Source organism: Gopherus flavomarginatus, chromosome 4 (assembly GCF_025201925.1).
Source record: "Gopherus flavomarginatus isolate rGopFla2 chromosome 4, rGopFla2.mat.asm, whole genome shotgun sequence".
In the NCBI taxonomy this organism is placed as follows: Eukaryota; Metazoa; Chordata; order Testudines; family Testudinidae; genus Gopherus; species Gopherus flavomarginatus.
Window position 1 is genome coordinate 80,997,150 of NC_066620.1, and position 54,897 is coordinate 81,052,046.

At 44.2% G+C, this 54,897-nt stretch overlaps 1 protein-coding gene across 2 annotated transcripts; it reads right to left on the bottom strand.

Annotated features, from left to right (window-relative positions):
* Positions 1 to 221: 221 nt before the first annotated feature.
* Positions 222 to 41,576, bottom strand: GPR137B (G protein-coupled receptor 137B). 2 transcript variants are annotated; one of them, XM_050950443.1, is made up of 7 exons: positions 41,005 to 41,569; positions 25,214 to 25,263; positions 16,531 to 16,753; positions 9,257 to 9,410; positions 6,637 to 6,761; positions 2,826 to 2,950; positions 222 to 391 (listed from the first exon to the last, which is right to left on the bottom strand). In XM_050950443.1, the coding sequence occupies exons 1-7, from the start codon at positions 41,371 to 41,373 to the stop codon at positions 280 to 282; spliced, it is 1,158 nt and encodes a 385-aa protein (XP_050806400.1). In that variant the 5' UTR covers positions 41,374 to 41,569; the 3' UTR covers positions 222 to 279. The 2 variants fall into 2 exon arrangements, with proteins under 2 accessions (XP_050806400.1, XP_050806401.1); XM_050950444.1 differs by lacking the exon at positions 9,257 to 9,410 and having other exon boundaries at positions 6,637 to 6,765; positions 41,005 to 41,576.
* Between the last annotated feature and the right edge of the window lie 13,321 nt (positions 41,577 to 54,897).

The window sequence follows — 54,897 nt, forward strand, 5'->3', positions numbered from 1 at the left end:
GATCTCAAGCTAGCAGGGAAAGCAGGAGCAGAGGTAGTCTTGGCACATAAGTTGGCGGTTCCCAAGGGAGGTTCTGTGATCTAACCCGTCACAATGACATTAAACCATTACTTAATCTACAGCTTTCCTTGAATGCTGAGAATCCTGTGACAAAGACCTCTATTGCTCCTTGTATAAAACAGTGCCCTTAAAAACCAACAGATAAAGGAAAATTCCTGAACTTTGTTTTTCAGAATATTTTTTTAATATGGAATGGCTTAATACTGTCATTGACTGGAACTATATAGGGCTTGGTTGTTCTGTGTCCATTGTTGACTCTGGCTGCAGTGATCCTATGTAAGCCATGAAACTGTTGTGTTGATGTCCCCAATCATAATAATCTGGAGAGAAACTAAAAAACAAAACACAAGAATTTATGGCTGAGGCCTTGATTCTCTGTCTCACTTACTTAAATGGGGCAGAATATAACTTCATAAATATAGTTTACATAAATTCTAGAGATGCTACTAGTAGACAGGATACTTCGTACTTAAGTCTAAATCAGCTATTTACTGCTAAACTGGGATGCATAGCTAATGTGGGCTCAAGGAATTGGTCATGAACTAGAGAGACTTCCATCTTTAGGCTACCAGTTGAAATCCTGTCCAGTTCATTAGTGACTGAAGGTTTTTACCACCTAATGTCTTCACTTGGCCACACGAGGGGTCAGGCTGTTCAAGGATGTTGGACAATAGTATGTCTAGCCTGCCTAAATTCCTGTCCCAAGAACTTGGATCCAGCTGGTAGCATTGCTGGATCTAAACATATTTTGTGTCCACACCCAACATGGTTAATACTTGGTCAGTAACTGGGAGCTTGGCTAGGATGCCATATGGCTGGCTGCCTGTAAACAGTTCCAAACACTTATGTTCTTTGGGTGGCACTCCCCAACCAGCCCTCTGTAAGCAGTTTAGCTGATCCTTTTTTCCTCCCTGGTTCTCTGGGCAGTAGGAGATCCCAGACTACACTGCCACCAGTGCCAGTACATGCAGGACCTCCAAGCACTCTATGGTACGCAGAAGGCTGTATAGATTTTCCCCAAATGCAAAGTGTGTGGTAGCTATGAACAGGCAAGCTTTGTTGAAGTATGGTTGCATTATGGGTCGGGAGAAAGCTGCACACAACTCAACCAAGTTAAATTTTTAAATGCAAATAAATGAAAAGAATTGGGTTCTAGATGGATGGGAATTGGTTACTAAGGGAATCATCGTCTTAAAGGTATTTCATTGTGTTTTTATTCCTTTGATAATACTTTTAAAAATAAGGGGCTGACTAGTGGTGGATCTCAAATATATAGAATTCCTGTGTTTCGAAGCAGTGGAAAAGGACACTCCCTGGGCTTAAACCTAGTACTGAGTAAAGTTTCACAGTAAAGTCTCCCCTCTTGCATGTGATTTAATAGATTCTCAAGTACAAAATAACAGTTATCTAGGAGCTCCTCCCGTCACGGCTTCATCCCACCAGCTCAGTCTGTTCATAAAGCCTCATGCCCACATCTCTTCTTACTAGAGAGTCTTCACCGCAGTCTCTCTCTTTTCCAGGTCTCCTCAGTGGAGAGGTACACAAGCAGCTCTTGCTCCCTTTAGGTTTCTCCCCACACTAGGAAAAGGGCATAGGTGGGGTAGCCCCTGCGCTCCACCCTGAGGCCTCCGCCCGCTTTTCCTCCCCATGACCCCGCCCATGCTCCACCTCTTCCGGTCCCTGCTCTGCCTGTCCTCTGAGATACTTGCTGCCCACTGCTTGCTGAGTCCCTCCATGGGAGGGCTACACAAGACAAGATGCCAGGCTAGCCTTATGCTCTGTGCAGTCAGTGGATGTGACCTTCCCTCCCTTCCAAGCTGCTGCAGGCCTGGATCACTCAGTGTGTGACAGGCACCACCATGCTGTTCTCACAGCCGGTGCTAAGCTGGGTGGCTGCTGAGCAATACTGATTGCAGTGGCCAGGATCCCCCTGCCACTTACACCTGGCCCAGAATCCTTCAGAGTGTTCCTGGTAAGCAGCAGGCGGCAATTAGGGGTACCTGTAGGCAGTGAATGCTTCCTCTCTTCCCCCCACCCCAGTTTTTGTACTTGCTCAAGTTCTGCAATGGGTGGGGGGAGTGCTCAGCTTGGGGGAGGACCAGAGTGCAAGCAGTGGGGACCTTGGGGGGGGGAGGGGAAAGGAGGGACTTGGCAGGTGGTGGGAGTCTGGGGCAGGGTGCAGCAACTCAATGGGCAGGAGGGCCTTGAGGGAGGGGGCTGAGTAGGGGGACGAGGCCACAGTCCAGGCGACAGAGGAGCTTCTGGGGCTCAGGCCAGCCTCCACCAAGGCCAGAGCCATGCGCTGCCCGTGGAAAAGGAGTTTGCCTTTATACCATTTCCTCTCCTAGCATGTCTTGCTCTCAAGCTTATAGCTCTAATAGAACCTGAACTACAAATCTGAGAACTTCTACCCTTAAAGGACTGGACTCAAAACTGAAACTACTGATCTGGGCGTGGCCTTTGAAGGGCCAGCACCCTCTGTTATGGCTGTTAATTTAAGAGACTCTTAACTATCTTCATTCTGTTGTCCTTGTAATGGTCATGTGCTGCCATCGTTAATGCCTTGCCTCCCAGGCTTATACTCTCACATACATGCATGTCTGTTCCCCATTACATCCTCCTGCTGAACTCTCCTTTCTAATAGATTTTTTTTTTCTACCTGTAAGTATTGTGTCTGAATTTGGTCAAAAATCATGATAAAATACGTAGAACATTTTATCGTTCCCCACTGATCACTTCCTCCTATAACCATCCCAATACCTCACCTGCCCTGTATGCCTTGTGGTGAAATGTTCCAGGCCAGATCATCATCACTGTCGTATCGCCGAGGGTTGTCAAAGAAATAGGATCGTGGACTGAATCCATGGCTTGGTACCATTCCTGGATTTGTCTAGGGGGGGAAATGATCCATCAGTGAAAGTTGCACCAATTTGTGTCTGAGTGTCAGAGATGTCACCTGTTCATTTTCTAAAGCATACCCCTGAGGAGACTTCTTGCCAAAGGCTCCCAGTCAAGAGATATGGCAGGAGTCTGTTAAACTATTTTTTCCCCTTGCTCTCGCCTCCTGTTCTGCTTTCTCCATTTCCTCCCGTTAAACCAGTGGTTCTCAAAGTTTTGTACTGGTGACCCCTTTCACATAGCAAGTCTCTGAGTGTGATGCCCCCCTTATAAGTTAAAAACACGTTTAAATCTATTTAACACCATTATAAATGCTGGAGGCGAAGCGGGGTTTTGTATAGAGGCTGGCAACTTGCAACCCCTCGATGTAATTAACCTCGTGACCCCCAGTTTGAGAACCCCTGCGTTAAACCTAACAACCTCCCACTTCCAATGAGTAGAAGTGCTCATGCTACTGGACCTGCTGCCTCATACATGTCTGCTCTAGGCTCTATATCAATTCCTCTCCACCCCAGCCTTCCCTCCCAATAACACCGCTCACTTGCTTCCCTCAGAAAGAGCAGTCTGGAACTGGCAGACAGAGGAAGAGGCCTACAGTAGGATGATGAGGTTGGGGAGATGAGGAATTCCCAGGAGAGAGGATGGAGAGCTGTAGCCCCTGGGCAAATGACCTCTAGTCCAACCTCCCAATGTCCTGAAATTCACTCTCTTACCTTTACTGGCACAGCATCCCCTCCCAGCTTCCCCTCAACCCAGGGAAACTAACCAATCTGTCCCTGTGAAACTATACCTGATTAAAGGATGGGAATAGGATGCTATTATGTCTCTCAGCAGTGATGTACTTATCCACTGGGCCAATCCAGGGGGAAACATCCATTGAGTGAAGGGGCCTACATACAATTTTTCCATTTACAAAAAATAAAACCCCAAACCACTTTCATTTTAGTTTAACTAGTGTTTTTCCACTCTGGCCCACAGTGTGGCTCAGATTCAGGACACCGTCCTACACATTCCCATACATGCTTAGTTTTTTTTTTCTTTTCCATTCAGCGCTTGTATCAGAGGGTTCCCCATTTCCTCCCCCCTCCACGCTCTTTGGATATGCTGGGGCAATATTTTTATTCTTGGCCCAGAGAAAGAAAGAAAGAAAGGGTTGATCCTGCATTGTTCTTTGGCATAAAACTACTTACAGTCTTTTTTCTTTTTGTATTAAAGAAACAACAATCCAAAACCCAAGCGGTTAAAACGTGTGGATTATCCCCCAGTTAATTTGCTTGAGACTCTAGCAATGTTAGAATAAGAGCACTCAGTTACGTTCTACAGGCAAAAACAAACGACCAAAGATGGCAAAACAAGAGTATTGCCTTAACAATTCCAGGAACCAAAACTTCATTTTTTGAATAGAGCTAAGCAGTTTCTAGTTTTTAATTTTGGAGAGAAATATGCAACCAACTCAACACTTTCCCAAAGTTTTCTATTTAAGCGATCACCATTTATAAATAAGGAAAGCAGAGCCACATGTGGGATTTTCACTAAATTTCTATTGTTTCTAGATATTTTTTGACTAGTGGATGCAGTTTGTTTTAATAGTAATGTTTCATATATAATCCTCTTTTCTTGGCCATCCTTTTCCGGTGTATTAATAAGTACTTGGTAGTTCTGCAACTATTAACAAGTGTTTATATTACAGTACTCTCCTGTGACTCATGGACTCCATCTTGTGGCAAATTTGCATGAAAATTCATAGTGTGGCTTTGCTAAAGAATCTAGGGCTTGGGCTTTTGTTGATTTTTTTTGTACTGAAAGTTGTGAATTTAACTGTCGGGTTGTTTATTTAACATTTTCAGTTTTCCTCTCTCTGTGACATAGATATGCATAAACCTATTTGTTGTTTTTCTACACACACAAAAATAAGGCATACATTTTTAAACAGTGAGGGAAATCAACCATTGGAACAATTCACCAAGGGTTGTGGGGGAATCTCTGTCACTGGCAATTTTTAAACCAAGATTTGGTTATTTAAAAAAAATAGTATAAAAGTCATTATTTTGAAAAAATTCTGTGCCCAGTGTTAACAGGAGGTCAGACTAGATCAATGGTTCTCAAACGGGGGGTCGGTACCCTTCAGGGGGTTGTGAGCTGTCAGCCTCCATCCCAAACCTCCAGCATTTAGAATAGTGCTAAAGTGTTTTTAATTTATAAGGGAGGGTCGCACTCAGAGGCTTGTAGTGTGAAAGGGGTCACCACTACAAAAGCTTTAGAACAACTGTACTAGGATCACAATTGTCCTTTCTGGCCTTGAAATCTTTGAATTTCTGAATCTATGAAAACTGTAGCATTTGATCAGACACATTTAACAGCAATATTAGGTAAAGAAAATATCCCCTGTAAAAGGTACCCACAAGATGAGTGAAGTTACACCATTCTCTATTTAAATTAGAACTAGCTTGCTCCTCCTAAATCTATCCCACCAAACTTCTAGAGTCCCAGGGTCTTGTCTAGACAAGACGCAAAGGTGTAGTGTTAGAACTTGTTCTTCCACTAACATTTAGCAGAAGAATATAGTCCATAGTTGTTGTCTTTTTTAACTTCAGTGGGACTATCACATGAGTAAAGATTTGTAGTATCAGACCCTAAATGTCTAGATTTTTGCAAAGTAAGGATAGATTGTCTTCTAGTATCTGAACATTTCCCTTTGTTCTGATTGATTTTTGTGAATCCCTTTCATATAATCCTAAATTCACTAGCAGGAGCAGTACTGCTAAAAAAATGAACTTGCTATAACATAATGGTAAAGAGAAAATCCTAATCTGTGCTTTTAAAACCTTGGTTTCTTTTCTTCACAGTTATATGGGGCTAATTCCTAGGCAGTGAAGGGTCCAGGATTTTTAAAAGGCTTGTTTAGTATAATGAACAGGGCTAGAACTAAATGGCTGGGTTTCCTCTGGTAGTTCAAGTGATTGCAGTTTAACGGTTAAAAGGCTTTTTCACAAAGATCTGCTACTCTCTTGTTAATCTTGGCTTTGTCATTATGACGTTAGCACTCCTACCATCCTTGGGGAATTAAGCCCCTTGTTCTTCTATAGGGCAGACACTATACAGCTAACAGCAGTGCATATTTTCCCACACACTTGCCAGTGTCCCCCATATTAATCTGGAGGGATTACCTGCTGCTATGAGAAGATACTTTGGTTTCTCTGCCTACTTAAATCCAACATGTGTTTAGCTTTCAAACCTTGGCCTCACCACTCCACTGAAACTGCTAACTAAGATTTCAGCTAGTGCCAGTTGTGGTGCTGGTTTTTATGATATGGAAACTTCAAGGAGAATTGGGCTAGGACCATCAAACCCATTTCATATGTGCCACTGAGCAGCTATCAGATGATAACTTGCAGCTGGCTTTGAATCAGTGCCCTAAAAATGAAAGACACTGTAGCCCATTATCAAACTCAAGTGCCAGGTAAATTTTCTACAGTAATAACCTGGTTGGGGAAGCTACCAGACCTGCTGCCTTACACATGTCTGCTCTAGGCTCCATATCAATTCATCTCCACCCCCGCCTGATGATCAAGAGTATTTTATTTTTACTGAGACCAGTTTGAAAATAAAAAGTTAAAATTCAGTAAATTGAGCTCTAAGGATTATCTGAAGGTTGTGCCTGGAAAAGGTTTTACTTACTAGATCTTTTGTAGGGTTTCGAACACGGAAGAAGTACACAACTAAGGAAGTGGGCAGCAGCTCCCAGATAAAGAGGATCACTCCAAATACGACGTACCCAGCATCTCCCAGCTGACATTTCAGATCTGCCTGTTGAAAAGTCAGAGGAGCATGTTCAAAAATGAGTAAGTGAGTTTGTTTTAAAATGTATAAGAAATACAAATCAGCTTTCTTAGAGTGAAAGGCTGATCACAGGATAACTATGAGTTGCCAATGTGATATGACTGTGAAAAAAGCTAATGGTCTTGGGATGCTTCAGGCGAGGTATTTCCAGTAGAGATAGGGAGGTGATAGTACCATTATACAAGGCATTGGTGAGACCTCATCTGGAATATTGTGTGCAGTTCTGGTGCAATTCAAACTAGAACAGGTACAGAGAAGGGCTACTAGAATGATCTGAGGAATGGAAAACCTGTCTTATGAAAGGAGACTCAAAGAGCTTGGCTTGTTTAGCCTAACCAAAAGAAGGCTGAGGGGAGATATGATTGCTCTCTCTAAATATATCAGAGGGATAAATAACAGGGAGGGAGAGGAATTATTTAAACTCAGTACCAAAGTGGACACAAGAACAAATGGATATAAACTGGCCATCAGGAAGTTTAGACTTGAAATTAGATGAATTTTTCTAACCATCAGAGGACTGAAGTTCTGGAACAGCCTTCCAAGGGGAGCAGTGGAGGCAAAAGACATATCTGGCTTCGAGACTAAGCTTGATAAGTTTATGGAAGCAATGGGATGATGGGATAGCCTAATTTTGGCAATTAATTGATCTTTGATTTTTAGCAGCAAATATGCCCAATTGCCTGTGATGGGATGTTAGATGAGGTGGGATCTGAGTTACTACAGAGAATTCTTTCCTGGGCATCTGGCTGGTGAGTCTTGCCCACATGCTCAGGGTTTAGCTGATCACCATATTTGGGGTCTGGAAGGAATTTTCCTCCAGGGCAGATTGGCAGAGGCCATCAGGGTTTTTCGCCTTCTTCTGTAGCATGGGGCACAGGTCACTTGCTGGTGGATTCTCTGCACCTTGAAGTCTTTAAACCATGATTTGAGGATTTCAATAGCTCAAACATAGGTTAGGGGTTGATACAGGAGTGGGTGGGTGAGGTTCTATGGCCTATGTTGTGGAGGAGGTTAGACTAGATGATCATAATGGTCCCTTCTGACTGTAAAGTCTGTGACTCTGACTCTAAATGTATGTAAACATCAGGGAATCTGATGGAATATCCAGTAGCTGCGTATAAAAGTAAAGCAGCAGAATAACCTGGCTACAAATTCTTAATGATTAGACTCCCTTTGGAAAGATACAAAATTCTATTTTATTTTGTACAATACCTTTCCCTTCCTCCTTTTTAAATGATCATCCTCCTCCTTAGGCTGTTTTTCTGCCCTACCCAAAAGTTACAGAGAATAATTAAGTCCTTGTGACTGCCTGCAAGGCTCTTAGACAGTCAAGAAAGTGAGAAAATAAGATACTAGCTTTCTAAACTCTTTCAAGCTTTAAGAAACAAACAAATTACAAACTTTTGAGTTCAGTGCAAGCCCCACTAGCCTGAGTCTATTGACCAGGGTTAGGAGGTTCGCTCCCAATGGCTCCAAAATGTTGTGTAGACATGGGCATTCAAAAATGAAGGTACCTGGCATTGCTAGCATTGCATTGCATAGTTTGCTAAATTCAGAATTAATTAGGCCTTTATGTAAGAGAGGCATCACAGGCTGCCACGTCCCATGAAACCCCGTGGCAGGCTATGGGAAGCACATGGATCAGGAATGTAGGTAGGATACGGCACCTCTCATTTCATTGCACTCCCCTGATTTTAAGCCAACCCTATGTACTGGGATCTGAACAGTATCCTGTTTACTTTTAAATGATGTAAACATCTAAGGTCAAAGGCTGGGATTTTCAAAAGAACATAAGGGAGTGAGGCATTGAACAGGAACTGAGTGAACCACCATTTGAAAACCCCACCATTCAGTCTTAGCTGTCATTTTGGTTTAATTAAAACTTGACCGATCATCATATGTTAAAACTGGTGCTATGTGAAGGGAATGCGCAGCTATTCTCACTCTTATTGATAGAGCAGGAAAAACATTTCTTTTATTATTAGGGGATGCCGGCCCCACAGAAGTCCATGGAGCTTTGACATTGACTTCAGAGGAGCCATGATTTTGCTCATGTGTTTAAACTGTAAATGGAGTCACCTATCTGTCTCCACTGCACCCAAATATGATTCAAACTATTCAATACAGTTCTTTCAGCAAAGGTAAAAAATAAAACAAATCCCATACAACTGTTTTTAATAGAAGGGAGTTGCCTTTCTAAATCTTAAAAATAAATGTCAATAAAGTGCAATAACCAGAAGGTAAGTTTTTTATATTGTTGGTTTTGTGACTGCTTTTTCTTCTGACTGAATTATTTTTCCCTAACCATTTTATTGTTGAAAAGATCATATTTTTGGAGCAGAACAAACATGGTGCTTTTTTTTATTTAAAAAAATCCAAAAGATTTTATTATATTCTTGTTTTTTATCAATTCTGAGAATACAGGATCAGTTTTCCTTGTTAGCAGTAAACATCATACTTGCCTGATCTGATACATTGTACCAGTCATAATCAAAAGAATTGACTTTCTTGGTTTGCGAAAATGATAAGATGAATAAATTGTAACAGGCTCTTGAGGTATATAGTAGTATAACGGTCACACCTATAGTTGTCACCTGACACACAGATGAACCCTAGAAGAGAGAGTTAAACATATTTTAGTACTTATGTCTGATAATGGCAAGAACACTGTTTGCATGGGCTTGGTGAGCTCTACTTTACTTTGTATAATCTGGAATATAATTTAATTTTTTAAAATCTTTTAAAATCTTTTTCCAGGTGAGAGTGGCGGTTCCAGCTCTTAGCATGGTCAGCTACTGTTCAGTACTGTAATATTGCAGGAAGTGCTAGTCTGAAAGTACCTAAAATAAGATTAAAAGAGTTGTACATGGGGAATAAAACTTATTGGATAGATCAGCCACTCCATCCTCATGCAAAAATACAACCTCCACCACCACACCAGAATGGAACTTCCTATATCAGATCTTTCACTGATACTATGATGCAACACTGTGCATTTTACAGCTACATGCTACCCATATATTAGCCCCCTGAGTAAGTACAGAACAGCTGGTAACAGTTATTGGTAAACACATTGCACACAGGAATTCACATCCTACACTGCAGATTTGCCCAGTTTAAATTTGGTATCAACAGGAAAGTCTCATTGAGCAAGACTAGAGGAGTAGGATGAGTGTACGGAACAGTAAGTGAATTTGAGGTCAGGAATGTAGATTGGAATGGGGCCCTGGAGTGTTTTGGAAGATAGAGCTCTCTTCAGCTGGACTTGGAAATGGATAGAGTTTGTAGGAGAATGGTGTGATCCACATGCAGGATTGAGAGTACCCTGGTTGCAGCAGAAATTCAGAGGGGAGGGATTGAGAGAGAGACCATAACAGTAGGCATCACAAGTGCTGAGACAAGATCTGATTAAGGATGTATAAATCTCTGGGCACAGACAGGACTAGGCTAAGGATCAATGTTAGTTCTGTCCTGGAGACAGGCACATATATAGACAAGAGAATAGATGGAGTGGAAGAGGCTCAAGGAGGACACTGTGGGGCTGGCCTGCTGGCAGTCTTTTATACAATCAAATGGGAGAGAACAAAGTTTGGGTTCTAAGCTCTGGGTCAGCAGAGGTAATGCTTTCAGCCCCTGGGGGGAAGGGAAAACCCTTGTTTCCATCTCACATGGATCCCTCTCCCTCCCTTAATGGAGGCATGTAGTACCATAAATGGGCTCCAGAGCCTGACAGAGCTGGGAGTTTCCCACCTTATCATGGGCCCTTTTAGAATAGTGTGAGGATTAGGAGGGCCCACCCATGCAGAAGCATAACTCCAAGATTTCTAGCCTGGGTTACAAAGTCTAAAGGCAAGCAGTAGTGGGATCAAAGGCCTAGGACAATGAGGCTGTATCATGTCATGTCATTTCACCAGGTTATAATGGTCTCCAAACCTTCACATAGAAATATTTCTTCCTCTACATTTCTATGGAGGCCTTTTCAGCTGTACAGTTGTGGCAAAATGGAAGGGGCATGGCTTCATAAGACCACAAATAACTGTGACCAGCTGTACAAGGATGCACTGTTTTCTTTGTACACAGGAATGCAGCATGGTATAGTGGCTAGAGAAGGGGCCTGCAACTCAGATGACCTGGGTGCTAGTCCCAACTCCACCACTTACAAACTGCCAGGCCTCAGGCAAATCATTTAACCTCTCAATGCTTCAGTTTGTTCATCTGTAAGAAGAGGCTCTTTGCATGGAAAGTACAGAGAATGGTTACCCTGTGGGAGCGTTTTCCTTTGAGATGCCACATTCCGTTGCCTTGTTGCGCTGACGTTACACTTTTATAAATGTCATGTCAATGCAGTGTTGACTTTTTTCTGCCTTCTGTGAGACTCGTAGAATTTGTGTTCCTAACTCAACGGTCTGAGGGTGCTCGCTGCTTCGGAGTTCCCCTTGGTACTCTGAGCAGTAGAGTCTTCTCAAGCAGTGACCTGCCTTGCTGATTTGGGGGAGGAGGATGGGGGTTATATCGCAGCACTCACTAGACTCACTGTCCTGTCTGCAGCTTCCTCTTTGCTGCAAGCAGACCATGAGCAGCTGGGATGGAGGAAAAGATGGGAGGAATGAGTGGAGAAAGGAAGGCTTTAGCTGTTTTTTTCGTCATAGTGTTGTAAAAACTGAGCTCAATATGCTGTATAAGAAGTTGGCCAACAGCAGAGTTAAAAATTGTCCTTGAGAGAGAATATAGTTATGCCAACATTGATCATCCCCCTTCACAAGCAGTATTTTTTTCCTACCAACACAAGAAGCCTGGCCCAGCCCCTACATTTGGAAATTATATCACCATTTACGAAAAACTAGCTAGCACATCCTTCGCAGCAAAACTACTCAAGATACTGATTCATCTGATACACTGTGTCCCTGGTACTACTCAGCCTGCTTGAAGTCCTGGATGTGAGTGCACAGTTTGTAGATAAGCATGACTGACCATCTGATAAGAAGGCTGCTGCAAATACTGCCAGAAGTGCTCAGCAACAGGAGCATAATATGGTGGCAGGCCTGGCTTGCAGTGACATTTGTGCTGAGTTCAGAGACTCAGATATTTATGACGGAATTGAAACCAGAAATACAGTACGTAGCAGTGAAAGCTGTGGTGAGACTATAGCAAATGACAGGAAATGCTGTAAAGAGGAAACAGTTGCTACGCACTTCTCTATTCACACTCTGTGTTGGAGAATCAGCTATGCTGTTATGGAAACAGAGGAGGAAGCTGGCAGAAGCTGCTGACTCAGACATCACCGCTCCGTTCTCCACACTTCAGCCACCACAAGACAGAAGAAAGCAGCTGGCGTTTTTCAGTGCTGTTTTTACCAGAATACAAAGGGAAGGCAAGTGCAGTATAATATTTAAATATGGTGTAGCTTTAATCGCTTCTAGCTCAACAAATAGAATAGCATGATAAAAATGTTTTGTCCACGAAGGGCCAAATCCTCAGAGCAGTATCCAACCTAAGTAGCTGAGTGCTGGGAAGATACACAGGGTGAGTAAGGGAAGGAGAATCCTTCCTCACAAGCCACAAAGGTGGCTTAACCCTATTTGCTGCAATAGGTTTACATGCCCTCTTCAGAGGGCTGAGGATACCTGAAGTGGCAAGACTTTAGTCATGCACTCTGTGCTTGTGCCATGCAAGGAATCTCCAAAGAATGGAGCTCTACCTACGTGAGTGCTGTGTATCCCACATCTGGCCCTCCCACTCCTGCCCCAACTTTGCACAGTAGAACTAAAAGAGTTCCACTTCCTGAGGCTCTGTGACCATGCAGAATTCACCACTGTGCACTTTAGCAAGGAGTGATATTTGAACAGAGGGAGCTAGCAGATGTGAGGGTCAAATGGAAGGGTGCCAAATACAACAAGGTAGGCATTTCTGCCATTTAGGGTTCCCAGGTGTCTGGTTTTCTACTGGTAAACCCAGTCGAAAAGGGACCCTGGCGTCTCTGGTCAGCACCACTGCCAGGCCACTAAAAGTCTGGTTGGTGCGGGGCTGGCAGGCTCCCTCCATGGCTCCGCAAGGCTCCCCAGAAAAATAGAATCATAGGGTTGGAAGGGACCTCAGGAGATCATCTAGTCCAACCCTCTGTTCAAAGCAGGACCAATCCCCAGCTAAATCATCCCAGCCAGGGCTATGTCAAGCCTGACCTTAAAACCTCTAAGGAAGAAGATTCCACCACCTCCCTAGGTAACCCATTCCACTGCTTCACCACCCTCCTAGTGAAAAAGTTTTTCCTAATATCCAACCTAAACCTCACCCACTGCAACTTGAGACCATTACTCCTTGTTCTGTCATCTGCTACCACTGAGAACAGTCTAGATCCATCCTCTTTGGAACCCCCTTTCAGGTAGTTGAAAGCAGCTATCAAATCCCCCCTCATTCTTCTCTTCTGCAAACTAAATAATACCAGTTCCCTCAGCCTCTCCTCATAAGTCATGTGCTCCAGCCCCCTAATCATTTTTGGCGCCCTCCACTGGACTCCCTCTAATTTTTCCACATCCTTCTTGTAGTTTGGGGCCCAAAAGTGGGTACAGTACTCCAGATGAGGCCTCACCAATGCCGAATAGAAGGAAATGATCACGTCCCTCGATCTGCTGGCAGTGCTCCTATTTATACAGCCCAAAATGCCATTAGCCTTCTTGGCAACAAGGGCCCACTGTTGACTCATATCCAGCTTCTCGACCACTGTAACACCTAGGTCCTTTTCTGCAGAACTGCTGCCTAGCCACTCAGTCCCTAGTCTGTAGCAGGGGTGGCTCCAGGCCCCAGAATGCCAAGTGCATGCTTGGGGCGGCATGCCGCGGGGGGCGCTCTGCCAGTCGCTGGGAGGGCAGCAGGCGGCTCCGGTGGACCTCCCACAGGCGTGCCTGTGGAGGGTCTGCTGGTCCCGCGGCTCCAGTGGCATGCCTGCGAGAGGTTCACCGGAGCCGCCTTCCGCCCTCTCGGCGACCACCATGCCACCATGCTTGGGGCAGCGAAATGTCTAGGGCCGCCCTTGGTCTGTAGCAATGCATGGGATTCTTCCTTCCTAAGTGCAGGACTCTGCACTTGTCCTTGTTGAACCTCATCAGATTTCTTTTGGCCCAATCCTCTAATTTGTCTAGGTCTCTCTGTATGCTATCCCTACCCTCCAGCGTATCTACCACTCCTCCCAGTTTAGTGTCATCTGCAAATTTTCTGAGGGTGCAATATTGAACAAAACCGGCCCCAGGACCGACCCTTGAGGCACTCTGCTTGCTACTGGCTGCCAATTAGACATGGAGCCATTGATCACTACCCATTGAGCCCAACGATCTAGCCAGCTTTCTATCCAACTTATAGTCCATTCATCCAGCGATTACCTCTTTAACTTGCTGGCAAGAATACTGTGGGAGACATGTCCCTCGGCTCCTCGACATAGAGGTGGCCATGGGGGCTTTGCGTGCTGCCCCCAACCCAAGTTCTGGCTCCGCAGTCCCCATTGTCCAGAACCATGAAAATGGGAGCTGCAGGGGTGGCGGGTGTGGGCAGCATGCAGAGCCCCTAACCACCCCTGTGCCTGGGAGCTGGATATTCCAGCTGCTTCCCGGGAGCCACCTGATTTAAGTGACTCCTGCAGCCTACACCCCAAACCTCCTCCCACATGCAAATTTTCTCGTGAAACTCCGTGCCCCAACCCCCCCACAAACACACACCCCAACCCCTTGCCCCAGCCCATAGCCCCTCCCACACCCTGAACCTCTCATTTTTGGCCCCATGCCACAGCCCACACCCCCAGCCCAGAGCTTTTATCCCCTTCCACACCTCAACCCCCTGCCCCAGCCCAGAGCCCCTCCCACACTCCAAACCCTTTGGCCCCACCCCCCATCCCAGAGCCCCCTCTTGCACCCCAAACCCCTCATCCCTGGCCCCATCCCAGAGCCCGCACCCCCAGCTGGAGTCCTCACCCCCTCCCAACCCTCTGCCTCAGATGGGTGAAAGTGAGTAAGTTTAAGGGTGGGGGAGAGTGAGCAACAGAGGGAGGGGCGATGGAGTGAGTGGAGGTGGGGCCTCAGAGAAGGGAGGGGCAGGGCACAGCCTCGGGGAAGTGGTGGGGCAGGGGGCAAGGCAAGGGTGTTTGCTTTTGTGTGATTAGAAAGTTAGTAACCCTACTACCATTCCAATTTTATATAACCCCATGGGATGGATTTTTACTAAGAATTTCAGAACAACATTAGCAGTTCAAGCTAAAAATCACTTGGCTACAATCTCCAGCTTTCAGAGCTGTAAACTAAACACATGTAATGAAATCCTACAATAATTACACAAGCAAAACTCTCATTTCAGTTCAATAAGAGTCAATAAGTTAGCAGTTATTCATACTTCTAGGTTTAGCTGTTGGTGTGCATGTTGTATGTTTCCATTGCCTCAGCACTAATTTCAGAATTGTTGTTCTTTGCTCAGGTAAAACAGATTGGATTTCCAGTGGGAGGAGGAAATGAATGAAGGAATCTATCCCAACCTCTACTTGGTAAACACCTCTCTATTATAAAAGCTCATGCTTCGATGATTTGCATGAAGTGGATAAACTTCCTTTATAATAAAAACAAATCCACTGATCATGCCAGTTTGGTCAGCAAATGAAAAATCTGAAAAGCACAAAGCTGCAGTTTGAAATCTACCGATCAGTCATGGGCTTTCAGTTGCTGTATGCTATGTCCAGATTGACTAAATAGGCAAAGTAATTAGATGGCCAACCAGCAGGGAAGAATTTTATAAGATTTTTTTCATAGTAATTGAAATTTACAGTATTGGCAGGTTCATCATGATGAGAAGGATAATATATTTTCATTAAACTCTAGTCACTTACTTCCAGACTTAAACTCCTAGCGCAAGTCAGAAAATCAAGGGATCTTTGAGAAAATAAAGCCCTCCTTTACTATTTATGAACCTTACAGAATAACCTCTATTGACTTTGTGCCAAATATGTATAGGCTTCAATAGCATCACACTATGAGTCTGCCCATTTGTCTACTTAACATATCCCAAACTTGTCAAAGTAACAGACTATATCCTTAAAGAATATCTGCTGCAGGATCTTAAGTGAATCTCCTTTTCTACTGGACAATTTTATAAAGCTGAAGTATTTGTAAATACAGCCTTAGTCATTGACAGAAGGACATGCACCATTCATGAAAGACAGTTCATATTTTGTGTTACTGCTTATTTTCATGGACATGCCACTCCCTTAAAGATTTAAAGTAAATTGACAGATTGAGGGAACCCAAAGCTGCTCTTCAATTATCTACTTGTAACAGCACTGAAATGCAACTCTGTTTGAAGTGGAGGACAGCAGCTAACTGAAACACAGCTGAAATATGTGATAAATTCTGGCCAATGACAACTTATGCAAACTCCTACTCTTATTTAAAGTGCTATGGCATCATTAGTAACCATGCAGAGCAGAAAGCATCTTGGTAAACTACATGGTATTCAACTGATCTGTTTTAGAAGGATGAAAGGCTAAGTTGAAATTCCTGGAATTAATATCTATTGTTGCAGAGTCTAAAGATTTCAGAGTGGTAGCCATGTTAATCTGTTTCAGCAAAAATAACGAGGAGCTCTTGTGGCACCTTAGAGTCTAAATAATGTTTTAAACCTGAGTCTCGTCCCATTAAATTGTCTCCTTTGACTGAAAATATACTTCAGTAAGATTTAAATAATCTCTAAAATGTACTTTACCTTGGATTCCAAGTAAATGTTGGCTAAAGACATCTTGGAAATCTTATACAGACAGATGGAGAGTGAGATGGCACATAGAACAAACAATGTGTCATTAATTGCCACCCGGACAGAGACAATGACTTTCCTCTCTGAATTCTCTGTTCTCACCAACACAGCACACGTTAAATTCACCAAGAGGAAGAGGAGACTGATGAAGAGAGAAGCCAGATAGAGAGGCAACCTGGAGAGAAAAAGAGGCTTTTAGAACTACTGTTTAGCAAGTGTCAGCAATGTGCTTGAAGCAGCACATAGAGCAGGGGTAGGCAACCTATGGCACATGTGCCGAAGGCGGCACGCGAGCTGATTTTCAGTGGCACTCGCACTGCCTGGGTCCTGGCCACCGGTCTGGGGGGCTCTACCATTTAATTGAATTTTAAATGAAGCTTCTTACACATTTTAAAAACCTTATTTACTTTACACACAACAATAGTTTAGTTATATATTACAGACTTATAGAAAGAGACCTTCTAAAACCATTAAAATGTATTACTGGCACGCAGAACCTTAAATCAGAGTGAATGAATAAATGAAGACTCGGCACACCACTTCTGAAAAGTTGCCGACCCCTGTCATAGAGCAAGGGAAGATACTGTCCCTGCGTCAAGGCTGTCCCACCTAACACACAGAGCAGCTACACCAGAATGCTCTACGTGGCCTGGAGGATGATTACAGTTGATTTCACAACTATTTTTAAAATCCAGAATAAACTGATATTCAAGCCATATACTTACTTGTAAAGGATAAAGCATGAAAGATGGGGTAGTCTTAACACATACGGGAGAAAAGCATGTATAAGACAAATGTAATATACCCAGATCTTAAAATCTATTTTAAACAGACGTGTTTACTTTGCTAGGCTCTGCACATCATACCTAGCAGGTACCCCTCTGACCATTCAACCAGACTCAGCATGCGTGGGGAAGCCATTGTTGGCTGAATGGTCGAGCTGTGTGGAACGCAATGGCTTTAGGCCTGGATGTTGTACACACTCAGTATCATGAGTGGATGCATTGACTACCCATTTTTTAAAGTAATATTTTATGTCAAATAGAGGAAGCCCTTTTTAAACTCTAATGTAGAGTTAGTGGGGCCCTGTGCTCAGCATCATTTTTGGGGGCCCCTCCTTGGGACCCAACCAAGAAAAAGAACATTCTCTCTTATCCCCCCTCTCACCCCCATTTTTCATTCTTTTTTTCTTCCTCCTCCTCCTATAAATAATAGGAAGTAAATGAAAATAAAATGAGGTACCTTGATTGTTTTTGTAGTCTAACTTATTTTTCCACAGACCACTTGAAAATCACTGAGGGTCTCGGTGGACCACTTAATGATCTTTCCAAATATTGTTTGTACCGTTAGCTAACTGTTGTAAAGCGCTTTGGATAAGAGCACTTTATTAAAAAAATATGTAAAAAAACCCACTGGGGTGCGGGGTCTGGGGGTGCAGGGTCTGGGAGGAACGCTCCCAGTTAGGGTGCAGGAGCAGGCTGGGGGTGCAGGGTCTGGCCAGGAGTTAGATGCAGGAGGGGGCTCAGGGCTAGGGCAGGAAGTTGGAGCATGGAGTGCTTACCTGAGGCAGCTCCCATTTGGTATGAGGGGTGCAGGCAGGGATGTAGGAGTCAGGGTGGGCAGGGAGATGGGGGGGACAGGGGGTGTGGGGAGTTGCAAGAGTTGGGGGGGCTGGGTGTGTGTGAGAGGGGTGCTGGAGTCAGGGAGGGCAGGTGGCAGGGGTGTGTGAAGCACGGTGCAGGAGTCAGGGCTGGGGGTTCAGGGTCTGGGAGGGAGTTAGGGTGCAGGGCCAGGCTGGGGGTTGGGGTGCAGGGTCTGGCCAGGAATTTGGATGTAGGAGGGGTCTCAGGATTGGGGCAGGAGGCTGGGGTGTGGAGCGCTTACCTGGGTAGCTCCCATTTGATGCGAGGGGTGCAGGTGGGGATGTGAGGGGGGTGCAGGAGCCAGGGCAGGGGGCTGGGAGGGTGGGCTGGGGTCATGGGGGTGCTGCCAGCCCCCTGCCCTGAGCGGCTCATGGCAGGGCCAGGTATGTGTAGGGAGAGTGCGGGGGCCCTGCCCCGCTCTGCCCTGCCCCAATTCCACCCCCTTCCCCAAGGCCCGAGCGCCACCTTCTCCCCCAAATGTGCTGCAGCCCCGCTCCTCCTCCTCCTTCCCAGAGCAACCTGAACTCTGGTAAACAGCTGTTCGGCAGTGGGGAAAGCATGGGGTGGGAGAGGGGTGGGAAGGTGACATGCTTGGGGGAGGAGGCTGTGCAGGGGTGAGCTTGGCTGCCGGTGGGGGCAGAGCCTGCAGCAGGAGCCCCAGGAGCCAGCAGAACCAAGCTTCTTCCCCCTCAGCTGCCTGGCCCTGGGGGCCCCCTGTCGTTGGGGGGCTCCCATGCCATGGCACCCTGTGTTTCATTGTAAATCCACCTCTGCCATAGGGTCTGCTTGGAGATTTGGCTTGGGGTTGGGATATATGCCCAGGTTATCTTTTGAGTAATCTAAATTCAGTCTGTAAAGAAGAGTTTTACCCGCCTACACAGCAGTGGAAAATATTGCCACAAAAGGTTAATAGTGTGTAAGCGATGAATCATGAATAGGACTGCAGGTTTGTCATGGTGTTAGAAATGTCACAGATACCACGATATTTCTGTTTGTCTGTGAGACTTTTCTTTGCGTCTGTATCTGATTTTAATGAAGCTGTATTTCCCAAATGGTGGGTTGTGACCCAGCAGTGCATCACAGGTAAGTTTTAAGAAGGGTCACCAGCACGGAGCAGAGGGGAGGACTGGGAATTGGGCAGGGCTGAAAAGCTAGCCTGCCCCGCAATAACTGCACAGTGGTAACACCTGTCCCACGGGACCGGGACTGGCTCCCCTGCTCTCGGCATTGTGTCCTGGCACGAGGTTGCTGTGCCATTTATTCAAAATTAACACATCTGCCTCACCCACTTCCACCCTGTCATGAGGTAGGGGCAGCTAGGCCAAACTTGATCAGTGCTGTGACTCTATGCACCAGGCCTCAACACTTGGAGCAGGGAGCAAGAGCCAAGCCCAGCCCCATGGGACAGGAGCTGCCATTGCAGAGTGAGTGTGGTGCGGGAGTCACTCTCCAACACCCTCCAAACCAGGCCAGGATTAGAAGTGTGGTGCCAGGGTGCTGCTGTGTCTGCTCAGTGCCCCATGGCAGGGCGAGGAGGAGGGGAGGGCGGGATTTACATATCCTGCATTTAAAGAAGTGGAGTTGAATGTTCATAGCTGAGACTTTACATACCACTTCCTCCTAAACATGTGACATTTCCTGAATTTACCATGGTCGCTCTGTGATTTATTTTTTTTTCAGTAGAAAAGGCCATGACAAATCTGCAGCCTTGATCATGATACAAAATTAAAGCACTGTTAGCTCATTTCAAAATGAGTCAGTGCTCCCTTTTGCCAGAGCTGCTAATTGGAAAAGAAAGGGTGCTCCCCTGAAAGCCTTTTTACATGGAAGAGGGAGAACTGAAAGAGCCTAAAGCCGCTACGTATGTTGATGAATCAATCTGATTTTTTTCCAGCTACATTCTTCAGTTAGCATGGATGGCCTGAGGTGGAAATTACCCCTCAGAAGGAAGATAGTGCTCACTGTGAACCTTTAAGGGTAGAGTATTTTCATTAATGCTATTTACAGATCAAATTCCAGCCTGCAGAAGTTTTTAGGGTGAGCATTCTGAAACATCTCCCTCATACCCCACAAAATAATGTCAAGGGCACAATAGTCCTGCAACTTTTATCTTTCACAGAAATGAGTTGGTCTGAAGAATTTTGCTCCCTGTTCTACTGATTGTAACTTTATGAATAAAATGTAAGCCAGGTCACAAAAGGCTTTAAGCGATGGGCATGCCTGTTCCTTCTCCTCCCCTACCACTTCTGAGTGCATGTCCCCCAACACAAAGTACTCTGCTCTTCTATCTCAGATTAGAAAAACGATTTCCCTCAGAGGCGGTGCTCTTAAATTCTGCCCCTGAGCCGCCATTCACAATAGATTGTGCAGATGTTCCAAATGTGATCATGCCTGTTCTCTGAGTTCCTTTGGCTCAGTTCCCTTGCAGTGGGGGCTAGAAACTCCCAAGCCTGTGTGCTGTGCTAGGCTTCTTGTGCTTCAGTGATGCTTGTATGCCCTGCTAAACATTTTGACCTTGGTTCCCCAAGGGACTGAGGTGTGCTCTGGGCTGTACCAGTCTTCTTGCATTTGGCTCCTGGATTGGGGGCAGCCAATAGTACTTCCCTGCCACTCATACAATTCTGATGTCAAGATGAGTTGTAACTCACAGTTGGTACAGCTCTTTATAATACGATCGTCTCTCCCCTTTCTTACATAATTTGAGTAGTGAAATTGACAGTTTTCATAGTTTCATGATTTCACAGAGTTTAAGACCAGAAGGGACTAGTAGATCATTTAGATTAAGCTCCTGTTCACCACAGGTCTTTAAATTTCACCCAGTTGCCCCGGTACTGAGCCCAGTAACATTGGTCAAACGAAAGCATTTCAGTCCTCATCAGACTGAACAGTTCAGACAATTAAAGAGTTCTGCCTGGGCCTCTGAATTAGCAACTATTGAAAAGACTGGGGCAAGTCACCCATTTCACAGGTACTGTATAAGGTTCTGAAAATGTGAACAGACATACTGCACCACTTATCCTCAAAAACATGAACCAAGTATATCTCAGCAACCATAGCAGCTAGAGACTTAATTTTGGCTAATGAAAGCTTAGAGGCCAGTGAACAAGAGGGCAGTGTGGAAGTGGTACTGCCACATCATACTGCCGCACACTGGTCCAGTCCAAGCCCTGAGTCCCATGGCACATCATCTATTCAAATGGCAAGATAAAACAGAAATTTCATGGGCAACATGACTGTTTATCTCCCTTGGGAATTTCCAGATGCAGGATCTCAGTATTGTAACAGCTCAGCCGCTTCCCTTGGACGCCCTTGTGGCCAGAGATGATGGTGCAGTGTCTTACCTCAGTTTCCCCCTCTTGATTCCTCAGTAATGCACAAAGAGGCTTTCACAAGTCCAGTAATATCTCTTGTTGGGGCTTTTATAACACATGAAGTTCCAAAATAAACAAAAAAGGGTCCTTGAACCGAGCTGTAATCCCTGAGGAACTGCCTCTTCCCTAAACCTCAGGAAAAGACACAAGGTCTGATCTGGCTTCTTTTCTTCTCCCCAAAAGGAAAACCAAACTTCTAGCTGCTTCTTTCTACCCAGCCCCAACTTCAGGGACCACTGCAGGAAACATCATCTTTCCTTGCAGCTTCACTCTATAATCTCTTACTTTGGCTACCCACAGCCTCTGTTTTTCTACATCCTCAGAGGCCTGGTTTAGTCATGTGCATTCTCTCCACCTGGAGAGGCAAATCAACTGCATCACAGCTGAGAACTATCTCCCTTTAGAAGGGCCAGCCACAGTGACAAGTACATTATTTATATGTAAATACATTACATATACGTATAGGGTGCCGCTGGTTACCTTATAGTACCTTTCAGTCTTTAACTATCGCCCCATTGTCCATAATCCTGATCTTGAGGTTGGCACATAACGGGTTATGCAACATTTGGGGGTTTGCTCAGAGAAGGTCCACGCAGATGCTTTCTGTTGTTTCAGTTTCCATTTGTGCACATCCTTTGAGTTTTGATTTGAGCATTTGGGTTCATTTGTACCAAAAAACTCAAAGCAAAGTTTGACTGAGATCACCAATTTTGCCTGGTTTAATCACGTGAAACAATCAAATTTCATATGTGGTTTCCATGAGAAATCATAAATTGCCTGAGGCCTGCTGGTAACAACCTGAGCTCACAGAAAGGTGAGCTTGGCTTAAGCATTCTTTTGTAACAAACCCCCAAACCAGGGGAAACATTAGGTAGTTTTATTACAAACATAACAATGAGCCCCTTTGCCAAAGTGTCTGATACTATTAGAGAGCAGAGGGAAGTTTTCTTTACATGTATGCTCTGTGAAGGTGGGTTTTATTAATCTTTTTCCTATCTTGAAATCGTATTATTTCTTGATCTATATAAATACAGGGCCTGAGAACACATTCTCTCACAGCTGCCTTGTTTATACAGTTGTGACGTCATCACATCCTGGTTACTTTATCTTTATAGCAGAAATTTTTTTAAACAGATTAAAAATAAAATGAGGAATTCAATATTCAGAAATAAAGACAAACCAAATCCAGTTAGTACAGATTCCAATATTACTACAACTTTGTCTACTCACAAATGTTGTACCTCTTTCACTATTCCATTATAAATAAATCGGCACAACCTCCCTAGCGTGGATGCAGTTACAACGGATACAAAAGTACTAATATCAGTACAAGCAGCAAAGAGTCCTGTGGCACCTTATAGACTAACAGACGTATTGGAGCCTGAGCTTTCGTGGCTGAATACCCACTTCATCGGATGCATGTATTCACCCATGAAAGCTCATGCTCCAACACGTTTGTTACTCTATAAGGTGCCACAGGACTCTTTGCTGCTTTTACAGATCCAGACTAACACGGCCATCCCTCTGATACTTAATATCAGTACAGCTATTCTGTACCAGAAGGGGAATAACCTATATCAGTATGGGGCAAACTAGGGATTACACCAATCTAGTGATACCTGTGTAAGAAAAAATTCACATTTCTAATCACCATAGTTATTTATACACATACAAAAACTGTGTGGAGACCATGCCTAAATGTTTTGAATGTAATAGGAAAAAACGTAGTGCATGTATGAAGCTGTGCGTTGGGACAGTGTGTGCATGACTCAGGGTTTGTCAACACTACAGATGGTTTGCTCGTATCACTAAACTGGTAGAGCTATGCCAGCAGAGCTCCGTAGTGTAGGTGCAGCATATGCTGACAGAAGGACCTTTCTAGTAAAGCCACCTCCCTGAACAACATTAGTTGCATCTACACTGGAGTCTTAGGACTGGCATGGCTATGTCAGCTAGAGGTTGAGGTTTTCTTCCCCACACTCCTAGTTGACATCACTATACTGGCAAAACTGTGTAGTGTAGACTAAGCCTCAGACATATAGTACAGCTACTACGTACTTCAGAATGGAAAGTCTCTAATAACTATCCACTTGACACTGATGCATTTCTTAAATTACGTAGAAAAAGGCATTACTGTAAATATCTGTATTTGTGGAGGAAGTTCAAAGCTTCTGTTCCTCACCTTCAAAGCCCTCTGCAACATTATCCTTGTTCATCTCTCTACCTTCATCTTCTCATCACCAGGCTTTATGCGGCCTCTCTCTTTGCTACACATTTGTTCACTCTCTGTTCTCATCTTTGCACCTTCTGTGCCAGCTGGTCTCAGCCAAGTATCCTCCCTTTCTTCATTCACTTGTCTTCTCAAAAACCACCTGTTTCACACACTGTTCAACCAATATCCATGTATAGCTGGCTCCTCACCAAACCTTCCAATTACTGTTTTAGTATTCCACCAAACAGCTCTTAAACTCCTGTTCCAGATTATTACCTATTGAGTTGTATCAATACCAAACCTGAATATAAGCTTTCCAGGGCAGGAAAAATGTTATTTCTTTAATGGTTGGTATAGCACCATGTACTACTGAATGGTAGGGATGTGGACAAACCAAATAACTAGTCAGTAAATACCGTCTTGTTTTAATACAAAGTATAAATACAGTCATCCCTTCTGGCTTTATAATCTATGAGATTAGCGTTCCAAGTAATTCCATTTTCTCACCCTGAGTTGCCATTTTAGCTTGTAAACTCTTCAGGACAGAGGCTGCCTCTCTCACTCTGCTTGCACAGCAGTCAGAACAATGGGCTGCAATCCTGATTGAGGCCTCTGGCTACTGCCTCAGTAGAAATTAATTAATTAATTAATCTCAGCTTCTTGGACATCCACCAGCACCTTATAATGAACCTCCTGATAATTCGGGACAATCCCTCCTGCCCCAGCAGGACACCAGCCATATTTCTCAACATAAACACTCAGCCTTTACAACCTTACCTCTCTAAATTGCTGGAAACCCATCCAAGGCCCCCCCCCCCACTAAGTCACCAGACTGAATCCATCCTCCCTGGCTCCTTGTCCTCTCAACTTTGTTTCTCCTCTTACCAAAACATGAAACTGACTCAAACACGCCCCCCACCACACACACCTGTTGTCAGAACCTATGCTCTGACCAAGACACCCATAACTGAACGCTATCTTTCCTCACTTGGCACAACCTTCCCCTAACTATCCCTGAGCATTCAGCTGAACCCAAATATAAAAAGCTTCTACATGAACCTATCAGTGAGTAGCCACACTGATCCATTCTGAATGCTTTCTACTCACATCTGATTAACAGCATTGAGTAGAATTGTATAAAAATGCAGATAGATAGATCTGATGATTATAGTCTTGTTTAATGTCTCTGTAAATTAAAAGCTAACTGTTGTAATGATTTTTTTGTTTCTGATATTTACATGGCAAGGATTTGTAGACTTGTTAAAACTTCCTAAATAAATAAATACTTTAAAAAATTCAGGTGTTAAATGTTGGAAAGGTTAAGCCCATTCCTAAATTACCAGCAGAATTGGGCATCAAAACTATCATTTTAAAATATTTACCACAGGAAATGTTTGCATAGTTCTTACCGGTATTTAAGTAGTTCTGGAGAGTACTTTGACTTAGCTTTGAAAATCACCTGCAATAACAGGGGGAAAAAATTGCATCATTCGCAAAGTAAATACAAATGAACAAATACAGTATGATCCTGAGGGGAAAAACATCTTACATGTCACAGGTTATTAGGATTCATCAAATGTTTTTTGCACCTTCAGGTTATCTGCACTAGAAAATTTTGCCATTTAAACTATACCAATTGGCAAAACCACCCTAATGCAGATACATGGGTATAACTTAGTCCGGTTCAGGAATCAGAACTAACTAGATCAGCAGAAGGCACCTTTATACTGGTATGACTATATCCACACTAGGACATATACTGGGTATAAGTATATTGGTAAATAATTATACCCCCTAACTAACATAATTATACTGGTGCAACTTTCTAGTGTAGACCAGCCGTTGTTGACACCTTGGGTCTGATTCTCATTTACATTAAGATCCCTTTATCTGGCAGTGTAGCATGGCCTTAAATTGGGTATAAATGTTTGCATCCACTTTAGGGACTCTGTAAATGTGAATCAGGCCAAGTGTATTCTACTGAAGTTTATTCAGTTCTCTCCAGTTACATCTTAACTGCCCCAAAGGGTGTGTTTTTACAGAGAGATAGCTACAGAGCATTAGTTATCTTGCTGTAAAAATCTGTTGTAATGGAATATATGAGCCCAAAGAGTCAAAGGTGTTAACATGACCCTGAGACTATCCAACATTAAACAGTTTTAAACATTATTCAGGATCTGGTATACAGAGACCTCAGCCTGCTTATTACCATGACAAACACACCATTACAATCTTTAAAACCTTTTATTAAAGATACAGAACAGAAGGAAAAACAGTTAAAGCATTTAAAATGTTAAGTATTAAGTAAGGCCTTGTCTAAACTATGCAGTTTTGTTGACAAAAGTCAGCTGTCTTTGACAAAACAGTGAAATGTTCCTCCTGCCGATGTAACGCCCGTGCTATGCCAACATAATAAAACCACCACAACAAGTGGTGTAAAGCTTTTTGCAACATAGTAAGAGCAATGCAGCATCAGTGTAGACACTCCACTTGGTTTTGTTGCCCTAATTGGCCTCCAGGAGGTATCCCACAATGCCCATCCTGAGCACTCTGGTCAGCACTTTGAACTCTGCTTCCCTGAAGGTACTGAGCTATGCGCCTCTCCCCAATTTAAAGGCCTAGACATTTTTAAAGTTCCTCTTCCTGTTTGCTCGGCATGCGCAGCTCATGTAGCATCTGCCCAGCTTATCAGGCTGGCTTTCTGCAGCAGACGCTTTCTTGCACGGAGCACACCAGAGCTGTTGGATCTGCTGAGTCTATAGGGAGAGGAGGCTGTGTAGTCACAGCTTCACTCCAGCCACAGGAATGTTGATACCTCTGGGCTGACTGCTGGTGGCATGCAGAAGGGACACAAAAGGGACATGCAGCTGTGTTGTGTTAAAATCAAGGAGCTGTGGCAGGCATATCAGCAGGCAAGGGAGGCCAACCATTGCTTTGATGTGGCACCGAAGACACGCTGCTTCTCTAAGTAGCTGCACACCATCCTCGGTAGCGACCCCACCTCCACTCCCAAAAGCTCTGTGGATACCTCAGCAGGGATTGAAGGCAGCAGCCAGCAGACTCAACTCGGTGATGAAGTGGTGGACGAGAAAGTAGCGCTCAAAGATGATATGGAGCAAATAGCAGGGTTGTCTGGTAGCGCAATGAGTCAGAACCTCTTTTCCACTCTGGAGGGTCTAGCCAGTCCCAGCACTCCAGCTCTGGCATGAAGGGTGCAGGAAAGGGGAGCTCTGGTAAATGCTCATTTTGCTTTGATACTTCATGGTCAGAGGAAATTGAGCTCTCACGTACTTTGTTATATAGTAGAGAAGGGATAAGGGACAGAAATTAACAACAGAGCCTATCCCTTTATGCTCTGGGTCCATGGCAGAAAAGTTTGTTAATGTACACAGGGCTGTCCCTGGAATCCTCCATAGTGATCTCTAGGAAACTTTCCTGTAGGTATTCTTCAATCTTCTGCTGAAGGGTCCTTGGAAGAGTTGCCTTATTTCTCCCCCCACTATAGGAAACGTTGCTGCTCCTCCCAAAAAGTATTTCTGCAAGGACTAGAGCGGCACACAGGCAAGCTGCATATGGAGCCAATCTGAACCCACATGCATGTAAGAGATGCACACTTGTATCCTGGGTTACCCTTAGGAGTGAGATATCGGGTTTGATTGCCCTAGCCTGTGGAAAAGGGTACCAATATTCAAAATAGTCTCCCTATCTGCTTGTAGTAACCCCCTTCGTGAGCCACTCTTTGTCCCTTCTTGCCCATTCCCCCATATCACCCCCCACCTCGAACTCACCATATTTGGGACTCGGGCCAACTTGTGACCTAGCCTAGGAACAGTGAGAAAGAAGCGTGTATAACTTCTGTGATTCACAGCTCTGAACACACTCACAATATGTGTCTATTCACTGTTTCTTTGGCTTCTGCAGATGTGCCCTTGAGGACCCCCTCCTCCACACCAGCATAGTGCCTCTGTCAGATGAGGTGGTGAACAAAGAGGATATGTTTCATGAAGTGCTGTAGTCAATAGATACAGCACATAGTGAAACAAAAGCAAAGGGAGACTGTCATAAACAGATGGTTAAGGTTTAATGTCTCTTTTACCTATAAAGGGTTAAGAAGCTCAGTAAACCTGGCTGACACCTGACCAGAGGACCAATAGGGGGACAAGATACTTTCAGATCTTGGTGGAGGGAAGTCTTTGTTTGTTTTTTGTTCGTTGTTTGCTCTCAGGACTGAGAGGGACGGGACATCATTCCAGGCTCTCCCAATCTTTCTGAATCAGTTTTTCATGTTTCAAAATTGTAAGTAATAGCCAGGCAAGGCGGATTAGTCTTATGTTTGTTTTCTCAACTTGTAAAGGTTTCTTTTTGCTGGAAGGATTTTTTACCTCTGTTTGCTGTAACTTTGAATCTAAGGCTGGGTGGGGGGGAGTCCCTCTAGTCTATATGAATCTGAGTACCCTGTAAAGCATTCTCCATCCTGATTTTACAGAGATAATTTTTACCTTTTCTTTTTAAGAACCTGATTGATTTTCCCTTGTTTTAAGATCCAAGGGATTGGGTCTGAACTCACCAGGGATTGGTGGGGGGAAGGTTAATTCCTCTTTGTTTTACAATCCAAGGAGTTTGGATCTGTGTGAAGCCTCTTAAGGCAACCCAAGGAGGGGAAAGTCTAGGGGGAAAAGAAGTGGGATGGTTAATTTCTCCTTGTTTTAAGACCCAAGGGGTTTGGGTCTGGGTTCCGCAGGGAATGTTTTGGGGGAACAGAAAGTGTGCCAGACACTAAATTCTGGCTGGTGGCAGCATACCAGACCTAAGCTAGTAATTAAGGTTGGAAGTGTTCATGCAGGTCCCCACTTCTTGTACTCTAAAGTTCAAAGTGGGGAAAAAACCTTGAAAGAGACAATTAATGAAAAACTCAGCTTGAATAGCCTGGAAAGGACTTAGGAACAGGAGAGGATGATAAAGCTCCTGGAGGGCTAGACAGAGATAATGAAGTTCCTCATTCACCCTGCAATCTGAGCACATCCAGGCACAACTCCCCCTGCAGCCACTACAAAACTCTGCTCCATGCCCTCCCCAAATTCCCACACTGCATTCCTTGCATGTACCCCATGCACTCCATACATAGGGATTGGTTTCTCAATGAAAGCTGAAGTTACACACAGCTGTGAGAGCCCTAACCGCGAGACTGTTCCTCATTGTCATGCCCCCTGTTTGACCAAAATTGTGTTTTTTTCCTGTTATTAAAGTGAAATCTTTGAAATAAAATGAGCCTTTATTTTTGAAATACACCTATTGATCAGTGCTAACACTGAAACACAGTGGTTATAGGTAGGAATATTTGCTCACTACAATTAACACTCAGGAAGCAAGCACTACAGAGGTAATTCAAGGCAGCAAATAATCTTTGGCTGACTGAATGCATCACTGGGAATCATTGTCAAAATGCTCAAAGTCTCCCTGATTTGAATAGCCTCCTGCTGTGCACCCTAATTGTCCTTGTATCTGGATCCCCAAAATCAGGAACCAGTTGGTCAGCCTCTGCAGTCCATCCCTGGAGAAACTTTTCCCCTTTCACTTTGCAAATATTATGTAGAGTACAGCAGGCTCCAATGACCATCCGAATATTACCAGCAAAAAAAGACAGTGTCAGCAGCCTTTTATGTGGCTAAAGGCACTTTCAATGGTCATTCAGCACCTGCTGATCCTGTTGCTGAAGTGCTCCTCGCTGCTGTCCAGGTTCCCAGAGCCAGGCTTCATGAACCATGGAAGCAGGGCATAGGTGGGGTCTCCAAGGATCACTACGGGCATTTGAACATCCCCCATTGGATTCTTCTGGTCTGGAAAGAAAGTCCCAGTGTGCAGCTTTCTATACACTCCAGTGTTCCGAAAGATGCATGCATCATGCGTCTTTCATGAGTACTCCGGCACTGATGTCAGTGAAATGGCCCTGATGATCCACCAGCACCTGCAAGAGAAGTAGCCCTTTCGGTTGATATACTCCAGTGTAAGATGGTCAAGGGCCAAAATTCAGATATGTGTTCCATCTATCGCGGCGCTGTAGTGAGGGAATCCCATTGCCTCAAAGCCATCAATTATATCCTGCACATTACTAAGAGCCACGGTCCTTCTTAGTAGGAGGTGATTAATGGCCCTGTACACTTGCATCACCACAACCTCCACAGTGGACTTTCCAACCCCAAACTGATTCACGACTGAACAGTAGCAGTCTGGAGTTGCAAGCTTCCACACAATGACTGCCACTCGCTTTTCCACAGTGAGCGCAGCTCTTATTCTGTTGTCCTTGCACCATGGTACTGGGGCGAGCTCCACACACAGTTCCATGAAGGTGGATTTGCACATCTGAAAGTTATCCAGCCACTTCTTGTCATCCCATACAGTCATCATGATGTGATCCCAGCACTCAGTGTTTGTTTCCCTAGGTCAGTACCGATGGTCCACCATGGCAAGCTTCTCCGTGAATGCAAGCAGAAATCTTAAATTATTTGTTTCCATGGCAGAGCAGGCATCAGAAAGTCACTGTTTGGCAGCACATGAAATACTGCAGGACCAGCCGCATTGTGTTCATTACCAGACTGATCAGCAGCTCAGGATCCCTGCTGTCAGGCAGAGACAGCAAGCACACAGTTTACAAGGGCAGTTGAAAAATGGTGCAACACGAAGTAGGAAGCCCATGGAATGATGGGACGGAAAGCACGTCCCCATGATGTACCACAATCCATTCCCAGAGCTCCCAGAGGCAGAGGGTAGTGAGTTGCACAGTGAGATAGCTACCCATAATGCAACACTCTGTCGATGCAAGAGCAATAACTGTGGACGCTCTCCGCTGACACAAGGAGCATTGTGTGGACGTGCACAACCAATGTTAATAAAGCAACTTATGACTGTCAATGTAACTTAAGTTGACTTAACTCTGTAGTGTAGACATGGCCTAAGACTTTCATTTTAACAACTTTCCTTGTTCCATTTAGCTGGAGAGAGTCTTTAGAAGGAACAAAACTCTTGTCTGACAGTCTCAAATAACATTATTTAAAAAACAAATATCCTGCACACTTTTAACAGATTCATGATTATCAAAAATGGCATGGAAGCATCATTAGTATTTCACAGGTTAAAATGTTTTCTAAGTAAACCCAGTTTGTAAGGGGGATTTTAAACTCAGCTTCCTTGCCATGCATGGACTGAAAAGGAACCAACTCACCACTTAAAAAAAAAAATCTTTAATTATGTCGCATATTTTAGTGTGGGTGATTTGCTTTTAAAACCATTTTTCTCCCACTGGTCTTTTCTTTTCCATTTCACTAGAATTACATTTTCCATGTGCTTTAAATATAGCTGAAGTAATATTTGCTGTTTTTTATTTAACAGCTATTTACAGAATATAACTCATATAATAGAAAACGTCTTCATCTGTGCACTCTTCACTGGAGATGGTTATTGTTGAGTTAGAGCCAGTAGAGGGAGCCTGGATTTTCAATAGGCCCTACAAAAATAATAGCTAATTTAAAATCTGAAAGTCTGGAGAATTTTCTGCAACAGTTTCTAATATTTTTAAAGTAAGTCAAATGTCTAGGCTGCCTACAAACCCAGGCACTATCCCTTATAGTACTGTCATAATATTCTGTGTTCAATTATCTAAACACCCCTAATAATATGTACTCAAAGGACTTAAGAAACAGGTTTTATGTTGTTTTATTTTACTTGCAGCTTAAAGGAGATAAACAAAAAGCTTACGCCCGGTTTTGCCTCTCTGTGAAGTATAAACAAGGCCCAACAGGTTTTTTTGTGGGGAGTCAAGGGTAAATTGTTTTCTTGCATGCTTTTTGCACTAGAAATTCAGCCTTTGTTTATCCCATTTATCCTGGAAGGATCATGACACTGCAGAGATCAGGCAAGTGACATCTAACTAAGGGGCCGATTCTGCAACCCTTACTCACATGGAGTAGCACTTACAGAAGTATTACCATTGATTTCAATAGGACTAGTTTCATGAGCAAAGCAGTACTCAACGTAAGTGTTAAGAGCTGATGTAAAGAGCTGTTACAGAGTTGTAGATTGTCCTAATTAGCTTTGGTTCCCCTACAAAAAACCGGTTGCAGAATTTACCAAGAGTAGATGCTGCAGGATAGTAAGTATAGATGAAAAAGTGCTAAAGGGGCTTGTGTTGGATTCACTGTACATTTTTGTGGAGCTGCATCTGAATTTTTATTCAAACTGTTTAAAACTATGCTAGGGAAATGTGTAACTATTTCTCTGCATTAGTGCAGCTCCCAGGGTGTCAATAATAATAATAGAAGATGTAGTGTAAGGGCATAAGCATTCTTACCATCATGTCACCAAAGCAGAAAAACAGAGTCTGGGTCTGCCATGCTTACTCACATTGGGTAGAAGCAGCAAAGAGTCCTGTGGCACCTTACAGACTAACAGACATATTGGAGCATGAGGTAGTATCTTACTCCATCAGTAGCCCCATTGAAATTAATGCAGCTCGTCACAGAGTAAGGTACTCTTCAGTGTGGGTGGGAGTACCAGAATCTGGCCCTTACAGATTTTCCCAGTGGAGATGCATCTTTTTGTTGTTAACACTTGTTTAACTCAAACACCCTACAAGCAGTTGGAAGAAAAGGTCAGCTTGTTAAAGCTTCAACAGCCCCTCCCCTTCCATGAAGGACTAAGAAAGGTCCTAGTCAACATCTGAGTCATCCAAGGTCTTTCAGCAGAATGGGGAAAGCCAGGCTACAACAGACGGGAAAGCAAGTAGAAAAGAGACCCTTTTAAAAAAATTCTTCAGACTATCCCCAAGAGGCCAGGAGAATAGCAAAAAGGAAAACTCTGCTTGTCATCTTCATTGCTGCTTTTCTCATGCCTAAAAAAGTTGATTTTTTTCTTAAAAGATTTTTTCTTACTGATTGTTCTTTACATTATAAATATCCTGCCTTGTTTCCTTGTTTTTTTTCCCTGAAAGACTGAAGATCTAGGATGAGAATCTCTCCCTGCTCTGGCCCCTTTACCCCAGTGTAAAAGCTGGATTTAGTGATTTCCCTATACCTCCCCCGAATTTCCCCAACACCTCCCCCCAGTTACATGCCAATTTAGTGACTGTTTGGAAATTTGAATTGAAATTGAAACATTAATATACACTTTAAAAGCATATACAGTGTATGATAAAATATGTGTATCTGAAAAAGTATAATGTATTTGAAAAGTATGAACATAGACTAGCTTCCTTATACAGCTGTTGTTTTTTATGAAAACGTCAGTGCATTCATTTTGGTGATGTTGGCCAACCTAATAGTTTCAAAATGATGATTTGTAAGCAAAGTCTAAATGAGCTCTCCCTGACAGCTAGCAATGAGCTGGGATTGGGAGAAAAGGCTTCAGGACCAGATTGTATTTACGTTCACATCTAATCTACCTAGGTATCCAGCAAACAGAGCTGTGTTGCTCAAGTGATTGACAGATTTTGGCTGGGGTTGGGTTACAAATCACTTGAGTGCGGGGCGGAAGGCGGGAGAGAAAAGAAATGTTGTTGTTCTTATTGTATGAGTAAAGGGCAGTAGAACTGTACTTAGCCCGTGCTGATTGAGGGCATCAAGAGAGAGAGTGGGGACCTGTCCCTCTCCCCTGTTTAAAGACAGAGCTGATTAGGTTCCATAGATAGTCTTTTGTTCTGTTAAGTGACCACTGCAGCTGAAATCACTGATAATCAGGTCCAGGTGCTTAGTCTCGCTGTGGGGACAATGTTTCTGTGGAAGAGACGGCCCAGACTGCACTAGCAGCAAGGTTCCCCCACTGAAAGCTCAGCTGAAATCACTGAGAACTGGGTGGAACCTCAAGAGACCAACAACTCACAGAGGTCACAGTGGCAGGTGGCAGCAAAAGGTGACTGCACAAGGCCATTGGCAGCAGAGTGGGGGAGTAAACGGTAGCACAACGAACAGCAGTGGCCAGAGTGAACAGTGAGCAGCTAGAGGAACGAGCAAGGTGCCTTCTTGTCCCCCATCTGGGAGGTGTACTCATGTGAAAGGACCTCTGAACTCTGAGTCTCCACTGACCAAGGACAACACCGGTGAGTGGGTGCGGTAGAGGGAAAAGTGAGGGGCACGTTAAATAAACATTTGTTTGTTGGACTATATTTTAGTGACTTTGCTCCAGAATGCTAGATTTGTGACTGGGAGTGGAAACTTATATAAATATGTTTCCTAGTAGGCCAAGATTTTTAAAATGCATTATTTGCCAAGGTTGTTATCTCACATCATTGCTATCTTGAGAGGTCATTATGTTAGGGAGTTTCTGTACTAAAATTTTTTATTATTATAATTAATTTTTACATAAGAATGGTCATACTGGGTCAGACCAATGGTCCGTATAGCCTACCCTTTGTTTCCCATCTTTTAACCAGATACTGATCCATGAGAGGACCTTCCCTTTTATCCCATGTTGGCTTACTTTTCAAAAGTCAATTTAAATTAAATATATTTTTTTAAAAAATATATATTTTTTTAGAAATCTAGACCTGTTATGTGTTTTGATGTAACTTGCATTATCCTTGTGTTAAATTTGTATTCTAACAGAACATTTACTTTATTCATATCTCTTTAATATATTTCATCAGCCCTGACACCCACCCACCCCTGTAAATTCGAACACATACCCCCTAATTTCAATTCCTGGGGAAACTACTGGTTGGAGAGGTGTAAAGGGGTTCTAAAAGCCCCAAATCCAGCCAGAGAGCATTCTCCTATTGCAGGAGCTGGGAAAAACAGCAGCAGGTTCTCCTCTGAAGTCCTCAAGCAAAGCCCAGTGTAGGGGGCATGCCAGTTGTGGGGCTGGGGCAGGAAGGGTAGAGCCGCAGTGCAGAGATTCTGGATATCTCTGTGCCCATAGTCACCCAGGGAAAAGCTGTCATAACTTAGACAGGCCCAGCAAGAGTTGTCTACGTTACACCACATGTCTCTCTGGCACCAGGAGTATCCCAGAATCAGGAGTATGCAAAGGTGGTTATAGTCACCTCTCACCCCCTGGGGTTGCAAATTGATGCAGCAGATAATCTCATTCCTAGAGCTTGTCTACAGTGGGGACATTTTCTATCCAGTTTTAACACTGAAAATCAGGTTATTTGAAACAAACTGATTAGAGCCACAATGTGAGGTGACCCAGCTCCTTTTTACTGAGCTGGATCCAAGACCACACCTCACTCTGAGGGCTAGAGTAGGACTTGAGCGCTACATAGGCCTTGGGCTAGGCTTTTGCACAGGCCTGAAGTTCACCCTTTGTTATCAGTTCTCATTTCAGGGATCTGTGAAGTAGAGTGTCTTTTGCCCATCTTTGCACTTCCTCCTCTTCCTCCACGTTTCATGCGAGTTTGTCCTCACACCTTGAAAGCACATGGCAACACCCACTCCTGCCTATACCTTACCTTGTCCCACAGTATTTGTAATACAGCAGCCACCACCAATGCTGTTAGCAATGGCATAAATGCTAGAGCAGCCAGAGCCAGGGCTATTTACCATCAAGTCATGAACATTTGCTCAGTAAAAGCACCCGAGCCCTGTTTATACCAGAACTTAGCACCTGTGCAGGTATTAATTTTTCTAATGTAGCCACCACATAGAGTGTAATGTTGTATGTCAGGACGATCGTATTACATTTTACCATCTGTAGTGTTACTCCTGGGAAGCACTGGGTACATTTAAAGTGCTCTCTAAATGAATAAGTGCTGGATAAAACTTTTTTTAAATTGTGTATTGATTTCTACTGCCTCTTTTTATTAATGAAAAGAACTTTCTGTCCCTTACTGGCTAAATTACGTTGTAAAATTCTATATAAAATAATTAGATAACAACTTCCCTTGTTTTCCCCTCAGAGATAACATTCACATTAACTAAAATTCCATTTAGGGTATCACTTAAAGCTTTGCACTGGATTTTCCCTGCCCTCAGTTGCCTGAACCCTGCTTCTTGGTGGGCAATGGCAGCTGTGTGGGGCAGGGAAAACTTCCCAGTCAAGATACCAAGAGGAGAGGGGAAACGAGGAGTTGGTAGGACTGGATCTATCTAGCCATCCTCCCCTGGAGATGGAACCTCCCTCCACCTCACCACAGAGCCTCCTTCAAGTCATCTGCAATGCTTGGGAAGTGTCTGACCCTGATGGTTTACACTTATGATCTGCTAACCAGCTTTTTGTATGTGTCCTGGAAGTGGGGGAAGGTTTGGGCTTTCCAGCATCTCTCGAGGTCTGCTTGACATCATCCTCTCCACCCAACCTCTCTGCGCCCTAACCTGTGTCCACCACCCAAAACTTCTGTGCTGCAAGAACTACATTTATACTCTGAAACATAAAAAAACAAAATGAAACATGCCACTCTACCCCTGAATTCCTCCCAAAGGAGGGGGGGGGGAGTAGCATTGCATCTGACCCATAGTCTATGTCTCTAAACTCAGACTTTGAAGGATTTCTTAGGCTCTTGTGACTGCCTTCGAAACCTCCAGACTTTTATTGGGTCAACCTTGTCAGTGACCACAAATGTAGATCAGAGGGAGAGAGGAGAAATGAACCCCGACCAGGGAGTCTGCAAATAAGAAAGTTCTTGAATTTCAGGCCAACCCCTGTCTCACTTCAATTAAAGTAGGAAATATATTTGTTGCTGAGTTAAACAATTGTTGATATTTTTGAACAGCTAAAATAAACCTGTGGGGCTGGGGAGGGGCAGATATCAGGCAGGCAGAACTGCAGGTTTTGTAGATACCCCTTGGAGGCAGGAATGCATATTACCATATGTTACCTGATGCATCAGTTGCTCTAGCTCATATTGTGTAATTATTTGCAGGCATCCTGCTATTGTTTTACAAAAGTAATATCTCTGCTGTTTGTTTTGTTCTTACATTAACCTGACATGTAGTTTCATAGCTTCCAAGCAGAGGAAACTTTACGCTTAGGGAGTGGGTTATATTATTTCCTAGCTTTAGAAGACCAGTGCGTGGACACAGAAGCAGGATCTTTGTCTTCCTTACTGGAAACGTGCACTTCCCGCAGCAGTAAGTTTTGGAAGATAAGTGATCATTGCTATTATATATGCTTTCTTCTAGCACCCTTAACTACTATGCCATATCTAGGGCATCAAAAGCCCCGCACAGTAGAAGTCTGTGTACTCCCAAGCGGAAGCCAACACTCAACCCCAAGGACCCCAGTCAGTGTCACTCAAAATCTTGATTATCTGTAACTGCTTTTCTCACTGGTCCAGCAGGTTTAACAACCTTCCCCATTGCATTACAATTCCTTTGGGGTTTTTTATTGCTGCAGATGACACTTAAAACTCAGGAAAACCCCTGCTGTGCTGGTGCCAGCCACTATGGGCTTGTCTACATCAGAAAGTTGCAGCGCTGGTGAGGGAGTTACAGCGCTGCAACTTTGAAGGTGTACACATCTGCAGGGCACCACCAGCGCTGCAACTCCCTGTTTGCAGCGCTGGCCGTACTCCCGTTTTGTCTCGGGTGTAGAGGATCCAGCGCTGGTGATCCAGCGCTGGTAATCCAATGTAGACACTTACCAGCGCTTTTCTTGACCTCCGTGGAAGGAGGAAGCCTCTGGTAATCAAGCTGGTCTCCTTTCCCGGTTTGCTCTCTCGTTCCCGGAGCCCAGAGCAAGCAGGACTCCTTCCCTGCGGTTTGCTGGGTGGCTCCGGGAACGCGAGAGCAAACCGGGAAAGGAGACCCGCTTCGCCGCGGTTTGCTCTCTCGTTCCCGGAGCCACCCAGCAAACCGCAGGGAAGGAGTCCTGCTTGCTCTGGGCTCCGGGAACGAGAGAGCAAACCGGGAAAGGAGACCCGCTTCGCCGCGGTTTGCTCTCTCGTTCCCGGAGCCACCCAGCAAACCGCAGGGAAGGAGACCTGCTTGCTCGGGGCTCCGGGAACGAGAGAGCAAACCGCGGCGAAGCGGGTCTCCTTTCCCGGTTTGCTCTCTCGTTCCCAGAGCCCAGAGCAAGCAGGTCTCCTTCCCTGCGGTTTGCTGGGTGGCTCCGGGAACGAGAGAGCAAACCGCGGCGAAGCTGGTCTCCTTTCCCGGTTTGCTCTCGCGTTCCCGGAACCCCCCTTGAAGCCGCCCAACAGCGCTGCAGTGTGGCCACATCTAACACCACTTGCAGCGCTGGTTGCTGTAAGTGTGGCCACTCTGCAGCGCTGGCCCTATACAGCTGTACTAATACAGCTGTAACAACCAGCGCTGCAAAACTTTAGATGTAGACATGGCCTATGTCTCATAAGGCACAGTTGAGGCCTTATTTATAAAGGGTCCTTACTCCTGAAAAAGAGCTCAGCATAAGCTTGACTCTCTGACCAACGGAAGCTGGTCCAACAAAGGGCATTACCTCACCCACCTTGTCTCTCTCATACCAAAAGACAGCAGTAGCTGCTAACTCCCCATCAAGTTCAAAGGCATCTCTTATTTTGCAAATTATTTTTAAGCACTTACCAATTAAATCAGTTTTGTTGTTCAGCTGGAAGGATTTAGAAATATTCTTTCCCTCCCACCCCCTCATTTAAAAGGAGAACATTTACAAGCTTCACATCTTTATTGCTTCTGCTAGCTGTCTTCTTTTCTTCTCACTAATTAACAGTTGGCTTTCATGCAGTGAGGCACAGCTGCAGTCTACTTTTGTGGAGGGTGAAAGTTGCCTCTGAACAGGTTTGTGAAGTTAAAGCGATTATTGAAAACAAATTCTCTCTCCCCACCCCTTTCACACTAGTTCTTGCTTGTCTGCTGTGGAAACGTAGGTGTCCGTAAAAAAGGCAATCTCGACAACATGTTTAATTATAGGACAAGCCATCTCCCTATCGATTGGAAGCAAAGAACTAATAAAAATAAACTAAAAATGTATAAATTTGTTCCATGTATTAGGTTATATTCCCACCATGGCTGTGCTTGTGTTTCTAATCTCAACTCCTTGTTTTAGCTGGGTGGAGCCTTATTACAAGTGGGACTTTCCCTGGGATTAACTAGCATGGAAGCAAACAGCAAGGAATACAGTAATCATTTGCTTGTCTCTAGCACCTTTCAATCATTACTCGTAAAGTCCTTTGCAAATATCATTTTTAAAGCCTCACAACACCAGGTCAGTATTATGCTCCTTTTACAGAGGGGCAAAGTAAGGCTTAGAGAGCTTGTGACTTATTCATGGTGACACAGCACAATTGATGCCAAGATTAGAACCCAGGAGCCTTAACTTTTTCCCCTCCTTTAAGCACTGCAATCTAGTGCAGCGGTTCTCAAACTTCATTGCACCGTGACCCCCTTCTGACAACAAAAATTACTACATGACCCCAGGAGGGAAGACCAAGTCTGCCCGAGCCCTGTGGCTCCAGGTGGGGGCACAAAGCTGAAGCCTAAGGCCCTGGGTGGGGGGTCTGTAACCTTAGCCTTGGGTGATGGGGCGCAGGGCCAACACTAGCCTCACAGCCCACTTTGGGGTCCAGACCCACAGTCTGAGAACCCCTGGTCCAGTGGATCTCAATCTGTTTACCATTGTGGGCTCCATATGCAGCTCCCTATGTATTATGTGGGCTGCATCTACACAATATATATACTACTTGTATGGCCCTGAGGATGTCAGATGGGCTGCAGCTGTGTGCTGATTGGGCCGCAGGTTGAGAACCACTGCACTTGACCATACTCATTACATAGCTTCAAAGTGCTACCAGGCGGCAATGTTATAATCCAAGTGAAATGAAAATGTGAGTACATACATATAAACTCTCTCTCTTTCGGATTTTCCTTGAGATGAAAGGAATCAGTTACCTATACTATTGAGCCCCCCAGTGCATTCTCCATACTCATTTAATCCTTAGCTTCTTGACTGGGAGCCAAGAGACTAAATTCTTCCTTCAGAAGACTTCAATGGGAGTTGCATGTGTGTGTGAATTTGGTCCAAGGGTGCCATTTAGTGCCAACTATGGTGACCAATGGCTTTTGTGTGATATTGGACATCTGTCTCTTGGAAATTGGACCACCACCAAATTCATTACACAATAGCCAGGGAATCACCATCTTATAATACCAAGCTTGGGTCACTATCTGCTCTCATCCTTACCACATGCGGTTCTATAGTTCTTATTTCGTGGCACTCGGTTTCAGAAGCCAGTCTCTTTTCTTCAGTAAAATTATTTGTAATTTGCAGACCTAAAGTAATTGTTACCTCTGGGAAAACACTTAGAAGGCATGTGTAAAAATCAGTCCGGTCTAGGATCTAATGGATAGGCAGTCCACACCACAAACTCTTTATTATAACTTGCACTCTAGAAGGTAGTCTCAGTGCAGTGTTCAAGCAGGGAGACAGATCTGCACACTCACCCATAAGGTCCAGCTATGTTAGGAAGGTGACCCATTGCTGATACAGGTAATATAAGGGCAGAATTCAGAGGAAGTTTGGCTTTGTGATTAAGGCAGTAGGACTCAGGAATTCTAGTCTCAAATCCCAGTTTCTTGTTTGACCTTTCTTTGTCTCAGTTCTCCATTTGTAAAACAGGGAAAATTTTTCTTCCCTCAATTCCATCTTGTCTATTTAGATTATAAGCTTTGAGGCAGAGGCTCTCTCTTACTGTGTGTTTGTACAGCACCTAGCACAGTGGAACCCTTGTCTCAGTTGGGGCCTCCCCCAAGATGCTACTCTAATACAAATAAGAATAATAATTTGGGCCTGCAATAGGAATCTAGTTAACAATTCTGTTACTGATACACAAAGAAAAATAGAGTCCAGCTCAATGACTTATACTGGCATTGCAGAACCATCAGGAGTAAACAACAAGATCTCATTTTTTGTCAGTACAGCCATGCAATATGATTCTGAATGCACACAGAACAGCTGAGGCAGGAGGTTTTACAGTGTCCCTTTGAGCAGAACTGCACTTTAGACAGCCACTATAAAATAACCCCAAGGTTTCCAGTACAATTTGTTCAACCTGAGGTTAAATGTCACCTTTAACTCGGCAACAGATTGATTTATTGCTTCTCCCTAGCATTGTAGCAGTTGTTACTTGCCTTCCAAAACACAAAGTTCCAAATTAAGTACATTAAATGCACTTCTTTCCCTGCCTGGGAAATCACATCTCTCTTACAAACCTTTAAAAGAGTAAAGCTTTACACTTCTGTAGTACTTAATCAACGCAGGCACAGAAATGTCCAGTCCTTACCTGAGTGAAGTAAAGATTCATCAGTGTCAGTGTGAAAAACTGGAGGCAAACTGGGAAGCAATAGAGAAGCCAGAAGATGAAGGGTCTGAGAGAGTTTGCTGTGACAAAATCTTTGAAGTAAAATGAAAAGAGCACAGTCCTAAGCGAGGCCCAAAATAGGCACAGAAACAGAAAGACAGTTTGGTAACTGAACCTCTTGTGCCTGTAGTGGAGGACCAGCCAAAGTTGGACGTAGATGAACACAAAGAGGAGGGAATAAAAAATAGTATATACAGTGGTCAGGCCCAGCTTCACATAGGGAGGGACAGCAGGCATCAGAGTTGGTGGCAGGGTGTCATTTTTCAGTGGGTCCCACTCAGAGGCCTCCATTTGAGATCAGAAATCGTCAAGAGTTGCTTATTATGTTTGGCTGCTTCTGCTTCTGCTCCTGCTTCCTCCTCCTTTCATCTTCCTACAGCAGCATAGGAACCAAGAAAATGAGAGAAAGAAAACAAGCTGCACTTCCTCTTTGGCAGCTCACTGATGGCTGGAGGCACATGATCACAATTCAGAATGATTCATTAGGGCTGCCTGTGTCAGCAATTGGCAGGGAATGATTCTGAAGGCTGCAGTGCTCTTTGCCGATGTTTGTGGACAACCCCTGCCCATCCTTCTGAAAACAAAGAAACCCATCTCCTCCATGTGCAATTTATAACCAAACCCTTTCCTAAAAATGCTAATCTTGATTTAAGATGAGGTCAGTAACACTGGTGTGTTATGTAGGAAGCAGCTTCTTGATGTTTTTACTAGTGATAGCCAGGTCAGATGCTGTGTTTTAGTTTTTTTTAACAAGCAACTTATTTGCTAGTGCTTAACAAAAACAAATAAGAACTAGTGTTGCCACCCCACCAGGATTGTCTTGGAGTCTCCAGGATTTAAAGATTAATTTTTAGATTAAAGATTAATATTTAATTAAACGTTATGTCATGTGATGAAACCCCTGGGAATATGTCTGACCAAAATTGGCAACCCTACAAAGGCATCAACCTAAATGTATTGTGTCTGCCTCTTAACAGGAACAAAAGAAAAACACTAAATGCCAAAATGTGCTAGAGCATAAGTGTTATTGCACAGGAATTCCTCGCTCAAATATTTTCTATCTTGGCCATCTTTGGGACAATAATTGATTGGAGATGCTTATTGGTAAATATGCAGCCATGATGTTGGGATTAGTTTTATAAAATAACACTTTTCTTTGTGAGCATTTCTTATGTTGTGAATGTTTGTCATATGTGGATGAGGCTTGGGAAGTGAAACTGAGTGGTTTTGACATCTGCACTATGAAGAGAAAAAGTTCTCCAACACCTCAAAGTCATGTAGAAAGTTATGAAAAAACCATCCTGGCTAAGGCAGATGCAGAGTTAATGTTCTTGCTGGGTTTTGTTTTGTTTTATAATCTACAATAAATTGATTTGAAAAGGACACCCCTGCTAAACTGGAATAGTTTTCAGGGAATCCCAAATTTCCTATGAGCAGTGGGAGCATCTGCTTTCAGCAAAATACTCCTACTTCACGGCTATTATCAAAGGCTTTCGGGATCTGAGCAATGGAGGAGATAATAAATTATGTTATGAAAAAACCTACCTGACAAATATCTGCAGATGGAAAGGATGACATGCTAACTTCTGCCTTGCTGAAAGAATTTGATGATGGTGATGATGATGACGACGAACGATAAGCATGTCTGTAGCATGCATAATTTGGGATGGCACTTTAAAGAGATTTTTTTTAAAGATGTTGTCCCTGCCCTACAACTCTTCAAATCTGAGTGTCTAAAGCTATGCTCTTATTAGGCACCTAAATATAAATGGCCTGATTTTCAAAGGTGCTGAGCAATCCCAGAACTCATTGACTTGAAAGGGATTTGTGGATGCTCAGTGCTTCTGAAAATAAGGCCTCTTATATTTATGTGCCTTAATATGGATTTGGGAGGCTCGCTTTAGGCATCCAGGTTTGAGGACTTTGGATAAAGAGCCTATTACCGTAAGGTTCTGAGCACTTCCTAAAATGTGCTGAGTGGCCTAAACTCCCACCTGTCAGGAAACCCTAAACTACCACATAGGATAAGGCCCTAAATTAGACACACCTAGAATATTAAGATGGACAAAGGAAAGAGGGGAAAGAAGGGATGAGTGTAAAACAAATTAAAATGAATCTTATAACTGCAAATGATTCATAAATTCTGAGATATAATCTGCAATAACGCTTACACGCCAAGTGCTGTGAAAGAAGGATTAAAATTGTGGCCCTAGCATCAATAATCCCTGGATTTGACTTTAAATAAGCACCTGGCATGAAATAAATAAGATCTACAAGGGTAACCATTGAACAAATCGAACTCTGTAGGCAATCAGATTGGGTTTCTAAAAGCGACTAATGGCATTCCAGAAGTGTCACTTTCATTATGTGAAGGTGGGGAAGAACAAGGAGTTTGGATTAGAGATGAAACAGTATATATAGCAACTGAAACAGATATACTCAAAAATAGTTCGATACAAACTACAACAACTCAGTGCATTTAACCCGCACTCAGCTAGATGGAGTCCTTAATGCACACAGTAAAAGACCGGAGCAGGGTAATTTACACTGTCTGATTTAAGTTTCTGAATTACATCCAAGCAAAAGGCAGATGAGTTTTCAGTGATGTCACAGTCATATACGGGGCTTCCTTCTTGAGCAACCTCACAGGAATCTCCTCTGCAATATCCAGTGACTGTAACATGCAAGTTACTGCTGGAGGTTCTGCAGGTCAGGCAAGGTCAATACTCTGCTGTCTGGGGCAGTTCATATGACCAGAGTCTCTAGCACCTGTTTCAAAGTAGCACTAGAGAGGCCTAGTCATACTGGAACCAGGGCTGGCTTTAGGCACCATGGGGCCCGATTTGAAGGAGCTGCCACTGAAGTCCCGCTGCTGTCTTCGGCAGCAGCTCAGTTGCTGCTACGGAGGAAGGTTCCTCCACCAAAAACGCCGCCAAAGACAGCGGAAACGATTGAGCTGCCAACGACGACAGTGCCGGGACTTCGGTGGCAACTTCTTCAGGACGTTGTGGGGTCCTCCTAGAGGCGCGGGGCCCGATTCCGGGGAATCAGCTGAATCGCCCTAAAGCCAGCCCTGATTGGAACTGGCACCATGTGAATTCTCCCTCCAGTTCGTCTCAGCCAACTCTGTATCCCAGTCCAGAAACTTCTCCCCTAGATTGATGCCAGATACATCCCCCCTCCTTCATTCATATTATCCCTTCCCCACTAGGGGGCCTGTGGCAAAGAGAAGGACATGATACACTCCCCAAGGGTATGTCTACAGAGCAACTAGACACACATGGGTGGCCCATGCTAGCTGACTTGGGCTCACGGGACTCTGGTCACCTATCTCGCAGTGTTCTAGAGCCTGTGCACTAGACGAGCCCAGAAGTCTACACAGCAACGAAACAGCCCCTCGGCCCTAGCCCCGCACACCCGAGTCGGTTGGAATGGGCCAGCCGCGAGCATCTAGCTGCTGTATAGATATACCCAAAAGTCTCCACTACCCTGATATATATAAATAGAGCTGAGTAAAAAATTTTTCAGCAAATAGTTTATTTGCTGGAAAATGCAGTTTTGATTGACCTAAAACCATTTGCAAATTCATGTCGAGTTCGACGAATAGTTTTGAACTGAAATATCAAAAAGTTTTGGAACTGTTGAAATTAAATGTTTTTTTGTTTTGACCTGGCTTGACATTATTTTCAATTCACTGAAAATTTTGAAAAATTTCATTTTCAGTTTGTCCCAAAATGACACCTTTTTGATATTTTGGAATTGCCAGTGAACAGAAATAATCTATCATTCACCCAGGTCAACTTATAAATGCCATGTAGAGGCCAGGATGCAAGGACAAAGGGATACAGAGGCTTACAAACTCTTCCACTGTCTTCAGCAAAGATATTCCAAGAACTGTTGCTTGTGACTAACATTAACTAAAGATGAAACATGATGTCTCATCACATTTTATCAGTGACCTATAACAAATGTTCACATCTTATGCTGTCCAACTTTAACTCACTAAATGAGTGTAAAAGCGGCTCTGGAATACCAATAGTTCAACACCAATATTTTCCAACTCTTGTATTTGAGCTGTCCTTGAACCAGAACTTACTGTGAAAATGTAGAAGCCAAAACCCATTGCATACAACAATAATTATGTTAAGTATCAGGGGGTAGCCGTGTTAGTCTGGATCTGTAAAAGCAGCAAAGAATCCTGTGGCACTTTATAGACTAACAGACGTTTTGGAGCATGAGCTTTCGTGGGTGAATACCCACTTCCTCAGATGCATGTAGTGGAAATTTCCAGGGGCAGGTATATATATGCAAGCAAGCTAGAGATGATGAGGTTAGTTCAATCAGGGAGGATGAGGCCCTGTTCTAGCAGTTGAGGTATGAAAACCAAGGGAGGAGAAACTGGTTTTGTAGTTGGCAAGCCATTCACAGTCTTTGTTTAATCCTGAGCTGATGGTGTCAAATTTGCAGATGAACTGAAGCTCAGCAGTTTCTCTTTGAAGTCTGGTCCTGAAGATTTTTTGCTGCAGAATGGCCACCTTAAGATCTGCTATAGTGTGGCCAGGGAGGTTGAAGTGTTCTCCTACAGGTTTTTGCCATTCCTAATATCTGGTTTGTGTCCATTTATCCTTTTCTGTAGAGACTGTCAAGTTTGGCCGATGTACATAGCAGAGGGGCATTGCTGGCATATGATGGCGTATATTACATTGGTGGACGTGCAGGTGAATGAACCGGTGATGGTGTGGCTGATCTGGTTAGGTCCTGTGATGGTGTTGCTGGTGTAGATATGTGGGCAGAGTTGGCATCGAGGTATGTTGCATGGATTGGTTCTTGAGCTAGAGTTACTATGGTGCGATGTGCAGTTACTGGTGAGAATATGCTTCAGGTAGTGTCTGGGCGAGGACTGGCCTGCCACCCAAGGCCTCTGAAAGTGTGGGATCACTGTCATTATAATCCAAGAGGCTGATAAGGGAGGTGCTGTTGTCATCATGAACAGGTCCGACTACCAAAAGGAGGCCGCCAGACAACTCACTGAGGAATACACTAAGGAACTGCACCATCTACTCAGGACACTCCCTACGCTAACACCGGAACAAATCAACATACCCTTACAGCCCCGACCAGTTTCTCCTCCCTTGGTTTTCACACCTCAGCTGCTAGAACAAGGCCTCATCCTCCCTGATTGAACTAACCTCGTCATCTCTAGCTTGCTTGTGTGACCCTTCTGCCCCTCTGAGTTGGCAGCAACAAGGGCCGGGTTCAGTATCCAGGGGTTCCGTTTCAATAATACAATGCATAACCGGCTCAAGCCCCCACCCAGTGACCTGGGACACTCACATACCACACCCCCCTGGGCGCCTCTAGGAGGCAATACCTCCCCTCTCGCAAGCACGGAGTCTGAGTGTAGCAAAATCTTTTTAATAAAGGAAGGAATCAATGCGGCATCCCATTGGAGAAACACCACAAACAGGGTTATAACACAAACCATAAACAAAAACCCACCTCCAAGTACGTTTGGCACTGTCCTTTTTCCCCTTAGGGTTTTAAGTCCAATCACCCCAAAGTCCAACAACCCAAAAGTCTCTGGTCAATACCACCCTAGGGTTCGAGAGTTTATCTGTAGAGGTCCCTCCCCCCAGCCTGGGTAGAAAGGGGCACCTTACGTGGTCCGGGGCCAACTGCCCTGCCTCTCCGTGGGTTCTGCTTCCGCCTTCTCCACGAACTGCTCCGCTTTACCAGCCGCTCCACTCTGCTCCTCCAGCCGTCCTCAGAAACTGCTCTGCTCCACCAGCTGCTCTGCTCCATGAGCTGCTCCAGTTGTCCCTGCAAAGTGCTCGGCTCCGCTCGCTCTGTGGGCCGCTCCACCCGTCCCACAGCTACTCCACTCTGCCAGCCACTCCGCTGCCACCAGCTGTCCCGTGATCCGCTCCAGCCATCCCCACAACTGCTCCACTCCGCCAGCTGCTCTGTTCCACAGTATAGCTTCAGGCTCCCCCACTAGTTAGCACAGTACTCAGTGCTCTCCGCTCAGTAATTTCAGCTCTTTAGTGATTTCAACTCTTAGTGATCTCAGCTCTTAGTAGGGGAGCCCCAGTGCTAGTGCACCATTAGCCCAAAGTGAGTTCAGCTCAGTAACCTGTATTTAGATTCTTGAGGGAATAAAAAAAATCAACTCTGACATTCCACAGTGGAGAGAGGAGGGTGTGGAACTGGTGCTTCTGGCTCCACAAGGAGACTGCACCACCAGGCACAGATACCTGTCCCCAGCCTCTCTCAATTCACTGGGTTTTGGAACCCATGTCCCTTGTCTAGCAAGTACCACTCAATTGAGGTTGAGTCATTTCTGTCACAAAGCAGTCCCACAGCTCGGCAGCATGGGATGGGGTAGGCGTGCCTATTCAAATACACTCTCTGAAATTCTTTCCACCAGATGTCAGGGTAGAGCTCATCCTGACTCTGCTTACACTTGCATATATATACCTGCCCTGGAAATTTCCACTACATGCATCCGACGAAGTGGGTATTCACCCACGAAAGCTCATGCTCCAAAATGTCTGTTAGTCTATAAGGTGCCACAGGATTCTTTGCAACAAAAATGATGGTTTCACTTAGTGCCCCGGGGCATCATCAGGGAATTTCTTATTAGGCCTAACCTCTTGTTCCTAAAGTATGGTGGGGGTTCAGCTATGGGTTGTCCTTCATCAGGCTCTGAATCTCTGGGGATATTCTAAAATTCTGGAGATTCAAGTGCACTACTGTCATCTCTCTAAGGGTCAGCATCCAAAGGATGAAATGGTAGGGCAGCCTTAGGGGTCAAACTGCTGTCTGGCTCAGCTAACATACAGTTCTGTGACTCTAAAGTTCCAACAGCAGATAACACAGGCTCAGGAGCATCTGGATCCTGCTAGCTGAAATGCTGCTTTTCTGGATAGACATTCATCTTTGGAGTCAATGGAAACTAGAGTCTGCTGGCTGAAATGTCAATGAATCAATGTGTGTGGACAGTACACTCTGCAGTTGATGACTGTCCTCCCCCCAAGTATAAAGAACAAGAGTACTTGTGGCACCTTAGACACTAACAAATTTATTTGAGCATGAGCTTTCGTGGGCTACAGCCCACTTCTTCGGATGCATAGAATGGAACACACAGAATGAAGATATTTATACATACAGAGAATATGAAAAGGTGGAATTAGCCATGCCAACTGTAAGAGATTGGCTGGCAGACAAGCGTCTTACCCAACTATAAGAAAATAGAATGAGAAGCTGGGTGTAGTTATACACAGTCTTGGAAACTGAAGTGCTTATTCCACTTCTGCTTTTATTCTGCGTAAATCCTCTGTGTGAAGACTGTGATCACTAAAATCAACATCCTGATCCCTGTCATTTCTATTCAACAAACTGTGGGCCTGAAATCTGCTGGTGAGAGAGAAGATCAGCCTACAGAGGGGGCCAATGGAGAGTGGAAATATTAAGAGTGTTTTGGGACCGCCCAGGCTGAGACTTTACACCATGGAGTTGGGAGGTAATAGTTTCAGTCTATACAGCTCTGGGCTGGGGTAAAAATACCAGGGATACTGCTTTCAGTTACCAGTGCCTCAATCCTAGGGAGATATTAAAAAACCGGAGGGAATTCAGGGAAGAACAACAAAATGATCAGGCATCAGGGGATAGCCGTGTTAATTTGTATCCCCAAAACAACCAGGAATCCAGTGGCACCTTAAAGACTAACAGATTTATTTGGGTATAAGTTTTTATGGGTAAAAAACCTCACTTCTTCAGATGCATGGGGTTTATATTATATAATATTTATATTTATTTATTATAATACCTGCATCTGTAACTTTCACTCCATGCATCTGAAGAAATGAAGGGGTTTTTACCCACGAAAGCTTATGCCCAAATAAATCTGTTACTCTTTAAAGTGCCACTGGACTCCTTGTTGTCAAAATGATCAGGAGGCTGAAGGGATGGGTACAGGATTGAAAGAGCAAAATAAGCGACAACAAAGTTGGAAGACATAGTACCTAGAAATTTCTGAAGGGTTTAAACACCAGGAAGAGAGAGAAATGGAATGAAAGAGCACCTGTGACTGATTTATTTTATATCTTTCAACTCTGATTTCAGAGTTAACAGCCTGTGAGGTGAATGGGAAAGTTCACACTTCTCTTAAGGGCCTGAATGAGAAAGAAGAGTCTTATTTACATTGGCCATAAATTAGCCAGATGTGATCACTTTGAATCTACCAAGCCTTTGCAGAAGATTGATCATACATGCTGGTTTAGAACATTTTCCATGTGACTTCTAACTTAATTTACAGATTGTCCAGAGATCCCAGTGAGGCTCAAAACTCTAGTTGATACAGGATTTTAAGGGAATACTTGAACTCTGAAAGGCCATCAAACAGTATTCAGTGCAACTCTGAGATTAGAAAATAAAACGATGTTGAGAATATAATGCAATCACCAAGGATATGAATTCATTAGGTTTTGTCTTCCTGAATATACAGCATCCCCCTATATAATTATTTAATGAAATTAAACATTAAAACATAATCTGAATGAGACACTGAATGTTTCAAATGCTTTTCACATCATGGGTTTTGGTTTCAGTGCAAACAATGGGCTTGTTAGAACCCATTTAGTTTTGCCTGTAAATATGTAAGAGAAGATTGTTAATAAAGTCAGTAGCGGACTTTCACATTTTTACCGTTTTATTTTAATGGTATCAGCATCTTCTCAGGATGGTGCAGAAAGCATCCTAGGTCAGTGAGCTGGAAGCTAACATGCTGAGGAAGCAGATGTACCGATAGGAGCTTGCTATTTGTTTTGTTGCTGGCGAAGGGGAGGGAGTAGAGGAGAGAAGCCAATCTGCTCATGAATGTCAGGCTGTCCTAGAAGGGTATGCTAATAGGCTCCATATGTCCCTCTTTCTGGTGTAAAGCTGAGGAAAAGTAAAACTCTGGACCTCCAAAGATTAGTGGACTTTATTCCTTCTGCTGCATCTTCGCCTCTTTGTGGGCGACAGGAGCTGTATAGAAAAACTAGGGAGTTTTGTGCTGCCATCACTTCCTGCAGCAGCCCAAGATCCACAGCTATGAACTCCCCTAATCCCATGGATCTCAGTGGAGGAAGTATACTGCATAGTGTGGTTCTTGGCATCTACAAGCAATGGCAGCTTGGTTGACTTCTTGCTACGCTTCCACTGGCCTCACCCCAGCCACCTCTGATCATGTGACCTATGCCGTGTGGTGGTCACGTGGTGCATAGCAGAATTTAATGCTGCTTTGACTGGAAACGTAGACAATTATTAATTGTTATGCAGGAAAAGTAGAGACATGTCCACATAAGCCAAACCAGACACAATAAACAGAGAAAATAGCTTTTGTTGTTCCTCTGGGTAATAAGGAATCAAAGTAACTTCTGGTTTTTTGTTTCTCATCTGTCTCTCTTCTCTTCATTTACAGTGTCCTTGGGCAATATTTTTCTCTGACTTTCTCACATGCCTGAATTCCTCCCGTCAGACCAAGACCAGTCAGACCAGTTTCTGGACTAGAAGACAGGTAAAAATACTTCAGAATTCCTGGTCATTTCTTTATTCATTTCCCTGAATTGGAGCTTGCCATAGAGTTTTAAATGCCTCATTCTTCACTCTGTCTACAGCAGAGATATCAGACCACCTCCCTGCAGCTCAGCAACTTCAAATTCTCCACTGTCCTGGGCAAAGGATTGTTTGAAAAGATAAATTCCTAAAGAGCTTAATAGAAGAAGGTATGAGAAAGGAATCTGACTTTATTACATAGCTGATACCTAGATACTGCAAGATTGGTGCCCTCTAATTACCAAGGATGGATTAATACAGAAGGAATAAACCAACTCTGCTGATTTGCAGACTCATTTTCAAGAAGCATATACAGGAAGCCATCAGTCAGAAGTATTTATAATACAGCTTTTTGGTTGCTTCCAAACTGCTGAGCATGTGGAATGAGCTTGGAATATGCTTCCAGTGAGACACTTCTGATCTCTGCTCAGTATGGGTGCTTCTCTGAGTTATGGGCAATAAAAGTATCCTTTGGATCCAGCTCCTCTGCCATTAATTATTTGGAGGTTCTGATGGAAACTAAACAATGTGCTGAGAACTAGTTTTCCCAAGGGAAAAACATCTCCTGGAAGATGGGCTTCCCCTATGAGCATTAGATTCCATTAGCTGTCCCTGGCATGTGCCTTTTATGCACTAAAAATCTCTATATAGCCCTCATGATAAACCAAATTTATTTTTCTTATCTTATTTTGGGTCATACTGTGTAGTCAACAACAATACAAACGTAGGCATCTATTTTATAATCCTTATGCAGGCAAAGCTTCCAGTGACTTCAAAGAAAGTATAGCATGTGCATAGAGGGCAGGATCCAGCCCTCAGAGGATAATCAGATTAAACCAAAATATAAGTAGCTTTAAAGCATGAAATTGCTGGTTGATATTTTTAGGTGATATTTCCATGGAAAAAAATCCTTCTGGGAGCTTCCCCAAATGCTAGGTCAACGACTGGGTGATTGAATGGGACAGATTTAATTAACCAACAGAGTCAGAGTTTTGGTGTTTTCTTTGCCACCTTGGACTTTTGTGTAAAGTTTTGTCGGGTAGCCTTAAGATTGGCCACGTCCAGACTACCCGCCGTATCGGCGGGTTAAAATTGATTGCTCGGGGATCGATATATCGCATCTAATCTAGACGCGATATATATCGATCCCCGAGCGCGCTTATATCGATTCCGGAACTCCATCAACCCCAACGGAGTTCCGGAATCGACACGGAGAGCCACGAACATCGATCCCGCGCGGTGTGGACGGGTGAGTAATCCGATCTTAGATATTCAACTTCAGCTACGTTATTCTCGTAGCTGAAGTTGCGTATCTAAGATCGATTTCCCCCCCTAGTGTGGACCAGCCCATTGTGTCAGACAGTTCATAGAATTATAGAATATCAGGGTTGGAAGGAACCTCAGGAGGTCATGTAGTCCAACTCCCTGCTTAAAGCAGGACCAATCCCCAGCCAGATTTTTGCCCCAGATCCCTAAATGGTCCCCTCAAGGATTGAGCTCGCAACCCTGAGTTTAGCAGGCCAAGGCTCAATTCTACAGACTCCCATCTCTCCCTCGGGCCCAATCCTGCTCCCACTGATGGTCCATTGACAAATCTCCCATTGCATAATGAACTGTGAAACTCCCATTGATTTCTATGAGAGCAAGCTCAGGCCGAATAAGACATCACTAAATTCCTTTTGTAAGAAGATTTCTAAATCCTGATGTTTCTGACTAGGCTGCTGAGACTCCCTCATCCCTCATGGGATAATTCTGTGTGATTTAAAGCAGGATTTTGCAACCTGCAAATCAAAGGTTGAAAAGTGTTGAAATGGATTTGTTGCCTTTTTACTATTTGAAGCTCTGTGCAACCTGCATTGTCTTCGGGATCCAGTATCTGCATGAAAATAAGACTATTTATGGGGAACCATAAGAGAGGAACTGAAATTTCCAAGTATTTCCCTTCAGTGGGGATTTCCTTGCCTATTTCCATCATATGGGAGGAGACTGGGGATCAGGAAGGTGTAGTTCTTCCAAACTGTGGAGCAAAGGGATCTGTGGATCTTTGGCCCCATCTCCTTAGGTTTCAGAACCTCTATAATGCATCCTTGTTACAGTGGTTCTTGGGGACTTCTGCTCTCCAGAAGAATCTTAATAAATCAGGAATAAAAGCCCTTTTAGGGTGGGCTGATTTTAGCTGCATCCAGCAAAGGGGATTAACTTAATTATTGTTCTTCCCTTGGCTTTTAATGCTGCTTTAATATCTGTTAGTTTGCATAATGTCAATATAGTCCTTCAAGAGCCTCCATTTTGTTAGAAATTAACATAGCTTTTTGCCCTGGTTCTCTTTTAATTCAAGCAACTGTGATCCTGGCTTTGGGAGCAGAAGGATCTGAGTTCACCTGAGATATAAGTTGCCACATTACAGATCACATGGCTTCCCATTATGCTCCAACTAAACCCCATGGGCGGGTTTGTAACACCAGTGTCCTAGGTGTTAGAGACAAATGACAAACCAGATAACTCTACACTAGGAATTGAGAAGGGTTATTTTATATGTTTTTGCTCAGTAACTTTTTGTTTAACACTAAGGATTCTGCAAATAAAATGAACTCAAAATGTATATATCTTTGGACTATCATTTTCTTTGCTACCTGATAACTTTTACAAACCACCCACCTTCAGCTGAGAGTAAAGAAATTAGGTGATTCCTCTAGCTGTAACAGGAACATGGCCAGAGTAGGAGAGAAATGACACCTCCAGACCAACACCCACTATCTTCAGCTGTAGCTATTTACAGATAGGAAAACACGTAGCCCAGTTGAGGGAGAGAATGAGAGTTTGGGCCTTCCGGTATCGTGGATTATAGTGTGTCTTTTCTGTGGGAGTCTGGTTCCCAGCTAGGGTTGCCAACTGTCTAATCACACAAACCCAAACACCCTTGCCCCGCCCTTTCCCTGAGGCCATGCCCCTGCCCTGCTACTTGTCTGAGGCCCTGCCCCGTGCTCACTGTCCCTCATCCTCACTCACTTTCCCCAGGCTGGGGCAGGGGGTTGGGGTGCAGGACAGGTTGTGGTGTGCGGGCTCTGGGAGAGAGTTTGGGTGCGGAGTGTGGGCTCTGGGCTGGGGCAGGGAGTTGGGGTGCAAGTGGAGGTGAGAGGGGCAGCCTCGGGCTGCTCCTGAAAGTGACCAGCACCTCCCTCGGGCAGTGGCTCCTAGGCGGGGAGGTGGGGAGGGCAGGGGGTCTCCAAACACTGCCCCTGCCGGCAGGCACCGCCTTTACAGCTCCCATTGGCTGCAGTTCCCGGCCAATGGGAACTGTGGAATCGGCACTCCTGACCCCCACCCCAGGAGCCAGAAAGCCTGCCTTAGTCCCGCGGTGCCACCAGACTGTTAGCGCCTAAAATCTCCCGGTTTGGCTGCAGTAGCCACCAGGAGATAGGGTCTGATTCTGGGAGACTCCCAGGAAAACCAAAAGTGTTGGCAACCCTAATTCCCAACCCTCTTCCACTGTAAGATACATGGTGACTGTGAAAATGGGCTCTGAGGAGAGAGGTAATGAGTAATATGGGGGTGGAAGAATAGAGGAACTCTGAGGGACACCTCCTAAGGTGCAGGTAGAAACAGTTCTGATGTAACCTGCCCTCTTTCTGATGGGGGCGATTGAGTCAGGCCGGTTCTAGCTAGGCAGGTTTCCTTTCCCCTTTGACAGGGGCTCAAGGGAGAACAGGTTGGGACAGAACTGACCATGGCTCAAGGAAAGCCCCTGTGCACTCAGTCCATTTCTCCTTGTTCCCCATTGTGCTGTTACCTCCTCCACATCACTCTCTAGCATCACAGCAGCCCCTGGTAGTCAGGAGTCGTCACTGCAGGATGGATGCATGAGCAAATCCAAAAAAAAAAATCCCAGGCATCCATTTAGTTTTCCTTACTTTTAACCTTGTAAATAAAAAAGTAAGACAAGCGTTTCAGGCACTAGACCACTCTCCCCTCCCAGAGCTGGGAACAGACCCCCAATACTCCTAACTCACAGGAGCAAGAGTTCCAACTTACAGGATATGGCTTTAACCACAAGATTATGTTTAATTCCACTGCATTTCTGCTGATTGCTTATGCTGTTCCATTTGCTATCTTCTTCCATAAAAGAGCTTTGGAGGCCATTAGATGTTTTTGGACAACTCAAGAACACAGCAGGATATGGAGGCAAAGAGGATGGAGGAAAGCTGGGAATTGAAAAAG

Excerpts from the sequence above, each read along its gene's own strand:
- GPR137B (XM_050950443.1), bottom strand. The coding sequence starts at position 41,373 with ATGGAGGCCTCTGAGTGGGACCCACTGAAAAATGACACCCTGCCACCA. Across the intron at positions 25,264-41,004 it reads TGAATCTTTACTTCACTCAG|GTGATTTTCAAAGCTAAGTC; the intron begins GTAAGGACTGGA and ends CTGTTATTGCAG. Across the intron at positions 16,754-25,213 it reads CCAGAACTACTTAAATACCG|GTTGCCTCTCTATCTGGCTT; the intron begins GTAAGAACTATG and ends TTTTCTCTCCAG.